The 72,089-nt window shown below is 38.6% G+C and overlaps 3 protein-coding genes across 4 annotated transcripts; 1 reads left to right on the top strand and 2 right to left on the bottom strand.

Annotated features, from left to right (window-relative positions):
* Positions 1–38,137: 38,137 nt before the first annotated feature.
* On the top strand, positions 38,138–51,929 carry c22h14orf180 (chromosome 22 C14orf180 homolog). 2 transcript variants are annotated; one of them, XM_030126431.1, is made up of 10 exons: positions 38,138–38,597; positions 39,395–39,425; positions 43,770–43,856; positions 45,116–45,236; positions 47,251–47,281; positions 47,376–47,484; positions 48,768–48,934; positions 49,055–49,187; positions 49,718–49,744; positions 50,098–51,929. In XM_030126431.1, the coding sequence occupies exons 1-10, from the start codon at positions 38,445–38,447 to the stop codon at positions 50,301–50,303; spliced, it is 1,065 nt and encodes a 354-aa protein (XP_029982291.1). In that variant the 5' UTR covers positions 38,138–38,444; the 3' UTR covers positions 50,304–51,929. The 2 variants fall into 2 exon arrangements, with proteins under 2 accessions (XP_029982291.1, XP_029982292.1); XM_030126432.1 differs by lacking the exon at positions 49,718–49,744 and having other exon boundaries at positions 38,140–38,597.
* tmem179ab (transmembrane protein 179a, genome duplicate B) lies at positions 51,592–54,737 on the bottom strand. The gene is given in 5 exon segments (XM_030126433.1): positions 51,592–53,059; positions 53,148–53,226; positions 53,313–53,450; positions 53,899–54,205; positions 54,208–54,737. Coding segments are annotated over 5 exon segments (831 nt in total). The 5' UTR covers positions 54,341–54,737; the 3' UTR covers positions 51,592–52,885.
* A 4,067-nt stretch (positions 54,738–58,804) lies between these two features.
* Positions 58,805–67,221, bottom strand: LOC115413524 (uncharacterized). The gene is made up of 7 exons (XM_030126430.1): positions 67,003–67,221; positions 66,820–66,925; positions 66,669–66,727; positions 66,475–66,578; positions 64,778–65,123; positions 62,285–62,385; positions 58,805–60,880 (listed from the first exon to the last, which is right to left on the bottom strand). The coding sequence occupies exons 1-7, from the start codon at positions 67,043–67,045 to the stop codon at positions 60,779–60,781; spliced, it is 861 nt and encodes a 286-aa protein (XP_029982290.1). The 5' UTR covers positions 67,046–67,221; the 3' UTR covers positions 58,805–60,778.
* Positions 67,222–72,089: the final 4,868 nt, after the last annotated feature.

The raw sequence follows: 72,089 nt of genomic DNA, 5'->3' as shown, positions 1-72,089 counted from the left end.
AATGAATGCACTAAAAGCAGTAAATGTCAGCCTAGGACTTTTGCACAATACTGTATATGTATGGGGCGACACGGTGGTGCAGTGGTTAGCACTCGTGCCTCACAGCAAGAAGGTCCTGGGTTCGATTCCAACACCAGTCGACGGGGGGTGGGACCTTTCTGTGTGGAGTTTGCATGTTCTCCCCGTGTCTGCGTGGGTTCTCTCCGGGTACTCCGGCTTCCTCCCACCATCCAAAGACATGCACTAATAGGTTAATTGGTTAATCTAAATTGCCCATAGGTGTGAATGTGAGAGTGATTGTTTGTCTCTATATGTTCAGCCCTGTGATGAACTGGCGACTTGTCCAGGGTGTACCCTGCCTTCGCCCCTATGTAGCTGGGATAGGCTCCAAGCGACCCCCGTGACCCTAGTGAGGATAAAGCGGGTTCAGAAAATGAATGTATATGTATGTGTGTGTATGTATGTATAGTCGCGGAAAAAGATGTTAGACCACCCTTGTTTTCTTCAATTTCTTGTTCATTTCAATGCCTGGTACAACTAAAGGTACATTTGTTTGGACAAATATAATAATAACAACAAAAATAGCTCATTAGAGTTTAATTTCAGAGCTGATATCTGTCCATTTTCCACATTTTCTTGATAAAAACCAAAAGCACTTAAGTTCTTATATTAATAGCTATGGCATTGTACTGTAAAAACAGTGCTTTTAGGCATTCCATGTTTTCTTTTCTGTCTGTTGTAGTCACATGATACACACAGGAGTTTGTACTTGATTGCATAACCATTGTTTCTGATGACCTTTGATAGTCTAATATTTTTTTCCGCAACTCTATGTATATATCTGTATATAATAATGGTATGATATATAGTTAATAATTTAAGTCGATGTAGTAGGACTAAACAAGTGTTTACTTCTTCCCACTCCTTTTAAAGTTTCTATTTGTTCTTTTGTATTTGTGTTAAATTTTTTATATTGATTACTAGGCTACTAAGTTGTAATGAATTAAGAGCAGAGCAAAGGGCAGACAGTGTACATTTTTAGGTTCCTACCTTCATACTCTACACTCTGTTATTGGCTGGAGGCTACACACACTATGTGTCTATACTTGTTTTTTTTTTTTTTTTTTTTTTTTTTGATAAAATCCTGCATAAAATCCACTTTCTTTGTGATAAGATAATGACAATGCAGAGGGAAGCTATTGAAGTACAGGCAAATAGACCTATTTAGGCCAAGCTTATTTTCCATCAAATGCCTCAAACCACATGGGTTTTATCTTCTGCAAAGTAGCACTTCTCAAATTAACAATAGATTTTGAAAAACATAACCATTCTCTTGGATAGATTAGCTGTGTAATAACCCTGCTTTATCCCTGAGTATCAGCTGAGTGAGAAGACACCATTGAGATCAACACAAGCATGATTAGGCTATGAGCAGCTAGTCTTTTTCATAACTCGTTTGAGGGTCTCATTCCACTCCAGCTTGTCTTTGAGATAATGTCCTATTTAATTAGAAATTGGAGATATCACATTGTTTTTTAATGAGAGGAGCACTTTAGCAGAGCGTATGAGACATCAGAGAATCATACACAAGAAGGATAATGGCTGCATGCAAAGGGCTTGGGGGATTCAGACAAGATGCATTTTCACTCAGCGACTCTTTATTCCCTATTCTCTATTCTCAGAATGCTTTCTTCCAATATACCTTAACATGGAGAGAGGGAGCACTTTAGGTGTAATTCTGTACAGTGGACGTGTAAAAGTCTGCCATTACTAGACCTATTTAATGTCTTTTCCAATATCTTAACATTCATATGTGCACACACGACTCCTCTAATGCTGTCTTTCACCCTTGTATAATCTCTTTTGTTCTATGATTTCTGTCTGGGGCCCATCTGCAGAGTGGGAATGAAATGCAAATTTGTTTACTTGACGAGAACATGGGAAGAGAGCGTTGGGCCATGAAAGCAGGTGAAAGCAAGTTTTCAACAGGCTTCTTATTCCACTGCCAGCTTGGTAGCATGCCCAGGGGCTTTGACCTTTTACTGTGTTGCTGTCATGCTGTGAAGGGCTGCAGAAATATACACCTATCACAGAGAAGGAGCCACTGAAAGAGCCAAAAATCCCCCCTAACAATTTTCCTTTGAGCCCCTGCTGGAGCTGCAGAAACAGACCCTGAAGAAGCTGAAGTCATATCGGGATGTAAAGGTTGGTATTTTAAGTGCACCTCTGACTGCTGGTGCATCTCAGTTAATAAGGCCAGTTAATGACTTGTCAGCTGGCAAAGGTTAATGCATGATGTATCAGTGAAATGGTAATTTATAATAGATATACCTTCTTGGAGGAGAGGCATCCACATTTACATTTCATATTCGATTAGTAGCATCAGCCAAGTGGAAAGTCTCCAAGAGATTAGGATTTTAGGGTTTCAGCAAGGATTTAAAAAACAGCAAGGGGTATGTGTGACATCCTGAGACACACAGGACACACTTCTCATAGGGATTCATTTAGAGACATCCAACTTTTCTATCCTGTAACTTATTTTGCTGTGTTTTACAATCTCTTCTTGGGTAACTGCTACAGATTGTGTCCTTGACAACTAAATGCATTTTGAAGGTACAATTGTTAAAGAAGCTTCTGCGAAGTTTGTGTTAGAGGTCAGGGGGTTGGAACTTTCATCTGGTCCAAGTTTGCTTTCACATTGTACTTTATCGAACAAACCCTCTGAATAATGTGTCCTCTCTTCACCTGCATCAACAGTTACTGGAGAAGAAGACGAAACAAACAATAAATACAAAACCTTACTTATGTATTTGCTACAAAAAAAAAAACACATTCCGCCCTGTGTTTACTTACAATTCTCAGCGTTGTAGTCTGGTTCCTGCATTCACTTGAAGTGGACTGAGACCTATGTTTTTAGGTGGACTGGAGTTCCCTTATTTAATCCACATCCCCAAAGAAACTGGACTTTCCAAGTAAACAGACTAGAGTTTGATTAAACAGAGCTGGTTTGAATACACCCAGAGTCTGTTTGTGCAGTGACCTGGTTGTGTGTTAGCATTAACTGCCTTAACCCTGTAAAGCCTGAACCATTAAATCACTGACAAAAAATTCCAGTTCTTTGAAACTGGAGCCTTTATTGATCTTTCTGAACAGTCAAAAATTTTGTTTTCAAATATCAATTTCCATCTATGAGTTTCAATTTTGTATCATATTTGATACATCTGGTCTCAGTGCTCAAATATTATTTTTGAACAAAGACATAATATAACACAAACATGTCTAACAAATTGGTAATTCCTTTTCAAAATTGGCAAAGTTCTGCCTCCTTCATTAATGTCAGTCTTGTAGTGTCACTGGAAAGGCCTCTGGTGAACGAATCCCTCCCCCCTGGTGGATTATCTGCCAATTGCATGTATCTAATTGTATATATCAGGTTTTTCAAGAAAAAAAAAAAATCACACTGATCATGTAGAGGGCTTCAAAACTCAGGTGTCAAATATGATACGTTTGGAGTTATAGGGTTAATTTCTAAACTAACAGTAGCTTGTGTTGCACTATGTTGCTGCTGTAGAGGAGCAGAAGAAAACCACTGAGGTAGTGAAAGTGAACACAACCACATTCAGTGAACGTCTACATGGAAATCAGTGCACAGGGTTTATCATGGCTAAATTTATTAACGCAGTGAAAAAAGTTCTACTTGTATATCTCTTCACATTATGTATTGTTCATTATTATTAAAGCTTAAGAATGCAGTATTTCTTGTCATCACTGAACAAAATAATTCTGTATTTTTTCGGATTTGAAATAAAGCTCGACCTCTCCACCTCCTCTTAGCTCTGTTTTCAGGCTTTAGAAAATCATGCTCGTGACAGAAAATTTTTCAGGGGGTGGGCTGTCTGAGTCTGTGTGACTGTTAGCTGTAATGACCCACTGCTGTCAAAACTCCATCTACTGCGCAGACTCTGACTCCCACCAGCAACATGGCAGCTCTCCACAGCATTTTTTTTTAGCTTTGGTATTCTTTATTAGCACGAAATAGTATGCATCGTCCATCTTTCTGTTCAACCAATCAATCCGACTTATTTGTGTAGCACCTTTCATACAGATTATTGCTTTAGTGTAACCCAGACTTTTCAGACTGAGAAGAAAAAGCTGCAGGAGGACATTGTGTATTTTCCAAATCTTTTCTACCTATTGCAGCTTTAAGTGTGATACAAAATTTATTGATGAAAAATTTAACCCATAAAGCCCCTGTATTTTTCTGTCTTTTTAACCTTTCCTAAGTGATTTATCACCATGCATCAAAATGGTCTCCTCTATATTTTGCTTTTTTCAGTGAAAATCAGGTATTTTCCTATATTTAATTTACTGATCATGTACTTTAATCATCATGATGAGATTATATTGAAGGGTTGTCATATCAAAACAGAGAAAACTTAAGAAAAAAGGGACTTTTTCGTCAAATTTATCATTAATTGAACATAAATCAAGTGTGTCCATTCACTGTCATTGATCCAACTCCATGGCTTTTACTGGTGAATCAATGTTGTAGAAGATGACTGTGTTTCCATGTTCACTACGGAGCCTCTGAACGTCCAAATGGGTCATATCTGATGGTGAAAAGATGACAAACTGCATTTTACATCGATTATGTCAACATATTGATAGGATTAGTGGTTTTAAAGTTAGTAAACATTTTATATCAGTACATGGTTTTGGTCTTTATGGGTTAATATGAGAGATGCAGCTAAGATACTGGATAGTGTAATGCATGCAAATGTCAAATGGTACAGTGATGTGATATGTTTTCACTTCACCCACTCATTTACTCATTGCTGTCCTTCTGCAGCTTAACCTGCCTCAGTCTCAGTTACTACACTTTTCACTGAGGTCCAAAAAAGTATGGCTATTGTTTTTTTTTTTTTTTTTTCTTTTACACCTTCAGAAATGAGAGAAATGCTCATGACTTGGCCACACATGTAAAATGCTGTCCTTCAATGCCAATACTGAAGTAGGTATTCAGAACTAACGCTGTGGAGAGTGCGCCATATTCCTCCTGGTGCTGTTTCTGCTCGCTCACATATGATTTGTATTTGGAGGTGTGAGAAATTGATGGTGTCGACATCATGATAAGAACTCTGTCAGCATGTCAGAATGCTTGCTGCTAATAGGAGCTGTGCTATCATTATCGTAGCGCCCCACAGCCTCTAAAACGTCAATGACAGCATTGTGACTTGAATAAGAAATGTCCCTGTGTGGAGCGTGGCTTGAGCCATCAAACTGTGATCACTTGTAGTCTCAGGCAGAGGATAGATAAACCAGGGCAGCAGCTCCTGACAAGGTGCTGACAGATACCCTGCATTTCTCTTCAGCACATTCCTGTGATTTGTCATCTCACTGACACCACTGTGTCTGTACTTCATGAGGTAATACAATATGATTGACAGCTGCACTTAACAGAAATAATAACAAATAAGGGTTTGAAAAGGCAAATTACTGAAAACACATTAGCAGTCAATCTTGTCTCGGTGCAGTGTTGAAGTGTTTGTAATGACCTCAGCTAAGCTCCGTATTACTCGTTACCATTTCCGATCTTGATCCCTAGCTATTAAAATCTTGACACAAGTTCATTTGCATCAGTTGTAGATTGAAACAGGCATTTGTTTCTCTTCCAGGTTTAATAAAAAGACAGTTTTTAGTCTCAAATATAACCCTGATCAATAGTGAAGTATATGAGGTGTCTTTATTCACAGCATTAACCTGTTTTAAGTAGCCTGAGTTCTGGGCATTGTCTCTGCTCTTTGGCCCTTCCTTCCCTCAGTAACGTCCTTCTCAACTGGCTGACAGTGCTGGCTCTGTTAAGATTAGATTTGAATTTATGAAGATTGCCTCACCTGGCTCACTGCTGTAATCTATGCTAGCGTAGTAATTCACGTTTAGGTCCTCATTTCCAATGCAGTCAAGAAGACCCATATTTCACCATGACAATGTAATCACAGATCCACATTAAAAAGTCATTATTGTTTAAAATCGGGGTCCTGACTGAGAAAACACTGACTGCTCCATAGCTGTCTTTCTCATTCACGTGGATGTTTACCCAAGAACAGAGGGCAGAGTGATTTAAACACACGCCTCAACCTTATTGATCACACAGGGCTTTGAACGCATACATCGAACACGCCCACAGCGTAATATCATTGTCCACTGGATCCACTTGTGCTTTTTGTGCTGATTAGCTGGTAATCTCACTAACAAGCTTTGATCCCTGCAGATTAGTGGAAGGATAAGAACACAACATGTTTGTTCTGATAGCTTGGACAAACTGTAATCCTTCTCCGCTCTGTTGCCCAGTAGTCTAAATGTGAAGTTATTTGTGTATGTTTGTTTAATATAGCCTAGCTCTGGGTCATGCTTTATAAACTAATGGATCTCATTAGGTGATTTACCCTGAAAAGCTAAAGACACTACTGATTGTAACAGGCTTTTAGCAGGGCTTATACTGTGACATGTTGAACTTCATATGTATTAACGATCCTTGTGTCTTGTCACTCTTATGATGTGCACCTCATCTTGATTTCATGACAGAAGGAAAAGGGAGTAATTACTGCGCTGTGAGCCTGGATAAGTCCTGAGGCGCAGTGTTTTATAGTCGACTGCACAGCATGAGACACTTTGATCCTGGCCCTGCAGGTCCTTGTCCTTAACTGTCAGGAACAAGGCTTTAAAGCACGAAAAAATAAGAGCAAAGACACAGTAGGCACAGTTTATGTTTTGTTGATTTCATCTTTCTCATCATTTATAGAAAAATTGCTGCATATGAAAGAAATTGTAGTTTGTAGTTTCTTTCTAACAGGCACCGAAGCAAATTACATCAAATCAGAGTTCCTTTTGCACATGTATATCCCCATCCTGACCTTATCAGGATGCATTCATTGGTCAACCATTATTGACCTCCTTCTCCACCCAGACTTTAATCAGCATGATTTCAGTAAGGATCAATAACTTCTTTTCATGTCTAACACTTTTCGCAATTTTTTTTTCACAAATCAATACGTTCCTTGATGTGTTGCTCTGCTGCACCCCCCCTCCATCTCCTCCCCAGTACTGGACTAACATCGGTTCCATTCAGCTTTTACTCCTTCTTGTCAAAATGTCAGACACAAGTACTATCATCTTCCCCTTTTTCCCCCCATCTCATTTAATGGTTTTCTTTCATGCAAACACATTAAACACCATTAGGATTAGATTTGGATTGCAAGAGGAACATTACAACTGAAACTGCTCCAAATCCATAGCTTTGTTTGAGACCTTAGACTTTAATGGAAAAAAAAAACAAAAAAAACTCCTAGATGAAGTCATTCCTTGCATAGCCATTGCCGACTCATGATCCATTTAAATCGATTTAAACATAAAACCATGTCTTCAGTATTATACATATATTATTTCACCAATAGAAGGGCAGTGCGGTTTCTATGAAATGCATATCCAACCCCAGATCTGTGGGGATTGCAGATCCTTTGTTAGTGCTGAAGCTTTGTTTTCCTTTAGATTTATGATCGTTGCGGGGAGCTGGCAGGAGCTTGTGTGATTACTGCTTACACACTGATTTATACCTCACTTTTAATTATCTGAGGGGGTCTGCAGCTTGCCTCTGCCAAGACATCCCTTCTTTTGGGACCAGGAGAGGAAAAGGAGCCATCTCTAGTTTCCACTCCACCCATTGTCTCCCTGTCTGTGGCCCAGGACTTAAACAGGGATCCAGTGCACTGCTGGCAGCCCCCCAGTCCTCCCCAGAGCCAACCAGACAGATATCTCTGACATTCATACTCAGTGTGGGATCTGAAAGGGAAGCTTTATGAAAATGTGAAGCTGCCGTCCACTGGACAAGTAACTCTAACTAACACTCCCCAATGACCTATAAATTATATGGTTCTGAGAAACACACAAATCACCTTCCTGGGCTCATCTTCTCTAGTTACTGTCTGTTTTTTCTGTTTTTTTGCAGAGGCCTCTTCTGTGAAATTACAGTAGGCAGGTCTCATTTCAACAGCCAGCCATTGATTTTTCTTACTCATTTAGGATTATTTAGGTTCCAGTTTTCATGTTTGTCAGTAGGTTTTGGAAAATCTTTTAGTCTGGTCTCAATTCCAAAAATGAATTAACCATTAAAGACCTCAAAATATTATTCTGGTGACTTCCAAATCAATTTTTCCAATATATCTAACCTTTACTAAGTGATTTATCACCATTTAATATTTATTTTCCTATGTTTTATTTTCCTATGCATAATTTACTGATCATGTAGATTCAAAGGTTGAAGAAAAGGGGACTTTTTCAGCAAAATGTATCATTAACTGAACATGTAACTACTACAACTGCTGCCATTTATCAAACTCCATGGGTTTTACCAGTGAATCATTGTTGCAGAAGATGACAGTGTTTCTATGTTCACTATAGAGCCTCTGAACGTCCAAATGAATCATATCTGCTGTCGCTAAAAAACTGAGAAATTGCATTTTACCTAGATTATTTCATGTATTGATAGGATTAACAGCTGTTTAAGTCTTTAAGGGTTAAATGCAGTGATTGTATAAAATGACTCATTGTTCATTTGACACAGTGGTGCAGTGGATAGCACTCGTCTGATAGGTTAATTGGTTAATCTAAATTGCCCATAGGTGTGAATGTGACAGTGATTGGTTGTTTGTCTCTATATGTCAGCCCTGTGATGAACTGGCGACATGTCCAGGGTGTACTCCACCTTTGGCCATATGTAGCTGGGATAGGCTCCAGCGACCCCTGTGACCCTAGTGAGGATAAAAGCAGGTTCAGAAAATGAATGTTCATTTGCTTTATTTCATTACAGTGCGTGTGTTGCGGAGTGATCTATAGAGACAACAAAGCCAAAAGTAAAGGTCAAAAAAGTAAACAAAATTCTGCTAAAAAAAAAAAAAAAATCATCACATATCCCCACTTAAATACAAGACAGTATTCTTCATCAAACCACCACATTTGTTATTGTATTTGCAGTAACATTTCACTCATAATCATGATCATCTTAATGGTACAGCTCAGTGCTGCTCACAAACGGTCATGTCTTGGATTTAAGGAGGATTAATTTCAAACAGGACTGTTCTGTCTTTCCTAATTATTTTTAATGTCTCCCATTAAGCTGTCCCTAGGGGTAGGGATCCAGTCCATTCTATCTGTTTGGGTATAACATCAGCAGTGTGCCTGACTCCCTGTTACTATAATCCTCCTCCTATTGTCCCCCAGACCTGCCATGGGTCGACCCTCCCAATCAAAAAGAAAAGACCAGCGACACAGAGCAGACAATAATGAGCTGGAGTAGAAGGGAAATGACATACAATGTAATCTAGGGCTCGTCATTAATTGCCACCGTTTTAATAACATGTTCATGTGCACAGAATGCTTATGTGTGCCTGTACAACCAAATCATATCATATTATATAAAGTAATCTAGCCCATTGTAAATGCAGTGACTAATAATGACAAAATAGACATACGAGTGTAAAAAATAACTTTATTTCCACTTGTAATTCCAAACATATACGGATGTTTTACCTCTGTTTTTATGAAGAAACCATTTTTTAGATGTAACCAGAGTAGAATGTATTAGGTAGCACACAGAGCTCCATCAAGGTCCTGATCTTCTAATATTTTGTTAGTTTTAGCAGGAATACACACAAAATATGGCAGCAGTTTTCATTAAACTTGGTGAAAAAAGAATTTTTTGATGAAGTCTATAAAAGAAACAAATTCTAGACAGCAGTGATATGTCATTGTAGCATAGCATACCTAAAACGAGGAAGATAAAGAATGAATGGCTCTGTTTGCAATGTTAAAGGAGAGATATTTTGCTTTTTTAAATGGAATTAACATTTCCCTGTGGTCTACATAAACTGTAAATGCTATGCTTGGCTCTGAATTCTTCATTAATTAAACTCCACAGGTCCATCTTCAACCCTGATTTTTGAGTAATGACACGAAAAAGGTCATTTTGAGCGCTGGCCCTTCAAATGCACATGACTCCACCCCCTCCAGGTTGTTGTCTATGCGCTCTGTCCCATTCAACCACTGAATATTTTAGGTAATCAGCTCAAAGTTTGGACAGATTTTCCATATGGACTATAACCGCTGCTGCTGACAGTTATGTCGTACTCGGCCATGGCTCAGATGGTGGAGCCAATAACCAAAGGGTTGGCGGTTCGAATCCCGCTCTGTCCATATGCTGTTGTGTCCTTGGGCAAGACACTTTACCCTCCTTGCCTCCAGTGCTGCTACTCACACTGGTGTATTAATGCGTATGAATGTTTGGTGGTGGTCGGAGGGGCCATAGGTGCAGATTGGCAGCCATGTTTCCATCAGTCTGCCCCAGGGCAGCTGTGGATACAGATGTAGTTTACCAGCACCAGAGGGAGAATGTGAGAGTGAATGAATAATGGATCCTCTGTACGCACTTTGAGTATGTGTTCATAGAAAAGCGCTATATAAATCTAATCCATCATTATTATTACTCGGAGAAATGTTCGTCAGAAGTCTTGACCTTATATGTGCAAATGTAGTGACAGAGCTAGTTATAAATGTAACAAATTAAGAAGGAATGAAGGAATGAAGGAATTTTTGCTGTGATGAATATAAAGATAGTTTTGCAGCACCTGGAGAGTTCAAATTCAAACTTTATGAACTGTTAGGGTCCAAATACACAAGTAATTGTACAAAAGATGAATAAAAGTGGGTTTAGCACAATATGACCCCTTTAACAAATACTGCTACTGCTTGTTCCCTATTTCCCTTTTTGACAGTTATGTTTTTCATACAGTCTTTTTTCTGGATCCAAAAATGTACTTCTGAACCTTTTGGTAGTTTATGTCTAACCCCGCTGACAGACGGAGAAATAAAAGCTACCTACCAAACAAACACAGGTTCACTTCTCTGTGGGTTAGGATTAGCATTAGGACATGAAATGAGAAAAGACAAGGGAGAAAAATGAAAGTACAGTCTACTCTCGTTATACCGCCAACTTCCGTTCACGGCCAAATTGGCGGTATAGCGAAAATGGCGTTACAACGGGTTGCGTCCATAATGTGCATGTCTTTATTATATGATGTCTATGCTGCCTCCGTTAACCCGTTCTAATTGCGTTTCTAAATAAATCTTGATTCTGTTATGTTGTAAGGGATCATTTAAAGTGGGGAAACATTTTAAGCATTATTATACCGTGTCGGGAAATGACACCCCATCATCTTGAGGCTTTGGCTTAATCCCACGTCCTCTTCCCGACATCCTGACCTACTGAGTGTTCTGCGATAAATGAACGGTGGCCGTTCCGTAGACCTACTCGTAGCTTGTCGCGATCAGCGTCTGATGCGTTTGTTTCAGTGCATTGTTAAAATTTATGTGTACTCGATGGCAATCACGCTGGCAGTATAACGGTCGGGAAATCAATGGTATAAGTGTTGTTTGTGCATGGAACTGGGCTGGCGGATGGCGATAGGCGGAAATGGTGGTAGCTAATGGAATAATGCATTGGGGATTTTTGTGCAATGGTTTTGGTCGGCGGTGAGCGAAAATGGCGGTATAACGGCGGGCGGTTTAACGAGAGTAGACTGTAGCATGAAACAGCATTTGAGACATGATCTCTTGTGTATAAAGCCACAAACTTTGGTGTCCTTAAAATGTTGTCATGTTGTTCCATGTCAGAATAAGGACTGAAAATGGCTCAGGGTCGTGCAGTAGTATGAGACAACCTGGGAGTGGGCCTTGGAGGTGTTTTTGTTCACACTGCTCATCATGATTTGGTTACTACTTAAAATTTTGGGACTGAGGATTCTGGATTATGGTTTCTGTGTCTCTAAATCTCTTTTCCTCATTGATTAGTACCATCTGAGCTCCAGGGATGTGGAGATGCCAGTAGACAAAGTGAGTCATGGGCCTCGCATCGTCATGCGCATCATTCTCATTTCCTCATGGATACTCTCTTCTTTTTATCTCATTTTTTTTCTTGTCATTTACTCTGTCTCCTCTCTCAGTTCTATTCAAAATATTGCAGCTGGAAGTCAATGTTGGGCATATCACCTGATTAGATCAGTGCTCGGGGCTCTGTTGTGCGAGCAGGTGTGGCGTCCGAGGGGCTCCTCTGCATCCCCTGCACATGGGGTTTTATAATGAGATTAGCCGAGCCTGCAGGACCCCACACAGGAGATCTGATTAGGGAAAAGGACACTGTAACTTTTAGCCGCCTGTGACTGTGAAATCACTACCATGACCACACTGGAGCCTGGAAGAAAACACGGAGTAAGCAAAACTCTTGATCATTTTGTCCGGGGTTTTAGTCGTCATCTTCCTCGCTGTCACCTCTGCTGATTTCTCCAGTGTGGCAAGGTATGCAGAGGTATGTGGTGAAGGTAGTTGGCAAGGGGGGATTGGGGGTGTCAAAGTGATGGATTAGTTCGCTCATTGGTTGCTCCCACGATTAGGTCAGCAACCCAAGAGACAGCAACATGTCGACTGCGGAATGCTGATGCTAGACTTACTTACCGATTAGAAGTCTTTGTATCACTGCCAACCAGGGCTGCACACACTCTGAATAATACAGGTCTGTCCCTCAGAGGGAAGGCTAACAGACCTGACCTGGGCACTTTATTTGGTCAAAATCTACCCTCGTACAGATTTGTCTGAGGTCCACATTCCTGTTATGTCTAACACCCATTCCCTCTAACCCTGGAGATGTGAAGGTGGTACACATGCATCATTACTGCACAGAAGTTGGGGTTTGAACCTAGAGCAGGGGTATCAAACTTGTTTTTTCCAGGGGCCGCATTCAGCCCAATTGGATCTCAAGTGGGCCGGACCGGTAAAGTAATAGCATCATACCCTATAAATATTGACAACTTTTTCTCTTTGTTTTAGTGCGATAAAAAACATTAAATAATGAAAATATTTGCATTTACAAACTATCCTTTAAAGGTGGGGTGTGAGATGTTTTCTTGGGGTATTTTTTACTATGTTGCTTAAAATCCCCTTCACACCCCGATTACAACCAATTAATTAAATGCTCTCACACAAAAATAAAAAAAATTTAGTCACCTGTGGAACGGACAGGACTGAAAAAACACCATCCAATCATTTTAGCGCCCAATCGAAATGCTTGAACGGTGATATATCTATCAAACTCAACTGACATTTGTCCCTCCCCTCTCTGTGTAACCCTCTTCATGTGTGAATCGTGTGTTCTCAGAGGTTTGGAGCACTTGTACAGGAAACGAAGCCAGAGCCAGAGCTTAAGTGCAGTTTTAACAATAATATGCCTCAACTTATCATTTATACAGGGTGGGGAAGCAAAATTTACAATATTTTGAGGCAGGGGTTGAAAGACAGTGTATGACCAATTAGTTTATTGAAAGTCATGAGAATTTATTTGCCACAAGAAAATGTACATAATAGAAAATGTTTTTATTCTATGTGTCCTCCTTCTTTCTCAATAACTGCCTTCACACGCTTCCTGAAACTTGCGCAAGTGTTCCTCAAATATTCGGGTGACAACTTCTCCCATTCTTCTTTAATAGTATCTTCCAGACTTTCTCGTGATAGTCTTTATGGACACTCCAACTATTTTTGAAATCTCCTTTGGTGTGACGAGTGCATTCAGCAAATCACACACTCTTTGACGTTTGCTTTCCTGATTACTCATATGGGCAAAAGTTTCTGAAAAGGTATGGATAATAGTGTTAGGTATGATTATGACATCAATATATGTTTGGTTTCAAAACAATTGACGTAGTGCCTGCTGAGAAAAAACAACTAAATGTTCATTGTAAATTTGGCTTCCCCACCCTGTACATGTGCATTACACATAATGTTACACGAACATTTGGTAACAAGCATAATATATGTTAAAAATTTGGAGTTTGGAACTAAAATAAGAGCAATTTCTGATTCAGTTTCTCATTTGCCCAGTTCATTGTTCTTCTTAGTAGTTCTTCAAGGTTCAGCTGGTCTAGTTTTGCTTCAAAAGAGCAAAACTAGTCCAATTAAACCTAGAACCTAGAAAAATGGAGTTGTTACTGTTGATAGGTTATTAGGCTATTATTTTACTGTAGCTCACATTGGTCTGTATGTGGAACCTGAACTAAAATGAGTTTGACACCCTTGATATATTTAATACATACATAAGACCTCATATTTTTGAATGATCACACATGAATTAAAAACATATATTTACATGAGTATCGGTACGTCATCCTTCTTACATTTTTGGGCTTTAACGGGCTTGTTATTCTGAGTTTAATACATTTTTAGGAAATTAATGGTTAGTTTTATTTTGCCCCTTTACAAACTCATCCATCAAGTCTAAATGGATGGGACAAAAACAGATATATCTGCCTTTTTGAACGTTTAATTATTTTTTTATTTACTTTTTACTATTAGGGCTGCTTGATTATAGAAAAAAAAATAATCACGATTATTTTAGCAATAATTGAAATCACGATGATTAAAAACGATTATTTGTTAACCTTAAAGTTGTTTATTTTTTTCTTGCAAAACAATGTAAAATATACTCTTTAAACATAAATAAAGCTTTTAACCACTAAAACAAAGTATGTTCACTTTTGTACGAAACAAAAAAATCTTTGAATGCAAATAAGTGTACTGTAAATTCAAGTATGTTTCCTTTTGTAAATAAATAGTGCACTGTAATTAAACTGCTATAGACTTGCCATAGAACTGTAGCAATTTAAAAAAAAAAAAAAAAAAAGCTCACGTAAAGTGCAAATTATAAATTCAAGTATGTTCAATGTAGTATGAAACATAGTAAATTCAGTGGCGTGCCGTGAGGTTTCAGTTCAGGCCTTCTGTATACATCAGCCATCTAGAATACGTACGTTAGGGTTATACGGGTTAGGTTAATACGGGAGTTGCAGCGTAAAGAGATTCGGAAACTGGAGATTGCATTGCGAACGAAGTTGTAGACGGAGTTGTTTTTATGTGTTTTAGTTTTTCATAAGATTACGATAAAGGTGGCGGTGGTTAAACTTTAGATGGTTAAAAAGGTTTGTTGTGTTACCGGTCGGTGCGGACACAACTACGAAACACTTTTTGCACGTGATGTGTTTTTGCTCTTCGTCTTCTTCATCAAACCCAAAGTGATTCCATACAATTGAATTTGACTTGCCTTTTTTGTTTACCAAGCACTTCTGCTGTGATTCTCCTGCCATTTTTCCAGACCGCTAGGTACAACTTTCTTCTTGGGGTGGACCTGCCGGCTAGCAGGCAGCAGTAGCTTAGAGGGGGGCGGGGCTGAGCAGCTCATGGTAGCTTGCGTGTGTGTGAATTAAAATGACTCAAAATGAATAATCGTTTTTTCTCGATTACATCATTTTTGTAATCGTTGCGTGTAATAATCGAAATCGTAATTGAATTTCGATTAATTGCACAGCCCTATTTACTATTATAACTTTTTTCTTTTACAGGTGTTTTACCTTATTTTAGCAGTGTTCATTTATTTTATTTTATTTTATTTTATTTTATTTTATGTACCTTAGCTACATTGGAAATGTTTCCCTTAATTTGTTTTCCAAAGGTTTTAATGAATGAATGAAGAAAAAGATGATCCCTTGGTGTATCTGTCACTGCATATGCAATGTGATATCATGAATTGTGTACAGATAACACGCCACTTTGAACTGCTGTGTTATCTATACATATTATAAGGTTTCTGCTTGTATGTTCACACCGTGTAAAATACCACGTGATTAGCGGTTAGGTTTAGGGTTAGAGTTAGCAGTTACAGGTATGTAAACTGGAGATCTAACATGCGATCAAATGGTGTTGAATAACATGAGAGGATGAAAATGCATACATATAGCACGCCAAATGCCTTAACAACTGGCGTGACTTACAATGCGATTTCATGAGATCAGTCTGGCATATCATACTTGGACAACACAAGTTGAAAGCAATGTAAGACACATGACAAATAAAAGCAGACATAAAAGGGAAAATGCAGAAAAAAATGCTGAACACTGAAAAGTTGCACATACATACAACAAATAGTTTAATTGAGTTTAGGATATATTATGATAATGACATGATGGCAGTTAGATTTGTACAGAAACAGTCAGTAGAAGTGGCTGATTTTTACATGTAAGCTATTTCAGAGCCTGTACTTTGTCACTGTTACTGGACTAAAGTAATTGAATCTGTTCTTCTTCCTCTACCAGACTTCTAATTTCTGTCCTACTTGAGCATAGAATATGTGTACTGTCGCCACCTCTGTCTGATACGCGAACATGTTCTTTTCTTTTTGTAAGTGAGAAAGTGCACAGTGGTGACAACACACACACACATACACACACATAGACGTTTTAAGTGCTCAGCTCTCACAATGCCTTCCTCTTTCACAGTCATGCTATTCCCCACTTCCCAGCAGCCCACTTTCATTTGTTCAGTAGTGAATTCTTTGGCTGTTAAACTGAAGGATTGACTGTGGTGCTTGTCAAGCTTTTATCTTTTACCCTGATTCATTTTCATTTCCACTATGAAAGGGAGAACGGAGCGGCATCTAGCGCCATTATTTTGTCTGAGACAAGCCGATCTCACCACACAATCCAAAGACATATCATCTCCTGTGAGTCATACCATTGTTTTTCAAAGACATTGCAACATTACAGTACTAAGAGAAATGATTGCACTAGAATTTTATGAACTATTACAGTGGGAGTGATGGATCCGGTGACCACACTACCACAGATTAATGGCATCTATCTACCCCACACCAATGGGTTTAACAAAACATAAATGTGATTACAGGAGGGAAAACGGTTTATTACTGGCTTATTACTGCACCAGAAATGACACCATATTGTTTTCCATTATAACCCCATTTTCTACAAAAGGACCATTTCGTTAGTTAAGTAGCTTGTCTTTTTCTGTTTAAGTAACAGTCTTTCTCTGATTGCTGGTCCCGTTTCTGCTGTTTCTGCATGTTTTTAATGGAGGACCCAGTACAGTTCAGAAGATGTCTAATGACCTTATTAGACTCTTTGTCATCAGCAAAATCTGTGGTTTATGAGAGTGATTTCAGCACTTCATTGCTCCTACTGATGCATATGAAAACGCTCAGATGTTGAACTGAAAGGCTGACCTTATACTAGAAAAACTACTTTTTCTATACATATATATATTTTTTTATTAGTGATAGTTAACAAGACATTATGGACATAAAAAAACAACATATAAACAAAGGGAAAATCAAACAAATAAACAAACCAAAAACAACAACAACAGAGTAATGACAACAACAATGACAACATCATATAACAATGAAAAAGATCATAAATGTAAAGAGCAACTAAACAATACAGCTTGGTTAGGGGGCGATAGGGAAAAGGGGAAGAGGGGAGTGTGAATGAAAGTGAGAAAGAGAGAGGGGGGAGTGAGGGGAAAATAATAATAGCTGTAATAATACACAAATATATAATAATTATAATACCAGTAGCCTAATTTGCTAGTATTATTGTGGCGCCGGTAGAGGCGGAGGCAGCCATAATACAACAATGAGTTAAATAATTTAATATTTGTAATAATTTATTTGTATCAGTTACTATCCATTTTGAGTTTATGTGAATTAATTTAAAATAATATGGCTGGAGGGGGGGGCAGCACACAGAGCCTGAGGAGGGGAGGACACCATCAACCCCCCACACAACCTCCAGCACCCCCAGCAGCACTGTCACAGCCCAAGGACCAGACCAGACATGACCAGCCAAAGGGTATTCCTCCTACCCCCTTTTCTTTTTTTCCTCTTTTTTTTTTTTTTTAATATAGACCTAGTCCACTCCACAGTTGGATCACTCTCAGACCATTTAGGAGACAATCTGTCCAATGTGGAGTGACCATTTTGAATTTTTCTTATATAAGAGATAGGGGTGGAGGCACAGAAGCCAGCTACCTCCCACTACCCTTGCCAAAGACCGCGGTCATACCACCAGGGGGCCGAGGGTCAGGAGAGGCAGGTGTCACCCCGCCCCGCCGACTTTTTCTTTTTCTATCGAAGTTGCCAGTGCGTTATAGATTACAGTGCGTAATAAATCAGAGTTTGTTATTCTGGACACATATGCAGAAGCCAAACCTACTGCTGCCACATCACATCATGCCATAAATGGCGACTATACAGAAACAGACATTAACTCTCCTGGACAGAAAACAAAAGGATGAGAACAAGGGGAAACTCCCGCTGTTGTAAAATCCTCGGTCACTGCTGCAGCATCATAAAGATAAGAAGACAGGTGTTTTCTCTGCTCTCCAGCCATGTGCCTCTGCGTTGGCTTTTGTCTGAACACATACACACTTCTTTGGATGGATGCCTTTTATAGCTCACGTCACAGAGAAATACACTTCTATTTCGCCTGATTGCTGTTGCCTGCTGGGCAGTTATCATCCTATTGTCACTATTACATTGGTGGAACTAATGGATCTGATAGGAGTGTGTTTCCTCCAGACATTTGAATACAATGCTGCTGTGCACAGGTTTTCATGATACGGAGTAGACCTTGGTTTTGTCACTTTCTATTAAATTTTGTAATTATTGTGTTGACAAAATTTAATTAATTTGCATTCATTTGGTTAAATTTGAAATACTTTGCATTTGGTGGAAGCACTCTTTGATAAAGTCACCCACTCAAAGTGTTGAAACAAAGACTTGTCTGCCCTCTTCAGGCCTGGAAAATAATTTGGAATTCTACAAAAAAACAGAAGCCGATGTACTGTAAGAGATCAGATCCATCCAGTGTATGTCAAAAAATCCAATTAACCTAACAGGTGAGGCAGGTGCTCTTTTGGGTGTATCGAGGTAGGTGTGCTTTTTTTTTTCCTTTTCCTTTGTCTTATTTTTTTTTTTGCTTTCTCTTAAGCCCTAAAGGAGAATATCTAACTGAACTCACCAGGTGACTTATTTGCAATTAAATTTGTTTTATTTGCCCCATTTCTTCCCACCAGCATCTGTAGCTGCTGCTGCTGGAGCCAATTACTCCCACCAAAAGTGCAAAACCGGGATCTGGTGCTCGGTGTGTATCTGTATCGTCACAAAAAAAAAAAAAAAAAAAAAGGAACAAGCTTGTGTGTGTGGTTTTTACTACAGTGCATCTTCAATTTGTGACAGTTCCCATCCAGGAGCTGGGATTCTCTGGGGGTCTCCCAGGAAATTACACCTTGCTCTCAAATCATTCCATCTTCCCCGAGCCTGTTGAGCTGCCCACTTGCTCACACCCCCCACCCCTCTGCAAATGACACAGTTACTCCACTACTACAGTATATGGCACCAAAAATGTTACAGCAGCCCAGTTTTTGAGAAGCCATTTCATTTTTCACTCTTGTCTGTGACTTGCAGTAATGGTCTTCTCTCACTCCACACAGTTCCATCAGTAAAACTCATTCAGCTCCATACTCACTGGCCTTTTGTGACCTCACACAGCGGATGCAATTATGACGGACCTAATGCCCCACTGAACTGCTCTGCCAGAGTGCTTTTAAGCAGACAAAACTCAGTGCTATACTGCATATTTACCATGACATTTACTGTGTCCTGCCTCCAGGAATGAATTTAAAACATGACGTCATTGTGAGTCTGTGGGTTTTGCTTAATGGTGGTTAAATCAGATCAGTTAGCTTGCACCAGTACAGATACTACAATAGACCTGCAGATACATCATATTATTATTTTTTTTAATACTTTATTTTTATTTATATTTATTTTTTTGTATAAGGTACAAAACAAACAGAGAAATGGTCACAGGTACATTCAGACATATATATATATATATATATATATATATATATATATATATATATATATATATATATATATATATATATATATACTGTTTACTGTCCACAGATTGAATGAAAAAGTCCCATTTTTCCCAATATTTTACATCCTTGTGTTGATGTAGGTGGAGATTGTAGGTCATCATTTCTATTAGATGGATGTGATTGACAATTTTTATCAACAGGGAGACTGAAGGAGGATCCTTTTTTAGCTAATAGGCAGTATTCTAAATAGATACTTTTACATAATTCCTCTGGAGGAATGCTAAAAAAACAAAACAACCAATAACATATCAAAATGAACATCAAAAACTGAATACATCAATTTGATCATATTTCCCCAAAAGCCAACAATACCAGGACAAGACCAGAATACATGTGCTTGTTCTGCCTCAAGTGATCCGCGCTCCCTCCAGCAAGAAAACTGAACACCAAAAAAATGTAATTTTCGTACAGGTGTTGTAAAGAAGCGGACCAGACTTTTCCAACAAAAATCCCTCCAGGTTAGTGACTGTGTTGTGCAACTTTGAGATTTCCATCCCTCCGGCCGTATCTCATTTGATATTTCCCCTTGCAGGTCTCTCTCCCATTGATGTTTTGCAGGAAAATGTATCTCATTGTCCTTTGAATTCAAAGCTGTATACATTTTGCAAGTGATGCTTTTGTTACTGGAACCTTTATAGGCATCTACCAGTATTTGAATTAGATGAGAGGGAGTCTGTCGCAGAACATTGTATTTCCTTTACAAAGTAGTCACAGAGCTGGAGATACCTGAAAAAATCATGTTTACTATGTCCAAATTTGGGAGATTTTGAAAGCTGACCATGTGTCCTTTTGAAAGTATCCTGTAGAAAGCAGTTACCCCATGTTCGGACCACTGTCTAAATCTAATAATTTTAATGATTTTGAGGTTTGCAGAAGTTCATGCAGCTGCAAAGTCAGATCTAGTCACAAGTCCTTTCAGTCCAGTCATTCATTACTTCAGCATGCCCCACCCCAATGTGCACACTTTATAACTCAGCCAGCATTCATTCATTGCATTGTCTGCTCTGCTCTCTCCACATCACTCCTACTACAGATTTCCAAATCATCTCCTCCACCTCACCTCCCTGTTTCTGCAAATTGTCTTCTTATATGTTCATTCATTCACATGGTGTCAGTGGGGGTTTGTAATCTCAAAGACCATCTGTGTCATGCTTGTGCAGATTGTTACAGAGCATCACCCATGCAGAATCATTACCACCGCTTAAATGCATGTATACCATACATACCAACATCCCTAGATATGTGTGTATTTACCAAACTGGTGGAAAAAGTTTCCTCAATAATTAGAATTAACCCTAAAAAAACCTAAACAGCCACTGGCAGCTAAAAACATTTGCTGATCTAAGATGTGTAATAACTTTTGAACCACTAATCTGATTAAAACACTGAAATGATTAATTTAACATGCAGCTTTTCATATCTGATGCTTTTCAGCAGCATCAGATATGACCCATTTGGGCTCTGTAGTGAACATGAAAACACCTCATTTTCTGCAACATTGATTCACCAATAAAACTCATGTAGTTTGTCAAATAACAGTGGTTGTAGATGCATGTGTTTATGTGCAGTTAATGATATATTTTGCTGAAAAAGTCTCCTTTTCTTCAGTTTTTTCTGTTTTGATCTAATAACCTTTTAATTTACTGTGAGCTTTTATGAACATCTGCATTATTGGTCATTTAAATGTACAACAATGCATGGGTTTCACTGAAAAATTCAGAGGAAAATATTACAATAAATGGTAATAAATCACACATAAATGTTTAGATGTGGAGAAATTACTTTGAAAGTCAAAACCAAAAAATTCTAGAAGTTAAACTGTCTCACTGGGGGCTGTGGTCGAGATGTATAGGATAATTACAATCATCCTCTTTGCCATATTCTGACTAAACAGAGAAGTAACTGCAGTGGATACAGAAGATCATTCATCCTCACTGCCATCAAACTGTACAAGTGGTGTAGTGGTCCCTGGAGAAGTGGGTATACTCTCAATTTTTTCTTTTTCATTTTTTTAAAGTAGTCCAGAAAACTGCCCTGTTTTAGAAACAATGACATGTAAGACTACTCTGTTTAATTTACCCAAAAATCCATCAGTAGTATTTGCTCACTATTATAAAATTATCATGACTTGATCAGGAGCAGTTTGTAGGTATTACTGGTCACACAAGCAGCTGCATGAATGTAAGGGTATTCAACATGAGGCAAACATAGGATAACGTTAGCCTTTCATAACGTTAGCCTACTCACACAATTTAACTATTGGAGGCAACATCTCTTCTCTAAATGCACAATCATATGAACAGTAGTTTAAAATAGTGACTCATTCTGAAACCACCTTAAAACTTACCTCAGAATTATGTATTCCATCAAAGTAGGTTCTCTCGATATGTGTCACTCACTTGAAAGACAGTTGTTCTGCCTTTCTTGTTCGCATTTCCAATAATCGAGCATCTTTCAACGAGACGTGCAGTGACCTGTCAATCAACTGGGGTGGCACTGACACCTGAGGTGCCTAATCAGGTTCCAGAGATAACTAGCACTAGTTAGCAATATTTTGCTCGGCATGAGCTCTGCCTCTGATTGGTTAACTTTGGACATGAGGACTGAAGAGCCAATCTAATCAGTGAAGGCAGTGAGTACTAGCCAATTAGGGGCAGAGTAGGGCAAATCATGGCTTCACCATCCTAGGGGGCAAAAAAGAAGTCAATTTGGCTCAGATACTACTGAATGGTGCGCATCAGGGGGATTTAGAAGTGGGTATACCCAATGCTGACTGAAAAATAAGTAGGTATATGTCGTATACCCTAGACTACACCACTGTGAATGACACCTTAGTTGGTAGCAAATTTAGTAGATTGGGCAACTGTTTAGACTTGATCTATCTGTATTTCTAGTTACAACTGTGACTATTCTGTATTTAACCCTTTCATGCATAAGTCACTCCAGTGGACAGTTATTCTCCAGCTGTTCTCTTGTATATTAATGGGTTTAGTTGTTTTAGTTCCATATCAGCCAACACAGTGGACACTTACGCATTATCTCATATCCTGACATTCATACCATTACTATAACTTTGCTGTTCTTGATAAACCTGATCTGCACTAACATGTTTGAGTGTAAATCAATTGTTATTTGTTAGACAAGAAGGTTTTTTTTTTTTTTTGCACATTATCTCGATGAAGTGAGGAATTAATAGCATTAGAATATGTTAAAATGTGAGACAACATCAGATTAGCAGCATTAAACATGTTTGTATTTCATTATTTTCATATCCCTCTCTGATATTGGGTTTTAAACACATGTTTCTTTACTTCAAAAATTAAATGCATGGATATTTTTGTAACTCCACAGAAAAAAAACCTCAATCGCATTGTTTTTTTTTCATGCCTAAGGAGGAATAAAAACACTGAAGAAAAAAATCTTGACTAAGGTTCTCACAATTAATGCATGAAAGGGTTAAAAAAAAAGAAAAAAGAAATGAAATAAGTGCTCATCAGTCGACTTTCTAGTCTGTGTTCTAGTAGCAAAGGTTTGGTATATTCTGATGGGATGATGATGGCTCAGTCCTTCATCGTAGTGGTGTGACTCCTCCACTGCAGCCGCTTCTCTGATTGGTTAGAATGTGATGAACAGGATGACCCCGATAGTCTGTTCTGCACCTTAGTGTGTATACTGTTTTAGCTATAAGATGCCTTTCAGCTGTCTCATTTCATTCATTCATTTGCACCTAAAAGGAGAAAAAAAACAACAGGACTTGGTTTAATACCAGAAATTCCACAAAGATACCAAAGAAAAGATTCAGACTGTCACATTCGACTAAACTATGGTCATTTCCTAACCCTGAGCAGAACACTCTATATAAAAGCAGAAAGGGAGTTAGAATGTGAAATCCACTGGTGTCAAAGTCCTGGGTTTAGTATATCCACCTTCCATCCCACCCTCCTGTGTGTTGAGATTACATATATCCATCATTTACAGAAACATACAACAGTAACATACTTTCTGGTGATTGGGTTGCATGCACATACAGTATACCCTACTGTGTATTTCAGTGATTACTTTCCAGCATTGTTAATAAAAAAAATAAATAAAAAAAAAAAAGACTGAAACAGAGAGGGGTCATAGCAGAGCCTGTTTCATTCAGGATTATTTTCATTCTGTAAACCAGGACTGAAAAGGTCCAACAGTAAGCTGTAGGATTGTGTACTGAGATCTTTACGTACATTACAATTGAATGGTTTCTGGAGAAGGGGATGCTGGGAAGCTGGGGATTAAGAGTTGAGTCTAGTATATTGCTCTCCACTGGGGGTTAGGAGCAGGTCATGCTGAGGTTTCCCCCCTGTTGGGCCCATTCTCCTCTGACATGAAGGTAATCAGGCAAGAGACATGCTAAAACCCCTGTATACAGGATGGTGAGCAGGAAGTGGCTTGAAAGATAAATGTTTGGCTTTGGTAAACCTTAGTCTGCCTCACATGATTCCCTTCTGTCATGCACCAGCATTACCTGACCAAGAATAAATCAAGTGAAAAACAATGAAAATGGTACATAAGGTATTTTCATTCCAACAAATCTTGTGTCGAGGGTATTTTCTAGATCCTTCTGGGGTTGAATGTATGACTTTTGGAAGCTGTTGAAGAAGCGATTCCACAAAGGAGACTGTCTAAACAATACGATGCAGACTAAGTCTAGACTGGTCTTTTGTTCATTTTTTTGTCTCTTTGCTTCCTGGGTATAATCCCCCCCTCCCTCATGATGTGACAGTGAAGCATTGAAATTATAACAGAAAACAGCATGTGGTTGGGATACATCCTCCAGTAATAAAACTAATATTGCAAGATAATTATCACAGATTTTTACAATATGCCCACTACATTTCTCCTGGAGGGGAAACTGTCAAGCATTTGCAGATGAATTTTGCCTTTTATTAGCTCACAGTAAAACACTGCCTTACAATCTAGGATGTAATACAATAGCCAGGCTTTATAGTCAAGGGAACCTGTAATAAAAATAAATGCATCAGTGGTTGCATACTAATGTAATGTGCAACATAAAGCATATTATGCAGTATATGGTCATGTTAGTCAATGTTTTATTTGTTTTATTATGTTTCATATAGCTAACGTCCAGAAGGATCACATTGTAGATGTACTCTATATCGCATACAAATGAAAGACACAAATGATACTCTAAAACTACCAGCAGCAAACCCCCACATATATTTTATGCTTAAAATTGTCCCATTTTAATAGGAAATAATGGAGATGACAAAAATGACAGGAAGGTTAAAGGATGAGATGTCCAGTTTCAGGAGATATTTTCATTGCTGCCTTCAGTTAATAAATATCAAACCAGGAAAAAGGTGGTGCTGCTTGATTTAAACATTCATAGCTGACATAAATACAATTCAGCAAACAACATGAGTTGAAGCTCTGTTGTGTGTTAGTTAAATTTACTGTACGAAGCGCAACTCTGCAGTTTGAGTACATTTGACTTCAATAATGTTCAACAGAGGAGCCGCAGTACATCCTAACTCACCAGAGCAGCAGGTTAGTCTTTCTGACTGCCTCTTTGCAGCCTGTCAGAATGAGCCATGGCTGAGCAGGTGGGGTTGTCCCACCACTGAAATGTATGCATCAGGAAGCTGTAAATCCTCCACCACCATCAATTTGTTTATGGCTCCTGTTTCCCGCCAAACAAACTACTAGATTTCCCATGAGAGCTCCCGGCCCCCACACAGCGTCTTCAGTGGACATGCTTTACAGGCGTCACAGCCGGATGAAAATAGTTAAAACACAATTTTTAAGAAGGTGTGTTTGTGCTGAGAGCAGGGGGAAGCTTAACAAAAAAAGAGCATGTGCTATAAATTGGAATGCTGATCATACCTGTCATTCTTTTGAATAAACACTGTGATTCATTTCACAGACAAGCAATTATGATCACATTTTTCCTAAATCCATCTCCTGACTTACATATCGAAAACCTCCGTAAGCCTATAACCCTGGGACAGGTGGTCTGGGACCTGGCACTGGTGGGAAGTAGTTTCACATCATTATCACAAAGGAAACATTTCCTGTGTATGTTACTATAATACAGTGCTTATCCAATAACACTACTGAAAAGGAAACAGATCACACAGATTTTTATGTCTTTTCTTTGCCTTAAGTAATCTTACTTTGTCTGCTCGTCTTTAAAGTGGGATTTTTTTGCCATAATATAATATAATGTAGCCCCTAATTTTGTGTCTCCACCTTATTATGTAGCACGTATATGTATGTATGTATGTATGTATAACATGTATGATCTCAGTTTGTTTTCACTTAACTCAGCCCAAACTGCCATCAAAGCTGAAATCTGTTAATAAGTTGTACTGAAATGTCAGCATTAACTCTTCACACTATTATTTTCTACTTATCTGAGACAGTTTAATGTGTGCGTGTGTATGTGTGGGTTTGTGTATGTGTGTGGGCGCACCCAATATTTGAGTTTTATGTCTCAGTGCCAAAATGTTTTATTAACGCGGTGCCTCACAGACAAGTTGACATATTTCACAAGTGAAGGACGCGACCCTGGTTGTTTATTTCCCATGATGAAATTGTCCAGAGGTTGATGACTCCGTAAATAAACAGTTCATGGAGCAGTAGCTCTTGGAATCCAGTGACCACTGTAGTTATTATTGTGTAATCATCACGGGGCAGATGTGGCTGGTCAGCTGTCGGACTCCTACTGAGTTTCAGGAGTAACAAATCAAAGGGGTTTTTACAGCAAACATCTGCATTTAAGTATCAAGCAAAAGGACAGAGTTGGTTCCAGTAAACTCCTTCAAAGCCATAAATGTCCAACTCAAAAGCTCAGCGGCCACATACAGCCCAGTCTGACCTCAAACTGGCTGGACCAGTAAAATAATAGCATAACTGACATAATAAACCACCGTTTTTACAAAAAATATGAGTAACCTGTACAACCATGAACAACCTGAAATTTCCCAAGAAAAATAAGCGCAATATTGTCAATATTATGCCTCAGTTTATCATTTACACGTGTGCATTACAACTTACAGATCACAGTGGGAATCACTTAGTAACAAGCATGAGGAACTGAAAAATATAGCATTTAACTTTATCATCAAAACAGCTTGTCAGGACTCAATGACACCCTTGACTGTCAATAGCCACTTTTACACAGAGATCCTGGAAAAAAGGTGAGATGGTGATCCCACCTTTTTGCCACAATTGACTGATTTCCACAGCCGAGCCAAAGGAGTAACAGGTGAGACAGGCTGGACTTTTACACAGTGGACCTGCGTTCTGGAATCAAAGGGGCGGTGACACAGTGCAGCATATAGTGTGACGTACAGGGTGACTCAGAAAAAACGCTCTTTCCATTTAAAGAAATTGTACTGCTAAAACGGAAACACTGATTTTCCTTTTGACCATACAGTCATATTGATGTGGTTATTGAGCATGTCTGGTGATGTAGTCATAGATTTATTGCATTGCATAAGAGAGAGAAGGTCCATTGTTTATTGGGCACTGAAATACCTGCCAACACAATGTATGCCACAGTGAACAAACTTGAAATTGACAACAATTACAGGAGTCGGGGCTTTGCTTTCACACTCAGGACATAGGCCTACATGACAGTGCCCAGGGAGTTTTCATCATGGCAAGACCACAGCGATTGCAGGTATTATTTCCTCATCGAGTTGTCTGTTTGGGTCAGGAGAGAGAGTGGCCACCTAGATCCCCGGACTTGACCCCCCCTTGATTTTTTCTTGTGGGGGTATCTTAAAAACCGTGTGTATCAGACTGTTCCACAAACTCTTCAGGAACTCCGAAATCGCATCACGGCTGAAATCCAAGCCCTACGACGAACACGAATGGCGAGAAGAGCTGTGTTAGAGATGCGACAACGAGCACAGATTTGCATCAATCTGAATGGTAGCCAGGTTGAAGGTCGTGCCGGACGACTTCGTAGAGACAAAACATTTTGATGGCGAGTAAACATGCTGTAACGGTTGACAATTTCAATTTCACTCACGGTGGCATAAACTGTGTTGGCAGATATTTTGGTGCAGAATAAACAATGGACATTCCCTCTGTTATGCTATGCCATAAGTCAATGATTCAATCGCCAGACATGCTCAATAACCACATCAATATGACTGTATAATCAAAAGAAAAATAAGCATTTCCATTTCAGTGGTACAATTTCTTTAAATGAAAAGAGCGTTTTTTCTGACTCACCCTGTATAACTTGTGCATCGGAAATACCCCGAGGATAGCGGTGTTGCTAACCTCTCCAGAGTCGGTCCGTCTTTCACCATTCCACAAATGTTAGCATGGATAGAGTCCTCCACCCAAAGTGACAACAGCTCACGGATCTTGGCATCTCCCCAGTTCAACATCTTTATGGTTATGTTGATATGTTTGTTTACTCTACACAGCCCACGCTCATTTTTAAATTCCCTGGCGTGGGGGTCGCACACACGATACGTCATCAAAACATCACGCCTTGGTTGCAGAACAAGAGGTGTACCTTTTACACAGCGTTCCACAATCATGGTTCCGCCTTTATCCTGACTGTGGTACTACCTCCAGAGGTGTTACAGAGGTGGGTCCAAATGATCCCACCATTTCATTTACACAGATGTTGTTCCGGAATAAAGGTGAAATTTCCCCAGAACAGAAGTGCTGTGTAAAAGGGGCTAATGTCTTCTGTGCAACTTTGGCACTTTACAAATTCCTCCTGTGGGTCGGATTGAACCCTTTAGAGGGCCGGTTTTGGCCCACAGGCCATATGTTTGTTTGTCTACCAAGTGCTACAAGAATAGAGGCATCCCTTCCTATCTTCAAGAAACTCTTGAAGACCCAGCTCTTCCGAGAGCATCTCCTATCCTAGCACTTTCAAACATTCCATTTTAAATATTCTAATAAGGTTTTTCCCAGGATTATCACAGATTCTTCCAGGATTATCTCTGGACCTGCTGCGGTGGTCCTGCCTCTTCCCTGCCCTCATCATCACCAGTCACTTATCCTCAACAGCCTCCATGTGTCTCCCCTTACTCCCCCCTTCTCCCCCTTTCCCCCAGTCTCTATCTCTATCGCTCTCTCTTTTTCTCTTTCTTTACCCTCTCTCTTTAACCCCAACTGGTCAAGGCAGACGGCCATCCTCCAGGAGTCTGGGTCTGCTCCAGGTTTCTGCTGTTAAAGGGAAGTTTTTCCTCGCCACTGTCACCAGTCACAAGTGTTTGCACCTGGAGGATTCTGTTGGGTTTCTGTAAATTGGCTTAGAGTCTGGTTTTGACCAACTATATATATACAGTGTCATGATAAAACTTTTTTTGTGATCTGGTGCTATATAAATAAAATTTGATTGATTGAGTGATTTGATTGGTTTTCCCCTGTAAGTCGCTTTGGAAAAAAGCGTCTGCCAAATGCATAAACATAAACATGTTTGACACCTCTGCTCTAACCAATGTCATCTAAATGTTACACTGGCTTCTAACTGTACTTTAAACATTTCTGATGGTGCAAATATCATTATAGTTTGGATCAACAGCACAATATAGTACTTACTATTTGTGGAAGACCATCAGGTTTTATTAAATAACAATCTAATAGTTTTCATGATGATGCTGAAGTTTTCTGTTCTGCATGTTTGTTTGACAAACAACTTTTCATTTTCACTCAGAAGCTACAAGAAAAATCATATGAAATTCCTCCCTCATCATCAGGGCGTCAGAGACAGAGTAACTCCCTCTGACCCGCCCTGTTTTTATAAAATTGGGTCTAAATTGCTGTCGATTAACAGGCATCATGTGGCAGGAGTTGTCTGTTAACACCAGAGCAGCTGAAAACTGGGCAATAACACACAAACCAGGAAGTCTGGTGCAAAAGCCTTCATTAGTGTGTTTCCTCAATACATTTAGAAAGTCAATTTTCTTAGAATGACCTCATCACGTCATCATCATTATCTGAAAACGTGTCCATTAGTACGTAACATCAAGAACAACCACCCAACTTTATATATTTTCTCACTTGTCCATTACTTTACAAAAAGAACCAGTATTTATTTTACACATACTCTTAATTAAGCACTTCATGTTCTGTAAGTCACAGCGAGACTCAGTTTTTACATCAGCCACCTCACCGTGCTTTGTCAGCACAATTTACTGCCTATAGATTCACTGAGTAGACAATCTATAAAGTCCTCCCTCAACACGCCCACGCAGCTGTTAGAAACTGTGTTGCAGAGGGAGAAATTAAAGGGCCACGCAAACAGGGATCTATAAACATATTATGTCCTGTTGTTAATGGAAATGTCATCAGCAAAAATCTCACAGCTCTATTGAGCGATGAGCCAATTTTCCTGACTCTCTCTAAACCACTCGCATGTAAAACGGCTGGAAATTCCCAAGATTAAGTGTGTACAGTATCGCCAGTTCGCCACCAAAAACAAAACGACCAAATTTTCCAACCAATTAAATTTAAATGCCTTTCAGAATGGGCAATAATAAAAAGGAATTTGAGAATAGAAGTGGAGAGCTTATCATCCACGATGAATAATGACACATAAACATTTATTGTGTGCGGCCAGTCCCTGCTGGCCACTGGCCTTCGCTGGCCTTCCATAATAATCCCCCTTCTCTATTGAGTTATCATAAAGTGAGGTGTGTGTGTGTGTGTGTGTGTGTGTCTGAAGCCTTTATCAGTGGTTGATTGGCCATGACACTGACCGTAGCTTCTCCTGAGGCAGTGTCCGCTCACAGCCACAGTCATATCTGCAGGTCAATGACAAGATTTAACCTTTAATCTCACATGGACATTTCATTTAACCTGCGATACGTTTGTGCCGTGAAGTAAAAGGAGCAGATCACATGTTTTCAGAATGCTGCTTTACTTTACACATTCAGTAGACTAGACTGTTTTACGTTAATGAATAGAATAAATGACCGTTTTACCGGTGTGAAATAGTAGTAGTGATTACATGCATCCTGCAAGGAGCCTTGGTTTATTAGACTAGAAATATGAGGTAGTTGTAGAAGAAAATAATTTTTCTTTCTTTTTCTTCTTTTATAATTCTTCCCATAAGTTGTCTTACTCTTACAAAACACCTATTGCTCTTAATTACCCACAGTTGATACTTTTAAAGCTCATTTAAAAAAAACATTTTTATTCTTTGGCTCTAAACCGGACTGAGAATTGACATTTTGGTATTTTATTTATTTTACTTCATTTTATTTTATTTTACTTGTGTAGATTTTATTATCTGTTTTTTATTTCTATTCCTGCTTTGACTCTGATCAGGTTTACTGATCTGATAAATAAAATTGACTTGACTTGACTAATTACACCTGACTCATTCAGATGTAATTTAATCATGTGCCTACTGTTCATTCACTCATGATCATTGTTGCTCATCTGCTCTTGATTTTTTTAAACACATTTTCCAATGTTTACATTGTACTACAATTCCTACCTTAATTCTTAAAGATCTAACCAGCTACTGGAGACTGAAAGCATCTACTGATCTAAAACATGTAATCATTTTTGAACCATTAATCCAATCAATACATTGAAATAATTCAGATCATATACAGTTTGTCAGCTTTTCATTGTCATCATATATGACCCATTTGACCCAGTTCAGAGGCTCCGTAGTGAACATGGAAACACTGATGATGTTCTGCAGCATTGATTCCCCAGTAAAACCCATGTAGTTTGATAAATGACAATGGTTGTAGACATTTTTATGTTCAGTTAATGATACATTTTGCTGAAAAAGTCACTTTTTCTTCAGTTCTTTCTGTTCTGATATATTAACCTTTGAATTTACTCTGAGCTTTTATAATGATGATAGCTTTTAATAATATATAAAATGGTGATGAAACAATGAGGAAAGCATAAATCTACGAAGAAATTAATTTGGTGTCACCATTAAAACAGTTCTATGTCTTTAACCCCATGAAGACCCAAACATCCACCGTTGACCAAAACCATCTACTGATGTCAAATATTAAATAACTATTGATCCACTAATCCTATCAATGGCATAAAATGCAGTTTGTCATCTTTTCATGGTCATCAAATATGACCCATTTGGACGTTCAGAGGCTCTGTAGTGAACGTGGAAACACTGTCATCTTCTACAACATTGATTCACCAGTAAAACCCATAGAGTTTGATCAGTAACAGTGGATGTAGATGCTTGGTTTATGTTCAGTTAATGATAGATTTGCTGAAAAAGTCACTTTTTATTCAGTTTTCTCTGTTTTGATGTAATAACACTCAACTTTAATCTGAGCTTTTATGAACATCTACATGACCAGTAAGTTAAATGTTGGAAAATGTCTGATTTCCACTGAAAAAGAGCACAATAAAGGAAATAATATTACAATAAATGGTGATAAATCACTTAAGAAAGGTTAAATATAGAGAAAAATTTATTTGGGAACTACCACAAAAGTAACACTGGGTCTTTATGGGTTAAGGGTTTACCCGGTCCACCTTTGATCAACTATTGTATAAAGTGTTCACTGCTGAGTTGTACAGGCAGACACAATATCTCTGCCTTGTTGTGTTACACTCTGTCTCCACTGTGCAGTGAATAAAGCTCATATGAACCCACCATCTTTTGGACTTCAGGAGAATTTCTTCAGCATAATCTTGTGTTATTATACAAAAACTATCACATACAAATGAGAAATCAGAGAAAAAGCCATCATCTTAGTGATTTGTTTTCACATAACTCATATCATAGTCTTATTTTAGTCTCCATATAGCTGAATTTCCAGGAACATTTCTGACTTAAAACATCACCATTATACAATGAAGTTACTGAGATGAGTGGCTTGTCAATAGTGGCATTCTGTTTGATGCACCATCCTACAATGACTCCGCTGGGATTGTGATGTGATTCTTCATGGCTCACTTCAGACTCCTAGTGGAGAAAAACTGAAAACACTCAATGTGGTCGCAGCCTCCTCAGGTTTTACTCTCAAACCTGTCTTGTAAGTTCTCAGGTTGAGCCCCTTGTTTATCCTCAAGTGCTCCGATAACCATTTCTATCTAGTTGCTCTCGGTGCAGATTAAGGTATTCACAGGTCTTTAGTGTTATTATGAAAGCTTCCCAGATCTCATCAGTGTTTTCCACTTGGACAAAAAGGGGAGACTTCAGCCAAATGTAACAGCTTTACACATATGATTACACATTAAGAGTGGGATCATGGAATGGAGAAAATTATACATTAATGGGCAACAACAAGACCGGAGAGGCTGCAGGTGTCTTGTTAACGCCTGAGCCTTATTTTCCAATTCCTCTCAGACATTAACCCAATGACCTATTCACAACCAGACAGACCCTCAGCCAGAACTCCTACCAGTTGGCATGGTAACATGGTATGTGAGTCATACCTGTGAGCGGACATGATATTTATATCATATCAGCTTGTCATGAATACACTATTAGTATTTAGGTTTCTGCACAGTGTCTGTCTGCTGGTCTGATATGTGCCTGATTCAACTCTCAAGGGCTGATGTTACGGTTGTTGCATTATAACGTAGCATTTTAATTTTCCAAGTGGAACAAAGCTCACAGCGGTCCCTCGGTAACAATGGCGTATGCTGTTTGACTGTGCACTCAAACATAATCTGACAGTGCTGTTACATATCCTTGCACAGAGCTTGTGACTCTATCACTCATGATATTACAGGAATTATGATGAAGTGGCTCTGAGCTGTCAGGTTTCACAAGAATTTAAAAGCCCGGGACAAAAGCATAAATGGACAAGAGAAGAATAGAGGGAGAAAAAAAGAGAAACATGTTCATAAATGTGATAGATCCAGGGGGCTCAGAAGACAAGTGGGAGTGGGTGGCAATTTCTAACAGCCAGGAGTCAGTTTTGATTGGCTGTCACATGTGAATCATGTAATCAGGAAAAGCTTAATTTAATAAGAGGAGTAAATTCTGTCCTCTGACACTTCATGTTGTCTCTCAATGAGCCTCCTACACAGACATCAGACCTGACAAACCTACTGTTTGTTTGCCGACAGATGGCCCTGTACCCTTAGAACAAGAATACAGAACTGCCAGACATCTGGGTCCGGAAGGATGATGAGGAAATGTCTTTTTTTTGTTTTGTTGTGTTTCAGCGATTAAATTTCTACCTATTTCACTCAAGTTTATTTTTCACTTCACAGTTCCTCTCTCACATCATCATTCATCAACATCATTTGTCTTTTATGAACTGAAATGTTTTACTACATCTCGTAATGTGCTAGAAGTTCATACTTTAGCTGTAATAACTGACTAAATGAGAATAGATGACAGAAAAAGGGAGATGCCTTTTTTTTTTTTTTACTCGATTTTGCAAAGGTAGAGAAATGATCAATCTACAGACTTGGAGTGGTTAACATCATTGATTGTCCACTAGGGGGTGCAAGAGTGGAGCAGAAGTTAGGGACCCATCAGTGATGCTGAGTGAGACATTTCATCTAATCAACAATTCATAATACATTTATTTTAACATATTTTGATAGTGAGTCATTCAAGTCTCAGTACATTTTGTTGGTTTTCTGAAGTATTTTAAGAAAAGTAAAGTAAAATCAAATAAATCTTGTGCACTTTTCACCATCCTGTTTACTGCAAACTGAAATTAAAATGATAAATAATGGAATGATGCTTCCAGAGGTGTAATTTTACAGTGCATATACAGTAGGCACCCTTACTGATTTTTAATATAACTGAAGGGCAGCTTTTATTTGTCAAGCACCACTGCAATGAGAAACAAAATCATGAAGTGTGTGAGATGATGTATGATTGTGTCAAACTCTGGAGGTTTTGCATTACTGTGTTTACCTGGATGGTGTTTGTCAGTAAAAGTCATTGGGTCAGATAATTGAGTAAAAAGGAGACAGATGGTGGCAGCATTTACTGCTGATTACATGGAGGTCATAAACTGCCTTTCAGTAGCTGGGGATGTCATGTCCAGGCCTATTAAACTGCCAGAGCCTGAATCTTAGAGGAATGCAGCTGCCCAGGCAGAAGTGGAGGTTTGAGCAGTGGGGCCAAGATGCAAGCTATAACATCCACAGTGCAGAGACAGTAAGCACATTTTAACAAGGATCTAGGTTGCATGTCTGTAATTTACCAAATCTTTTGTTAACTTAAGTTGAGTAAACATAGACATAAGTAACCCTGCAGCATTTGCACGATGCCCTCATATCAAAAAAATCATAGTCGATCTTCTGCACACATCATTGAAGCTGGCACTCAGTAGCTGGGGATGTCGTTGCTGTCAGTCAGAGTAAAATATTCCTTACCAGAGGCCTCAAGGCTAAAGTAAAATTGCACAGAGTGGCTATATGTGCACAATGCAGGAAATATAAATAGTATATGCTGATGTAGGGCCATGCGCAGTGTCTTAAAATGATGACACGAGGACACAAGAGAAGCAATGTTCCTCTGCAAACCTGCTGGACAATGCAAAATGCATTATTCTAACAAATGGTTTCTTAAATCATCTAAGATTTATGACCTTGTGGAAAGTTAAAAAGAGGAACGCGCAGATATCCACATAGTCACACTCCACAAAACCACAGCTGTGGAGCTCTGCAGAAGGAAACAAAATGTACTGCTTTTTTGGAAATTACTACTAAGTTCAAAGTTTTGTACTGATTTTATACATAATCCTGTAATTATTCAGGGGGTTATACTGTATTTACAAATGCTCAAGAAGTAGTCAGACTGAACAGTGGATTACACAAAGCATTAAAAGTAACTGAATGTGTTAATGTTTAGATGTACTGCATTTGAGATTGATATCTCTGCAGGACAGTTTATTCTGCATTCTGCTGCTCACCATTCATTTACATTAGTCTGGTGTATTGGCTTGCCTGTGAACTGGTGCTGTGAAGAGTGTTTACCGATCATATTGATGTATTTGTCTACCAACTCCACCGGGCAGGCAATCAATATTCCAATTACAGGTAGATTTCCATTCTTACACTGTAGAATAGTGAACATCAATCAATAACTTTATATAAATGATTGTCAGCATATGTTTATAAAGGTGTTTGGAGTAGCATGTGATCAAATGATCTATAACCTTCTTGTCTTAAGTTAAATATGTCAATCTTATCATCATTTTGTGTTAAAGTGTGAGATAAATATAAGGCAGACGGAGAAAGGGAAATCTTTGCCATTGCAAAGTGATGTGACTGTAGTTTCACTTCCGATCCCAATTTTTCTACCAGTATCAGTGAACAAAAACATCCAAACCTTGAAGGTTGTTATGACATAATTGTTCAAACAAAGAAGAACAATATTGGACCAGGTAAAAAAAAAAAAAAAATGAAAGAAAAAACGAAAACATAATAAAAATACAGAAATCATGATACAGCATGTTCTGTCTGAACCAATAATTAAAATGACCCCCTTAAGAAAGAAATCTTCATTATATAAAATAGTTCATATTTTTAAGTCTTTTAGTCCTTCATGACTGAGCTATGATACAAATTTCTGCCAAAACCTTTAATACAACACAACAGATAAATGTCTGTTCTGCAATCAGTGGAAAACATTGTATATGCTGATGCTGAAATTGACAGATATCAGTAAATATCAGCCTATACTGACATCCAACCAATATATTGATGTATCCCTTAAATTTTTGATCCCCCTTTGGGATCAAAAAAGTTAATCTGTATCTGTATCTGTGATTACTAATGTTTTATATTGTTTATGGTTCAATAAACATATGGGCCATCTCTTCAAATGATCCTATATATCCAGTTTTGAAAACGAGGCTAAAAAAACATGTATGAAAAGCCTTTTTGTACAACAGATCATCATAACTGAAACTGAATAGTGTCCTGCATTTGATAATCATCTCATAAGGGCTATATTCCTGCTTGAGTGGGTTTCTTGTTGTGTCTCTATTGTCACATGTTGTTGGCTTGTAAAGAATAGGATCTACAGCCCCCTCTCTACAGCTGATTCATGTCTGTTCATCTCGTCTGACTGGAATGTAATGAGGAGGAGATGGAGCCACTCCTTTTCAATTAGAGCTTGTGGGACTGAACACAGAGTCAGCTAGTGGCCCTCCAACTCAATCACATCACCACATCACAGACTTTACTTACTTTTTAGCTGAATACTAACTCAGCTCTACAGACACTAGTAAACAAGTACAGTGAGCAGTTTCCCAGTTCTGCAATTGGAGGTGTTAAAGAGACCTGCATCAGCGTATTTAATTCTGTTCTGGATGCTGCTGGCCCAAAATGAGCACTATTCACAGTTCCCTGAGTCTGACCTACCAGTGCAAATTTAATGCTCTCTGATCCCCAGTCCAGTGGCATTCACATCCATTAACATCCCATCCTGCTTAGGTAGGTGTATCGGATACTGATTGAGACTGACTCTGCCCATTTGCTTTGTGTTAGTAGTTCATTTCCTCTAGCTCCCACACTTGTGAGCAAATGGAACAGGGGAGAGGAAGAGTGCTGATCTCACAGTCAGGACTCATTCATGACCCTTTGTATCATCTGTGGATCAAGTGTTGTGTCCGTATCTCATCTCTTTCCCCTCTCTCTCCACAGGCACTGATAGGCCTCACATTAATGCTGATTAGCAGAGTGTGAGGCAAAGTGTGCAAACATCCAGAGGAGGCACTCCTTCCGAATAAATATTAGTTGTCCTTGTATGGACAGTGAGGAGTGCTTCCTTTCATACACATATACAGTATGTTTCTAATGACCCTGTGTTTGCATTGCTGTCTGGTTTGTTTTAGTGCATTTACTATGTATGGTTTAATGCATTATATGCTCACGCAGCATTTATAACGATCTGCTTGTTGGTGCATAATACTTATGCATTCCTCATTTATAAATAATAAGCCAGCCGGGAACTCTTTAAGAGTCTCTCACATACTGTAGATATACTGTACATCAAACACTGCTCTATTAATGTAAAATATTCTCAAGAAAAACATCAAAATACTGGATGCTGCATATAAATGTGTGATGTTTGATGTATCTTACAAAACTAATCTTCACACTGTTGGGTTTTTCATCAAAACATCCAGCATTGCAATCTCCCTTTTAAAGGATTGGGGAAAGAGACACAGTGTGCTCAATACGCTGGTAAGAGCTACTGTGCATGTACAGAGCAGTGATTGGTCCAGAGCTCTGCCACTCAGACAGCATATACTATGTGACTTCCTCTGTCCTCCTTTCCTGGTGCAGCCAGGGAGGAGGGAGGGGAATGGATCTGTTCTGTGTGAGTCGCCGTAGCTCCCTCAGCCTGCTCCTTACCACCTGTCCTTGACTTACTGTGCACAAACAAGACTGGGAGGAAGCTGTGCTGTTCACTCCTCCTCTGGCAGCATTTCATCTGTGTTTGTGTGAGCAGCTGCATTTTTCAGATCTTTCTTTGTGTGTGTAGCTGTTTCTCTCTAACCTGTGGTGCTTGAGTGAAGTGGCGAAGAGGAACGTTTGTCCTCGGACGGTGGAGCTCTGATGGGAGGCAGTACTGGCTCTAGTTGGGACTGGGGATGCTGAACGGTGGGAGGGAGGGCCTGTTTGAGCTGGGACAGCAGCTCCAGCAGCAGGGGGAGTACCAGGCTGCCCTGCACTGCTTCCTCAGCTGCCTGTTGGGACTGACCCATGTGCAGAGCTTCACCTCTCTGCCCAACTGCCTACACCAGGTGAGCCAGATGCCTGACAACTGACACACATACATGCACACACACACCAGTGCCACACTCTTCTTTTCCCTTTTCTTGTGTGACATGAGCACATATTTTACTCATGACATGCATCCACAGATTCCGCTGTATGATGCAGCCGTTAAGCCTCATAGACATATATGTGTTACATCTCCTTCAGAGCATTCAAACTATTCACATTTGTGCACATAGGACACAATCAACCTTCATACTGCTGACCCCAATGTCAAATCTAACAGCACAGTCCATCATGTGTTGACACTGTGAGCTCATTCCTGCCTTAGTAGGACTGATAGCGTGCATGCTGTTAAATGAGGCATGGGATGCAGTGCTAATATACAGTAACTGCATTACTGTATAATACACCTCACATATTGAAAATAGTATTCACTAAATGTGCTTCCCATTGTGTGTGGGCTATGTTTTGCTATTTGTGAGGTCACAGGAATTAGATCTTGGCCCTTTGTAGTCTGACCAAAGTCTTAGCAGATCACATACCCTGGTGTTTAACAAGACCCTCCTACAAAGGCAGGGCTTCAGTTTGAAATCTGTTTAAGTAGTGCCTGAAGGAATGTGATGTTAAAACATAGCCTTTACTCTAGAACTTTGGAACGTGTGGCATGATGACGACCAGTTAAACAGTACTGTGAGGAGAGCAGAGTCGTTTGTTTTGACAACCCATGTCATTATGCACAAACTCAACTGGGAATTATGTTAAAAATGAATTCTTGAATACTTAACCATTTCCATTGGTTGTTTTTTTTTGTACTTTACAGATTGCAGAGCTCTTCATCACTGAAAAGAATTGTATCCTTTACTAACAAAATGTACTGAAGTTCCTACTCTTTGTTTCCTGACTGTCTCACTTGTACTTTCACTGCTCACATAAGTAAGCTAACTATAAACTTGCATTCTTTCTCTGTGAGGTTAGCGTGTAAAAGATTGTCAGCAGAGGCAGACATGGCTAATTCCAGCATAATGGAGGATGCAGATCTTTTATAGAAAGCAGTGTAAATGAGGGGGATGAGTGGATGTCTTTGGGCGGTTCATAATAACCCATTTGTCCCAGAATGCCACACATTTTGTGTGTAGCTCAGGCTGGGTGTCTGTCTCTTAAGAGGATTTGTAGGCTCTTATCTCTCCACAACAGAGTGGAAGCACACTAATTAACCTGTATCTGCACTGACTAGCCTGTGCATCGCCAATTCACTGCTTCTATAAACTATAGCGGTATAGGACGTAGAGATAATACAGAGGTGTTACGTTTCAGGATATATTACCTCCATGGCTCTTCTCCCTGTTACTGAGACACTCCAACAGTTAACTTGCCAGCTCAGGTTATCTACCTCAGCAAAGCTCTACTCCTGACTGTCCATTTTCCAAAACAGGTCAGTTTGCTTAATTGCCATCAGAGGGCCCCTCGAAGCATGAAGAGGGTCACCAACCATGACAGGGTTAAATCTTTTGACAAACTGCATTATTACATAACATCACTAGTCAAGGTGTGGTATCACATAACAGAGGCAGGTTAGCTACCTTGATATAATTATTTCACTTTCTGTGTAACATTACAACCATAAAAAGCAGCTATTGTAATAATCAGTAACATGAGGACACAGGACATAATAAAGCGAGGTGAGAATCCAAAATGTCGAGATATGCTGCTTAATCTGATCGTATATTTTACAAACTTTGTGTACCAGCGGAAAGTGACTGAGAGTTAATAGTAGTCTTTTTAACCAGAAGGAAAATAATTATTTTTTGCATGAATTTAATGTTCAGTTCCACATTCATTGATTAATACTTATGCACACAGGCTATTAAAAAAAAAGTGCCACACTCCAACATTTCATTGGACTTTGCTTGATTGTGGCGTGCATTCACTGTTGCATCACTTCGATAAGCTCATGCAAAGTTGCAACATTTATTTCTATAACTTTTTTTTGCTTAATGTTACTGAACGTATATCTGACCAACTTAATCAACCCCAGATCATAGCAATGCCCGCATAGGCTTGTACTGTAGGTGCTAGGCATGATGGGTAATCACTTCATCTGCCTCACCCGGGTACGCCCGTGTCTCTGGAACAGGGTTAATCTGGACTCAGACCACATGACCTTTTTCCACTGAAACACAGTTCAGTCTATATGCTCTCTAACAAACTGGTGGTCGTTAAAGAAATGAGAAACTACTCACTGCATCAGTTAGAGTTAAAGAACTTGCTGCCAACAGAAACATATTAATCACTGCAGTAATTTTTAAATGGAAGGATCTAAAGTATTTGCGTAGCGGTTTTGTTGGCCAGAATGTGTATGTTCAGTAATTCGGATTAATTTAGTTATATATCACTTTGTTCTGGATGTTTAGTTCAACAGTTACATTGTTTCTAATAATGTGAAAGATAGCTGACTCCAGACATGCATAAAGTATTTTTAATGCACAAATGTTTGGGAGGATGGTCAGGTTATTATATCACCTGATTAATTGTCTATAGGCTTTCTCCTGCTCAAAACTACTGTTATTTTGGCTTTTATCTCGACTGAAAAGCCTTTAATATTGCATGTTTTTTAATGAATATAGATGTCATTTATTCCGGGTCCTCGCCACTTTAAAAGTGGAGGATTTTGTCCTATTATTGTATAGAAAAGCATAGTTTTTCTGAAAAACTATATTTATCCTAAATATATTAACTAGAAAAATATTTAGAATTAGAATAACCTCAGGAGAAAGGTTGATCCGCACAGTAAGAATAGTGTAGTGTAAATATAGAAACAACAACAAGAACGAAACAATCAGGTATGTGTTGTCTTCCTCCCCTAATTACCTGTCACTGTGCCTAAAATCACATATATTGAAGAACTTTTATAAAATGTTTTTCATCTAAGTCCTTATGTCCTTATATCCACACTACTTTTCAACACAGACGTTCTCAGTAGAAAGAGTCAACAAACAGCAGACCACAGTGACAAAGAGATTTCCCATGAAACGCTTCTAAGATGAGTGGTTCTCATGAGCGTCACAAGAGCTGCATGTGGTGGTGGCATGGCGGTCTTTAAAGGTCCTCAAGGGAGGAAGGTGAAAGGTCTTCATTTTCAAACTGGGACAGAATGTGGGAACATTAGAGTTTCACAAGACAGAGCCATGTCCACGATTAGGAGAGGGGGTTGTAGTTTACATATTCAAAGTATCTAAATTTCAGGGTTTTCTTCCTTTATTCCAGTTGAATATATTAAGTGCAGCTGATAGTGGCAGTGCCATGACCGCTTAAGGCTTGATGTATTGTTATCAGAGCTGGCAGCATCTACAAGTGACCTTTGTTCAAAGCCAGAAGCTCTTTTGGCTGCTGAGTGTTTACTGATAGATGTTTCGTGGAAAATATATCGACCCGGACATAGTGACTTTCACCTCTAATAAAGGATGCAACAGAAAAAGTACATATTACGTGAAAAACCTATGTAGAAGATGTCCAAAAAAACAGCTGCACATTGGGAAATGTAAGCAGGTAGGTGGTCTACTTGTTTATTTAGTCAAGTACTTAATCATTGAACTTAACGTGATTAATACTTCCATAGAAGATCTGCAGTTTTTCAGATTAGGAGAAGTTTTGTGTACATAAGGTTACTTCAGTGCACAGCTGAGTTCTGAAGCACGTGCAGTCAGATGTGCTGTGAAGGCGCCAGTATTAATGTGCGTTCCTGTCGTGTTTTGGAGCACGATCCAATTACCAGTTGAGGGGAGGTTGTGTGTGTTTAGATGGGGAGAGTGGAGCCCATTCCCCCGAGAGGATTGTGTGAGGTTCCTGTTGTTGTTCCTGTCGTTGTTGTGGTCCCGCCAGGCTAAAAATATCTGGCAGAAGTAGTGCTGTGACCTTTGACGGTCACTATTCCCCTAATCCTCCCCTTCCAGATGGTCTACCTCATACTCACCTTATTCTCTGTTGCCAGGTGATTCCCAGGGGCTACAGTGTATTTCTAATGATGCTCAAATAGTTCCATTAAATTTTGGTAAAAAATGAATTCACACAACCATTCCATCTACTGGATGTTGTGTTGTAGGCCAATAAATGAGCTGTTTTCATGTCATTCACTGTACTGTGTTTAAATAATTCAGCTGCACATATTTGATCCTTAAAATATGCACTCTGACAGGCCACTTACTGCGACACTGTTCCCCCATCAACTCCTGCCACCCTTCATTATTTTCCATATTCTCTATCCTTCTCTACATTGCTTTCTTTTCCATTTATGGAGCACTGTGTGTAAGATTTTACTGTATTTGCTTTTCTTGGTAGTAGTTTGGCAGGCATTCTGTTATCCTGTAACAGTATGCAGTGCCGCTGGCTTTATTCTCCTGGTGACAAAATGAAGAAAACCAGCTGCTAAGCTTTCCAAGATTAACTGCTCTTTTGATATTCGAAGCCTATTGTCTATCTTTATAACTTTAGTATCAAAGTTGGAAATAGTCTCTTTCAGGTGAGATATACTGTTTTATAATTAGTACATATGTGCCCAAAGGGATGTATTACTACGAATGAATTTATAGTGCGGAACACGTGAGATTTAGTGTTAAGTAGGACATTTAGACAGGCAGGGCTGTGTTTATTTTAAGCATTCTCCATCCCATTGGTCTTTAATTTCACCTGACAACCGTCAATGGTGTCATTTTACTGTGGGACAGATTCTCAGTACCCAGTGCTTTTGAGTGAACAGGTTCTATTTTTAGGATGCTTTTAATAGCCAGTCTTTTCATGGAAACAAAACTGGAATGCAGAGAAATAAAGGGTCTGGGAAAAAAAAGTTAAATAGAAATGTATAATCTAAAACAAGACGATGTGTAAATTACACTGTGAGATTAAGTGTCTGAACTTTATTTTTTTAGCCAAGTGACTTCATTTGAAATGTTAGGGGAAAAAAAACACTCCAGTGAGAGCAGTGACGCACACACCTGTAATCTGGTAAAACGGTCCTGCAAAATCTAGACTTCAAGATCTACAATCTGATTGAATTTGCAACATGGACTACTATATATTCTGCTAACCTGAATGAAAAAGAAAAGAAAAACAGTGTTGAGCTGGACAGCATGCTGTTTTTACCTCCAACAACTGACTAATCCTGTCGACAACTGAGACTGATCCTTTACACATATAAACAGATGGGAAGGCCCTCCAGTTCATTCAGGCTGAAAAAATGTTCTATGAGGTGGCTCTGATCGAACTCACAGCTCTTCAGGGGAGCACAGGCAAGTATAATATCCTTAATCAATACTTCTGCAAATATATAAGTCTGGATATTTATGAGTGATGCAGCTCAGGTTCAGTCATTCATCTTTTTCTTTAAAATTTCTGTAGTTTTGTGGAAGAAGTTAAAGGACAGTGTAATAAATCCTGTTGTGAATCTAATTTTATCCATGAATTAGTCTTGAGGGTGTGAGAAAATTACTAGTAAAGCTCGTTTCATTGTATTTGTTACTAATAGGCAGCTCGAACATGACTATGACCTGTAAATGCTTATCTTTATCTACCAATTGGCTGGAAATGGGAGAGTCTATGTGAAGGGTTGCTGTAACAATTCAAGAATATATTCCTTTAACTCATTAAGGTAATATAAAATGACAACCCATTTTATCCAGGTCCATCTTTGTTTACCATATACCTGGTGGAGCTTTAAGTGAGCATTCACAGCAAGGCCGGTAATTCATCACTAGCAGAACTCCAGACGTCTACCTCTTCCCCTCTGTCTGCTGCTGAGGCAGCAGCCCAGTGTAGCGTGGGCACCGTGGAGGAGATTGGGGACAGACATAGTAGAAGACAAATGGCCATACTTTGCACTATCTCATTAGGAGCTGTGTGTCGCTGTAGAATACAGAAGCCCCTGATTCAGCACTCACTTGGATTGAATGCTTGACTTCTCCAGGGGCAAAGCTGGCACTATCTGCAGCTCACAAGCTCGCTTTCTTTCCCTTGTGTTTGAATTCTACATTTCTCTATATTTGTTCATTGACAGCTGATGTAATATTCATTTTGTGGTTTTGTAATGCAAACAATAGTCTTTACCTGTAACAATGATTCACTGTATTTGCATTTGTGGTGTGGATTACAAAGCAAACTCATTTCCAAAACCACTGTTCAGTGAGCGGAACGGAGATTGGCGTGTGCATTACATACTGTATGTTTGTGGTTTGTCGCCGTGTGCATGCATGTGTCTCAGTGTTTCAGTGGGCGTGGTGAGTGTGTTGTTTGACTCCCTTATCTGCTCTTGCCAACCCTTATCTCTGCTCTCTTGTCTCCTGGCCTCAGTTGGCTTAACTTTGCTGTGCAGGCTTAAAGTCCACAGATGGACATAGTCAGAAACACAGGAATTTAGTGTCTGCTTTTCAGTCTGAAGTAGCAGAGAGGAAGGGATAGTGAAAACTGAGGGTTAAGTAGTGGAGCAGTGGGAAGTATTTAGTGCTTTTTTGGCAGGCTGAGAGTGATTCCATGCCCTGTGTGTGTATAACAGGGCCTCAGGAGGAGGCTACGTTAGGCTCTGCAGGATGGACGACCCCAGAGGAGCTTTCGGAGCAGGCCTCCCAGGCTCAGCACCTCGAACGGCTGGCCCAACTCTGCATCATGAGCAAACAGTAGGTAAAACTGTGTCCTGCTGTAGCTTCAACTGTAGTATATTTAATTGTGTGTAACGTGTTTAGTGATTTTCAGGGCTCAGTGGGCTCATCATGACAGAATTTATAGGTCATTAAATTCCCTTATGTGACAGTTATATCGTCAGTTTTGTATACAGATTATATACTGTATGAGCTGCATTAATGTATGTTTGTGGTGGGAATAGACCCTTCAGTATTTCATTTATCTGTTTCATTTTATCTGATCAGAACTTAAAGTTGTATTGTGAAAATGGGGGTTATTTACTTGTAAAAAGTACAGAATATATTTGCATTTTTTTCTGTTATATTTATTACGTCAGCGAGAGCCCTGTGTGAAACAACAGATAACAGTTATTTATAGAGTGAAAACCTTGGCTTACTTCAAATCAGACTGAAATAAAGTTAAGACAAATAATTTACGCATTGCCCACTCAAGTGAATCATTTCTCATGCCAAAATAAATTCATGTCACGTTGTGTTTTAGAAAAATCACCTCAAACAGTCATCACTTTTAACGTTGTCTCTGTTGTTTAAAACATTTTAAACAAGACTCACAACTATGAAAGCTTTATAGTCAGGCCGGCTCTTTCACTCAAATTTCAGACAAATAATTCATCTGTATCCATGAACACTTGCACGTACACACATTCCGCTTTCTGGAATGGAAATTTTCTGAACTAGATAAACTCCAGCTCTTAGTCTTTTTTTTTTTTGCTAGAGTTGAATTTCTCTTTAGATGTAGAGAAAAGAGACACCGCACTCTACGTGAGTGTTACAGGAGGAACACCTTAACTGGATCTGGTGTCTCCTGTTGCAGGGGTACTTTGTTAGGCCATAGCATGTACCCATTTCTGTGCCTCTGTTGTCATTGTTGGGATTAGGCCTTTTAACCTGATTGCCAGAGAGGGTGACAGAGGGTGGAAGGCCCGAATGGTGGAGGGCTCGTCACGGTGCTTCATTAATGCAAGCAGCATAGAGTAGTTAAACTTAGATGAGATGGTACTGATTGTGCATGACTGTACCTAGAGGATTGGGTTTCTGACTAGATAAGGCCAAGCAGGAATCTGATTCTGCTCTTTGATCTTTTCTAGCACACGTCAGAAGCTCAAAGTGCAAAAAGCAAGACAAAACGAAGCCAAAAATACAAATTGATTTTAATTTTTCTAAGCAGGGAAGAAGTAGCCTAATAATACCTCAAAGCCTGTACCATCACTACTATTTCCTGCAGACCGGAAGTCGTAATACTGTCTGAATCTTTCAGTAATGTCGTAGGAAGTCCTTTGGGCCCGTGAAAGGCTTTTCTATCTTTGCCGATCCGGTGTCCCTAGAGAAGGACCTTCTTAAGCAGCGCAAACTGACACCTGGCTATTACTAATTGAAGTGAAGTGTGGGTTTGGAACAACAAAGCCGACATCTGTCACACTTAACAGAGCTTGCTCTACATCTATAGGCACACGTGAGGGTGTGAGGGTGATGAATGTCCTTGGCTGGCTTTCCAGGGCAGATATGAGTGGAACAGCTGGTAGAGCCTCGGTGTACCACATCATGTTCATCTCCCTTAATTCTTAAGCAGAAGAGTGGTTGAAGGGCACAAGGCAGTAAACCAACCTGTAAGCGCCATGCCCTCTGTAATTCACCCAGGAGAACAGACAGGGGCAGTTCATGCTGGCAGAAATAGAAGGTTTCCACTTCCTCCATCAGGCACCTGAGCACCTGCAGCCTTGCTACCCCTATCTAATCACAGCACACGCATGTTTAGATTTGTCATGCTCCCATTGTCCAAACACTGAAACAGATACGCACAACTGACAATGCAATGCAGGCAACAACATTGTGAAAGGTCAGGTATTGTTACTTTCTTTGAGAATACTCTTTTATGTGTTTAAAAGAGACATGATTAGGTAAATAATTAACTGTCTGGATTAAATTCCCTTTGTTTTAAGTATTTTTTTCAGTCAGAACCGTAAAGGCACCTTTTTCTTTTCTCTTTCAGACCTCATCTTGCTCTAGAATACAGCGGTAAGGTAAGGATTTCTTAATTTTCTGCTCATCACTTTTAAGCAAACAAAACATTTATGGTACTTTCACTTAAAATCCCTTCACTTCTACATTTTTCAGGCTACTAAAATCCACCAGAGGGCCTTTGGAAATGACCATCCCATCACAGCCAGAAGCCTGGAGCTTATGGCCACTGTCTATGCTGAGATAGGAAAAACTGAATATTCAGGTAAGATAGGTACACGCAGACACTACTGTCATGCTGAAGCGTTGTTACCTGAAAGAGATAGGCTTATTGTATACTGACTACTGGATAAAAAAACAACAACATTGATTTGTGATTCAGAAAACAGCAGAGGGCACCCCTCTCAGCAGCAAAAAAATTCAACACTGCTGACACTCGGCATGGAGCATCAGGGTGGAAACATTCCTGTCTCGTGAAGGATGACAATACCACAACAGTGTTAATCCCAAAAACACTGCTTCTGCTTCGAAAAAAAAAAAAAAACACGGCACAGTGAAGACGTGGTTTAAAGCACTCGGGGTAGACTTGAAACCATGTCAAACCATGAAAATGTTAAATTAATAAACACTTTCACTCTTATTGGGCATAAAAATGGCTTTATACACAGTGAAGTCAGTCTGTGACAGTTTGAGGCCACTGTTTTAATGTCGGTACAGTTTGTTCTGTTTGCATTTGAAGAAGAAACATCCATTCTGAACTTGTTTGGTGTAGACTGTTGTGGTGTAAAAAGCAATAGCAACCAGCCTGTTGTCGAGTCAGCTTTCAGAGACATGAAGCTACAAAAAGACATAAAGTTAACAGTGAGCAGCGTATACACCCAGTGCACAAACCTTATAGTATTTGTATTCGCCTCACATTACTTAAGGCGTGAAAGTTGCCTCTGTGCACTTTCTGACATTTTGTATTGTACACAGAACAATCTGCTGTGACCTGCAATGTGAGGCATGTTTAAGTGTTTACAGCTCTTGTCCCCTAGATACCCTTCACTACAAACTGGGTCAGTCACGCTCCCTCAGCTTACAAAATAACTCCACGTATTTGCAAGTACAGTAGCCTATATTAACTGAATGTGATTATATTTTGTAGCATAGTCACCAAAGGTGCTCTTATTAATTTTTTCTTAGAAGGTATTTTTTTAAACCTTTGATAAGCAACTAATTTGCTTATTGGTGATTGGATGTTTTGCTTTTTTTGATCTTGATCTGTTTTTAGTGATAGGGATGAGGACAAAATTAATCACATTTTAGAAAAAAACATGTGGCGTAGAGATGTTTCACTGTCTGCATCAGCCTTTGTAATATGAACCCACTAAGCTCCACCCCTCTTGTAAATGACAGGGTTGATGCTCACATGTCTGACACATTTACATATTTACATTTGCACTTTGTTTAACTTCCTATCCCTGCCTGTCTTCAGGGCAGACGGCAGACTCCAGAGTGAAACAACAGTAGATTTCTACTCATGTATGGCCATGGTTCTCTCACTAGACTCTCTGGGACAGTGTGTGTCTGCGTTGTCCAAACGATTCGCTGCTGCAGAGTCCATCAGAGACACCGTCAACTGTCTTCCACATTACCATCGGGACAAACACTCAGAGGTCCGCCACAGAAAAGACACCCATCACCAACAACAGGAGGACACGCCTAAACCTAAGGTAGAAAGAACACCTGCATGTGACTTCGGAGTTTTTTTTTTTTTTTTTTATGAGCAGCTTGTTTTCGCCTCCAGAAAAGTGCTGTAAATTCCTAAGGAGCTTGTTATGAACCTTACGCAGGTATCCTATGGGAAAGTTCCCACTTCCATTCTAAAACGGCCAAGTCCCATCTACGGGTCAGACACAGAACCCAACCACAGACGAAAAAGCGAACGGAGGGTTCGATTCAGGGAGCCAGAGACCACAGTACATGGTAAGAAAACCTACAAGTAAACAAGTCTGCGTGTGTGTGTGTTCTGTCTGTGTGTTTGGACAAGCAAAGATGACATGCTGCCCTCTGGTGCTTTAACACTCTTACAAAACTACATTTTTACTTTTTTATGGCAGAACAAGAAACAGCCATATGGATTTCATGTCCTTGTTTTTTTATATATATATTCATTTAGACTGTTGACTAAATGTTATATATTTGGGTTATGCCTGGCTTACACAGGGGCTCAGAGCATATATAACAGAGTGATATGTTACAGAATACTCAGAGAATACTCTATAGGCAATTGTCCTTTTGGGATACAATTAAAAAGTAATGTAATGCTGAAAGATATCTGACCATTACCCACTGATTTACTCTTCAAAATTAATTATGCATGCAAATGAGGCACCATGGAGTCTGTTTCAGAGAGATAGTCGAGTGTATGAGGCACAGCAGCCAGTTTCAGCTGCTGTATATCACAGAGGTTGGCTCTTGTCGACTTACTGGCCTCTTTTCTGTCGGCTTCACAGACATTCCTTACTGTGACTGTTTAGGTGGTAAGTCTATCTGAAAGTGCTCAGAATCACTACTTTAATGTGCATGAGCAAGTAACAACAACACTGCACTTTTTATTAAGAAAGAGTCTACTGAATTGAATTATGTGTGGAAAAACATCAAGAAAACAGATAAAGGAGTTTGTTTGGTTATTTTCATACTTTTAATTGCTTTACATTTGTTGCCTGCCACGCTTAATCAAGTTAACTCACCATTTCACTCTCTAAAATACAAAACACTTTGTGTCACATGAAGTCCTTCAACATCTTGAGGAAAGCCAGTGTGCATGTGCCAATTCAAAGCGCTCATTTACAAAACAAAAATCTGACAAATTCATGTTTTTTTCTGTGCATAGCCTATGAGACGACACCTTCCCGCCCCCACCTCGCCCTGTTCACCTGCCTCTTCCTGCTGATGTCATTTCTGGGAGTGGCCATGTACTGCACAGACCGCCGGCGCCCACAACGAGTGTGCGAGGAGTTGGAGGCCGCTCTGGCCGTCTACCTGCTGCACATGAAACAGCTTCTGTGGGGCTGTTGGATATGGCTGACCATGCAATGACTGGGACCAACCACAGGTGGAGATATGGAGCCTCCTTTATTTTTTTCAGACCCCTCTTGTCCTATCTTTGAAGGTGCCCAGGCCTACAAACACCTCAGCCATATGACGAGGCTCTGTACACTGTCTGTGGTAATGAACCACTCTCACAGTGATCAAGGGAAAAATGAGTAATCCCAGAAAAATGTAGCTTCCGTGTCTGTATGTATATATGTATTAAGGTAGTGGGCATGCCACTCCTTATTTAAGTTGTAATGTCATTTTGCACATTTGCAATGCTCACAAATAATACTCACATAATCACCTCAACCATTTGATTTTTCACTTTATGTCAGTCTATTATGTGGGTAAATGTTTCCATGGAATGCAAATATTTGTTTTGCTGCGGTACATGGTTTCTGTATATCGGATATTACACAGAAGTGAATGTGTATTTATGGTTCAATATACTAAGGACTATCACACTATTCAGCCTTGCAATTGCACATAAATGAATGTAGAGATGTTTGGAAACAGCTTTGACTGGCACATACACCCGGGTCAGAGGACGGAAGCACAAATGTGTAAACTGTTTAGTTGTGATCCATGAGAAAGAAACATGGCAGCGTGTCACTTGACACCATCATGTTGAGTGAAGAACTGAGGAAACACACGTCTTTCTTCACAGACTTTATATGTCTGGTCCTGTGTATGGCTGACAGTCTTCAGATGGTCCCTGGTTCCACTGAAGAAGAAATCTGCAGCACAATACTCGTACAAATCCTCTCTTTATGTATCATCGAAGAGAATATACTCGAACTGAATGAATGCTAATGCTTTTGACAGTGTTCCTCTTTATAACTGATACTATCCCACAAAATACCATCCAACCTAAATGTTATTTATTCTTCTATACAGTATATCTGCATCTACACAAATGTCCGACTTTTCATTAAATTTAATTTTATTTTTGTTACTTTTTTTGTTACTGTTGCATTTCTATTTAAGAAACAGTAATATTCAGGTTTTAATCGTGATGTCAGATCTTCATCGCCTTTTTGGAAAACTGTAAGGACGTTTGTGGACTAACACAACCCATTAAAAAAGTAAGTGTATGCTCTTTACATTAAGTTCATTGCTATTGCTATGAGGCCAAAAAGAAATATAAGAGAACCAGATAGTGTATGGAATCAGTAGGACTCCCTTTATCAAATCAAGCAAATAAATTTCAAGCAGCCAAAACACCACACAAATGGACACAGTGATGCACACCCCAGACCTCTTATCATGAGCAATAACACACACCACATAATTTCCAGTAAAACATTGTCCTTTATGTAACATTTTTCAGGGAAATCAATAGAAAGCGTTGGATTTTGGAGGTCTCACATTTGAATGTCAAAGCAATATGAGGCTAATATAGAAGAGAAACTCTTGACTCTGTACTGTCAAACTAAATTGTCATTAGCAATAAAACAATACCTAGTGAACTCATGTCCTTTATATGCACATTTAGTGTAGCAACTGCATTTCACAGCTGTCCAAACATTTATGGTCACTTTGAAAGAAGTGCCTTTATGGAAGGTTTTCTTAGTTCTTACCGTTTTATGATTTAAATTGTTTTGAATAAAACTGTCATTGCCTATCAAAGTCCAGCAGATGACTTGCTTTCTTCTTGTAAAATCTGAAAACACAAAAGATGAGTGATGTGTATGTAACACGGAGAGAGAGAGAGATGCATGCAGGTATATGTGTGCGTCTGTTCACAGTTACACAGTATATTGGTTTGTAGCCTATAAAATGTGCAGGAGAAGCCTGAGTTACTATATGGCACAATATAAGATTTGTTTTTATCTCACACAGGCTGCTGAAAGCATTTTGGGCGCGCTGCCTAATACATGGTTCTCTCAATCACAATTTGTCATTTATATAAAACACCTTTTGTAACTGTGGATAAAAGTGTGAATACACTGCAAAAGCACACGTCAATTTACTTTGCTGCAGCATGCAAAGAGTTCTCACTTCACCAAGACGCAGTGCAAATCCTACCTGAAAAAACACCTACCTTAAGAACACATTTATTGGCATATAAAACAAAGTAACATCCTCTATACATCTAAAAACCACCTTTTTTTTCATGCATTAGGTGCATGCAGAGGTTTCACGAAGACAACATGATCCATCAGCCTGTCTTTCCAAGCCACTGCTAAAAAGAATATTAAAGAATACTTATGAGCTAGGAAGAACTGGGCATACGTTTCCATTAAATAATTTGAATACTATCAAAGCTTAATTACGGTTGTGTGTCTTAAAGAGGAATGTATATCAGCTGTTATGCATTCACAAAGCTCTAAATACCCACAGTGGACAAATAGACTCAGTAAAGCAGGATTGTCCAAGGATTAAGAACCACTGGTAGATTTTTTTTTGAGGGAAAATCAATGACCCTTGGTGAACAAAGCTAAAACCTTCAGTTTGACTCAATCCGTGGTCAATGGGAGCAAAAGCCAATTGATTTTGATTGTCTACAGAGGCAAACAGTGGTGTTTCTCATGGCAGGTGAGAGGACTGGATGGTTGAAGGTGTGTTGGTGTGTTCTCTGGTGTCTAGATCAGGCCAGTTTTGAGGTCAGAGTTGCGGCGTGAAGAGCGGCCCAACAGCAGGTCCTTCTCATGGATCAGGCTGTCCAGCAGGTCCTCTTGTCTATAATTATGGTAGACCTTCAGAAAAGCCATGACTGCGATGCCTAGCCAGGTGAGCCAGGCAGCCCACAGACCAAACTGCACAGAAGGAAGGAAATCACTGCATTTATGACCAAGAATCGACATTCTGAGCTAATGTCTAACTAATAAAGCCTCAAACTCTTACCTGAGCTATTGCAAACTGATCATAAAAAGCAGAGTTGTCCACGCCAAGTTCTAAATCAGTGTCCTGCAGGTCCTCACAGCTAAAACAGGACACACATAAAGGCATTTAGGGGGAACACTGCGCTTGGCAATGACATTGTTAGTGAAGTGGAAGTTGTGGCCTCACCTGCTGGGCATGGTCCCACCCTCTGTGACGGCATCACACCACAGGTTGAAACCTACACTGACAATGGTGCTGGAAAGGAAGACTGTGAACACTACCAGGGAGCTGATCAGGAGGTTGAGGAATGCATTGAAGATGGAGCTGTTGGGCAGACACAACAAAAATGTCTAACATGTAATATCTACCACAAAAAAGGGGAGAATATTCATGCAGAACATGCAGAGACTGGCAAAATACTGTAAGATCTGTGATGAATGAAGCCTTTTATTAACACACACCATTAGAAATACTGACAACAGTGTATTATAATGACAGAAAGTGTTATCTTGATCATTCAGAGGCTACAGAAGAGTGTATTCCCTCCATCTTTATAACGGATGACGACAGTGACTAATCGTTTAAAAAGCCTAATATGGTAAAATATTCATATGTGTGATTATATCAGAACATACACGTTAAATGAATCTGATAAACGCAGACATGGGCGTGGAAGAGGAACATAAAGAGCACATTTGCACTGAGCTGCTAAACCTGACTACAGCCTGTCTGTGGGCTCTTTATGCTCCATCACATGTGAACGGTCACTCACTCGTCGTGTCCTTTGCACAGAAAGAAGAGCAGCCTCCACGCCTGCACTGCGGACAGGATGAGGGACGCTATCCCGACAAAAGTGATGAAGCTGCAGGAGGACTCCGGTCCCCACTCCTCTACGATGAAGCGCTGCTTCGACACAGTGATGTTCTCATTTTGCCACATACCCCGAGTAAACAACAGGCATTTTCCTCCGAAATCCTCCGTGTTTTCAGACAGAGGCACCACGGCTATAAAACCGAAAACGAAGGCTAAAAAATAAAGGATGCACTGGGCGAAAATTAAATTATCGAGGGCCATCTTTACTGTCTCCCTCTTCTCCTCTGCGTCCTGGAGGAACTGCGGCTGCGCAGTAGAGGCATCGGCGAGCGGAGGCGCAGCATCCGACCACACGCTCTGCTGCAAATTAATGAGCAGCCCAGGCCTTTAGGGCGCTCCATCTTGTCTATATTCAGGCTGTGGAGATTCCCTTTATTTCTGGTGTCCCCATTCGCAACGCATTAACTATTCATCTATAAATTATGTAATTCAACCTTTTCCCCCTTTCACCTGAAGCTGCTTTAAGGTCGTAAAAATTATGTTAATCCAACAGTATATTCTGCATGATCTTTTCAGTCAAGATTTATGATGCTCACAGTGACATGTTCAAACCCAACACTTTTATTACTGCGCCATCTCAGCAAAAGAACAGTTTTAGGTCTTTTGCATATGAGATAGTGTGATTTCCCTCAGACTTTCTTCTCCCTTTTTTCTTTGTAACATGGACAAGCAACATGTCTTTAAATCATTTCATCATCAAAAAGCCACCTGACTGTTGGATTTTGAACTTTTTGTCAGAAAATATATTTTTCTCTTCTTTAACCCTTGAAGATCTAGAACTATTTTTGTGGCAACTTCCAAATTAATTTCTCTCTACATTTAATCTTTCTTAAATGATTTGTCCCCATTTTCGATAATATCAGTCTCTGCTTTTTGTGTTTTTCAGTGAAAATCAGGTATTTTCCTATATTTAATTGAACTTACTGATCATTTAGATGGGGGCAGCTGTGGCCTAGAAGGTGGAGAATCAGCTAACGATGGAAGGGTTGATTCCCCAGAAATGAAGCAATTGATTCCCCTGAGCAAGGCACCAAGCTTTCCATCTGCTGTTGACATAGCAACCCACTGCTCCCAGTCTGCAGTGTGTGGTCCTGCATGTTCAGTTAGCGATGGGTTAAATGTAAAGCTTCAGTTTCAGTGTACACATCCACATGTAAGTATACTGATGACGATTCTTAATGTTACTAAAAACTAAGAGTCAGTTTAAAGGTCTGATCCAAGGGACTTCATTTTTCATATATTATGCTGATAGGAAGCTAAATGATAGACCCGGGGTCTCAAACATGCGGCCCGCAAAAGGTTCCAATCCAGCCCAAGGGATGAATTTGTAAAGTGCAAAAATTCCACAGTCAAGGCTGTTGAATTTATTGTAGTTCAGGTTCCACATACAGACCAATATGATCTACAGTAAAATAATAACAGCATAAAAACCTACAAAAAATAATTACTCCATGTTTTCTTCTCAGTTTGATGTGAAAAAAAAAAAAAAATTACATTATCCATTCAAATAATGACAACTTCAAATTTTTGTCTTTGTTTTAGAGCAAAAATTAACGTTAAATTATGAAAAAATTTACATTTACAAACTATCCTGTAACAATAAAATGTAAATAACCTGAACAAATATGAACAACCTGAAATGTCTAAAGAAAATTAAGCACAATTTTAACTATTTTCTGCCTGTTGCTAAGTGTTTAGTGTCTTTGTAGATCTGATCCATAATGCACATGTAGAAATAATAAGTTGAGGCACAATATTGTTAAAATTGCACTTATTTTTCTTTAGAAATTTCAGTTTTTTCAGGTTATTCACATCTCTTTTGTTTTGATAGTTTGTAAAAGTAAGTATTTTCAGAATGTCATGGGTTTTTTTTTTGCAGTAAAACACAGGCAAAAATTTGGAGTTGTCATTATTTATAGGTTATTATGTTATTATTTTACTGGTCCGGCCCACTGGAGGTCAAATCGGGCTGAATGTGACCCCTGAAAGAAAATGAGTTTGAGACCCCTGTGATAGACCGTTGTGTGGAGAAGAGGTGGGATTAAATAAGTAATACTTCCTACAACTCCTTTTCGAATGTGCAAATGAAGTCATGTTTTGTTGTCATGTAGATGTATGGGTTTGTTTGTTTTTTTATTGTTTGTTTTGTTTTCTTATAATCTCTTTCATTTGTAAAGACTAAATAGGATTCTTTGTTTTCTTGCATATTCGAAATAAACTAAACAAACAGCTGACAGCTAAAAGGTTATTACATCAGAAAAGAGAAAACTGAAAAATGACTTTATCAGTAAAATATACAGTTAATTGTAAATAAAAACCACTATCTACAACCACTACTGATGAATCAGTGCTGCAGTGGATGGTGGCATTTCTGTTTTCTTCCCTCTAAACGTCCAAATGGATCATATCTGATGCTGAACAAAGCTTGGAAACTGCATTTTACTTGAATAATTTCAACGTATGTATATGTATGGAGGATTAGTGGCTCAAACGTTAATAAACATTTCAGATTAGTAGATGATCTTGAGCAGGGGTGTCAAACTCATTTTAGTTCAGGGGCCACATTCAGCTAACTTTGATCTGAAGTGGGCCGAACCAGTAAAATAATAACATAATAATATATAAATAATGTCAAATCCAAACTTTTCTCTATGTTTTAGAGTGAAAAAAGTAAAATTACATTATGAAAATGTTTATATCTGCAAACTATCCTTTCAAACATTGTGAATGACATGAACAAACTGAAAAAATAAGTGTAATTTTAACAATATTGTGCTTCAGTTTATCATTTACACATGTATATTATATATATTACTTACAGATCACAGTAGGTCTAAAAATACACAAAACATTTAGTAACAGGTGTGAATATTGTTAAAATTGCACTTACCTCTCTTAAAACATTTCAGGCTGTTCACATTTTTTTGTGAAATTATATTTGTTTTAGTGTAAATACATGAAAATATTTACATTTACAAAGAAAAAAATTTGGAGTTATGAGTATTTATAGGTTATTGGGTAGGATTTTACTGATCCGACCCATTTGAGATTGAATTGGTTCAAATGTGGAATCTGAACTAAAATGATTGTTAATATCTTAGTGGAATTTTAGCATTGCACAAATTCATCCCAAGGGCCGGACTGAACCCTTTGGTGGGCCGGATTTGGCCCCTGGGCCGCATGTTTGACACCTGTGATCTTGAGGGTTTTTAAAAGTGAAATGAGTTTGAACAAACTTTGGCTGTACAACATTAATGTAACCTGACTTGAGTTTAAGGGCTAAGTGCATGTGGATAATACCTCAGCTACAGGCCAACGTCAGTTCAGGTCTTTAGAGATGTCCATTCATGTACACACACACACACACACACACACACACACACACACACACACACACACACAATGGCACACTCACAAATTAGAGTAATTGTTTGTTTATACATGGTGACAGTCCTTAAGGAAGGGCAGGTAGCTGTCAAAGTCATCTGACACACTCCACTGAGCCCATCTGGTGTTCTGGCCAAGGTGTCTCTCCCCTTCATCGGCCACCCAGCCCCGGTGCTGCTCACAGTGCCCTCCAGTGGGAAGGCACCTGCTGCCACCATACTGCACGGCCTGCTGTAGGCTCATATATGAAGTATGACTGCTGCCTTGGTGTAAATGATCCCTGTTAATGATTGTTTTTTGGGTTTTTTTTTCCAATTATAATTACAAAATCTAAAAATATTCAACATCTATTAGGCAACATTAATTTTTAGATGGAAAGGACAGAGGTAAAACAGCAGAGTGAATAATTCATCAAAGCCTTACATTGAGTTATTATCCATCCAAAAATATTAATCGTTTTGGAGTTTACAGGGAAATATCTCATACAACACAAAGACAAGTATTTATATGAGAGCTTTCCAGACATTGGACAGCTATTTGTATCCATCACATAAACTGCAGTATTTTGCATCTTCTCCTCTACACATGATTTATGTGTCATTTTGCTGCACCAGCGCTCCGATTTCCATGATGTTATCAGTTTTAAGATTAACTTGAGTTATCGTCTGCACATGTGAGGGTATAAATGTGTGTGGTCTTCTGTTCTGAGTCACTTTGATTTTTACATAGCATCGTAGCATTTTTGCAGTGAAATATCTTTATTCTTTTGCAGTCTAGATCCCTCTGTTGTGAGACATAAAAAATGTGAAATAGTATCTTCTTCTTTTTGCAGGATAAAAGCACAGAAGCAGCTAACAGTACTGCAAACTTAAGACGATACATGTTAGACCTCAGACATTCTCTAAGATGTGTTACCGGCAAGGATAAAGAAAGAAAAAACTAAAACAACTCCATAAGGAATCCCCCTTACACAAACAGGACATTACATGCACACTCACAGATAAAGAACACTAAACCCCACTTTTAAATAATACAGCATGTGTGGGCTCCTGAACTGGGTGCCCAGGGGAGACCCAGAGCAGAAGTGTGTCAGGTTGAAATATGTGTTAAGTTATTCACCCCCCGAACAAGCCACGGAGGGAGGGAGGAGGATGCGAACCCAAATGCAGTCCCTGGACTCAGTGCAAATATGGGAAGCGATGGGCAGCAGAAAGCACTGGGAGGTCATCCATTTTTCATGAGATGCAATGGCAGCAAAGCAAACATCCTTTTTCAAGAGGAGGGAACCAGTGAAGAATCTAAAGTGCAGAATCGTTTTCAAGGACACTATCATTGCATTTAAAATATTGTGTGTTTATGCCTCCAACCCTTGTGCTTCCCTCTAATACTGACCAGAACATCATAAAAACACATAATACGACTCACAAATATATTTCCTTTAATTAGAAAATTCTGAATGATTCATGATTCATGTTTCATCAATCATTTATTTTGTGGATTCATTATTAAGTGAGTGTTTCTGACACGTGGTGTTACAGTGGAAGAAACAGGATGCAGCAGGACAATAATACAGGATGGGAACAGCTGTTTGTAAAAGCAGCATCAGCACCTTTCAGAAGTCTATGAGCAGTTGACGGGGAGTGATCTGGTGAATATCAATGATTATTCACTTAGTTTTGCTTTAAATGATAAAAATGTAATTCAAAGCATACAGGCAGCTTTAAAAACTTCAGAAATAAAATTGTAACAATGGGGTGATGTTTTCAGAACCTCTTGAGACCACTGAGATCATTTTTGTCCTTTGTAGGCGACAATAGTTTTACAGCTTTATTTCAGAAAAGATCAGTGTAGGAGGGTCAGACCTGTTGTGTTGTGTTGTGTTATGTAGTGATGTAGTGTAGTGTAGTGTAGTCTTGTGTTGTGTTGTGTTGTGTTGTGTTGTGTTCTGTCGTGTTGTGTAGAGGACATCCTGGGCTTTCCACTGATATCTGACAATGAAACAGAAGATCTATTTATCCAAAATGGCTGCCGTACCATGTTTATGTTTTATGGGCGCATGAAAAGCTGGTTATTAAATTTACCCAGATATTTTGTTTTTAGTCTTTTTTTTAGAACAAAAGTTTTTTTTTTTAATCCATAGTTTGAGGTGTTTTGTTAATATGCCGCAATTTTTAACTCCATGTCCTCCGTGATGGACTCAGGCACTTACTAAATCTCTGCTTTCATAGAAAGACAAGGATAATTATTTATGAAAAGCATGTGTGTATAAAAGAAAAAGTGCTTCTTGGTGAAATCATTTGCAGTATGAAAACTGCCAAAAATTTGGCAAAAATTGCCAAGTGGAGAAAAGCTCAGTCTAAGTTTAATGTTTGGTTTTAGATGTGTTTTTCCACATTTGGTGATATTACTAGAAAAAAAGCTGAAGGCAAACATGTAAATTGAAAATTATTTCACTTTTTTATTGATGAAAACATTTTCCTTGTGTAAGAATTATTCAGCTGGTTCAAAGTCTCAGTGTCCACTGCAAAAGACATTCCTTAAAAAATAGAAATGTTTCTGAAAAAACATACTGTGGCATGCTCTTTTCACCAAAGACAACTATTTAATACAAATGCTGCAAAATTCTCACTTTTCTGGGTCTCAGGGGGACGATAAAAAAGGTAATAATTCAGTATTTATCAAAAATAATAACCTGGTAACAGCCTGTTGTTAATAATATGAGGGAAATTAGACCGAAAGTTATTCAACAGGGTGTTAATGGGTCGAAAATAAAGTGCATTAATAGGAAAATAGCAATGAGACAAAACTAGTACAGTCATATTTTGGTAACAATATGATAACCTGCTAATAATAACATGATTTAATCTGTGAAACATTTAGATTTAACAAACAGCTCTATGGTGACTAAAAGAAGAAAGTACCCTGAAACAAAAGTTAGTTACTGTATAAGGTTATAATATTTTGATATGATTCTTATTAAATTTAGATTGTAACCTGTAATATGAGGAAACAATAACCCATATTATATCATTATTATTAGTTTATTATCCCATTAATTTCATCATGTTACCATTTTTTACATCCACATGTTGCATGGATATAAGCACTTTATTATTAAGTGATAATGATATTACCACCTAATATGACTGTTTTGCCATCATTAAATGTGTTTCCCTATTATTACCTTTTTTTGGCCCCTTCTTATCCTGTAATATATGTTTCTGTCTGATATTGTTAATAAAAAATGGTGTTCACATGGGTTTGCTTATGTATTTCCATGCTATTATCCAGCTGTGATGTAAAGTGCAGCCAAATGTGAATGAACTGCATTGAAATTATTAATATAAAATCTGATGTCACAGTTCAGTTTTCCACATAGATCCTTTGTGTCCTTATGTTCTCTTGACTCTTTTTCCTTTCCTGGATCGGGTTCTTATCGCACCTTGTGAGTCCTTTCCCAGACTGCTCCAACCTGCAGCGTACTCTTTGTCTGCCTGAAACACAAAACAACAGCAAAACAGACACAATTACAGCCTCATATCCTGGGCAGTGATGTGAAGGGCCTGATGAAATATCCTGTACCCATTAATCTTTCCCCAGGGGGTGTAGGAGACTGGGAGCACTGGGCCAGCCACTGATTAAATGCTCCTAATAGAGGCCATTCATCTCCCCTTGAATCCTAAATGTTTCAACATTCAACACACTGTGCTCCCCGCCTCTTTCTCACTGAACAAATATTGGTATTTTCGTAAAGACAGCAAAGTCAATAATATTTCATTTTATGATATCTTTTTAAGCGAGCATGATCTCTCTGCATGCCTCTACAATTTGATCGATGGCTTTATTTTCAGTTCCATAATAAGCATTATAAACAGTCAAACATGAGGTCATATAAGACATGAAGAAAATGTATAATTTACACTAACCACTGTGTTTAATATCCTGATTTGTGTAATCTTCAGCTGGGTGACAGTTTGATTAGATGGAAATAATTTAAATGGTTTAAGATGATAATCTTAAAATAATATTCACACATTAGTCATTAATATCCAACACATTAAGATATCTACTCTGGATTGCATGAACAATTAGATCTTTCAGAGCAGCTTCTTTCAGTTCAGTCCCAGAGTAATACACACCATGTGATGAATGTGAAACCATCACTACAAACACGCTCTGTACAACCAAACTAGATTGTTCATGATAGACACATATTGTTTGTACAGTATAGGTTACTCAGGCCCAAAGTGTAATGATCATAAATTAACATGGCCTAATTATGTTTCACCTGTCAGGCTCCATATGGTCCCCGATTCCGAACAAAATAATTAGGTCGCTGCATCCCAATTAAACAATTATCCAATGAAAGCTCCATAAAACAATTACTTGGTCATATCCTGGCAGTGACATTATATTGTTTAGTAGCACAACAGTCAGGTCAGTGCAAAGAGAAGCAGTAAATGTAAGCTTTATAAATAGAAGACCACATCAGTGTCAAATACTGTTTTTTTTTTTTTTTTTAAGAATAAATAATACCCATTTTGTGGTATTTTACAAACATATACACTATACTCTGCATGGAACTGATTCACAGTCACTGTAATACTGACTTCATACTGTATGTGAACAATGACATCATTGTAGGCGGAGTGCTTAAAAGCTGTGATGTTTATTCTGGAGGACAGGAGCGAGAGGGATGAAGGGGAGTAAAGAGGGCACCTGCTGGGCTGTGATGAAGCTAAATCCTCTGGGACCAAAAATGAGATCATCCAAATCGAAGACACTGTCAGATTGCTTTGCTGGAACAATACTGACCCCTACTGACACGTCTGGCCTCTACCTCCTGATGATGGATACATGACACCTTCACTGTATCATCAGAGAATGGTTACATTTACCTGTTTGCCTTCTCTGTCGTCTCCTTTGTGTTTCTCAGTGAAGGTGAACAAACTGTAGGAGTAGGGCTGACCCGATCCGACAGACGACCTCTTTGGGGAATCTAAAAATAAACACAAACAATTCTTAAATGTACATGACTGAATTTATTGTTGAAAAGGTGATATGTGTTTTTTGTGTTACCTCCTGTGTGAGACTATGAAATGAATGAGACCTACATTTTTAATTTTATGCAACATTGCTCTATTGTTCCATCTTTAACCCTGCTCCCAGTGACAGGATCCCTAAGGCCCAGTGATGATTAGCATAGCCCACCAGATGGATGGGGGGGGTGTTTTTAGTAGCACCAATAGTATCGAATATGCCCCCCATAGAATATGTAGGGGGTTGGTGAGGTTGTTTTATGGGTGAGTGACTACTCCAAGGTTAAAGGAAGCAATCTCTGACACTTTGCTTCCACCCCCAGATTCCAGCTCCTGCAGCCAAGACCCCCTGCCTTCAGCACATGTACCGAAGTGTTGCACCCAGCAGGAAATGCAGCACCTCTGACATGGAATTATGTCGGGTCAAAACACACAATCAAACAAACACAATGTCTGTTCTTAGACCACAGTAAGAAATGGCAAAATTGTGTTGTTTTTTTTTTCACTTAGTGTATTGCTAAACAACATATACAGTGGTAAGAAAAAGTCTGTGAACCCTTTGAAATTTTCCAGTTTTCTGCATGAATTTGTCATAAAATGTGATCTGATCTGCATCTAAATAAAGAACAGACAAACAGATTTCACTCAGAGTTCACTTACTTTTTCAAGCAGCATTTTGAGCCTTTAATAGTCATGTTCAATAAAGACATGAAATATTGTAAATGTTTGTGTGGTATTAGCGTAAGCACATTGTGTTTGTCTATACTAGTGACTTAGATGCAGATCAGATCACATTTCATGACCATTTCGTGCAGAAAACTGGGGAATTTCAAAGGGTTCTCTATAAGGAAATTTTTTGATGGATTAACCGAAAAATTCAACAAGTGGTTCCAGGCACAACAAACCCCGCCCCTCGCACATACTGTAGCTTATTTTGGCATCGATCCAGCTGATGTCATCATGTCTATGCATGTGCTGATGTCAGCATATCAATTGCCTCTATATATGTGCCAAGTTTGAAGTAAATTGAAACAAAATTGATATTTTTAATACACATTTGACATTTTGCCCATTATAAGAAAATGGGAGATTTTTTTTTTTTTTTTTAAATTCATTAAAAATTTGAACTTTGACCTACTTTTCCAAATTGTAACCACATCTATTCTGGGTCATTGGCAATCTATAAACCAAATTTGGTTTGAATTCAACCAATAGCTTTGATTCTACAGACATGTGAAATTTCGCCCATTAAAAATAAATGGGGAAAAAAAGATTTTAGAAATTCATAAAAAATTTGGAGTTTGACCGACTGTTATCAAAAATGTAATCAGATCTATTCTGGGTCACTGGCAATCTATAAACCCAATTTGGTAGGAATTCAACCAAAAGTTTTACTGCTAGAGTGTTAACAAACAAACAAACAAACAAACAAACAAACAAACAAACAAACAAACAAACAAACAAACAAACAAACAGAACCAAAAGCAATACCCCTTGCCTCCCCTTCAGGGTTAGAGTAAAAATACCTTGTTATGGATCTGTGCAGTATTTTTTTATAAAGACAGCATTTTGTGAAGTAAAACACTTTTGCTGCCGCACATTCCTCTGACATATCAGGTCAAATGGGACGAGTATGAATTACATCTCAGGTTCTGCACCAAATGTCCTTTTTATGTGGAACAATCAATACGTTGTGTTTGAAGAAAGCATGATGAATAGGGCAAAGATTTTTATTTTTTTTTAATATTGAATTTGCACCATAAGACTATGTAATATTCAGTTCCTCTTTTTGGTAATAACAGCACATAAGTTACACCAATAACTGTATGATATCAAAAAAGTTTGCAGAGTGTTATATTTTATTAGCCCAGTGACTGATAAACAAAATATTTCTTTTTATATTGAGCTGAAAGAGTTTGAAAAGCCTGGAAATTCCATGTTTGGTGATGTCTGCTATATACACTGTTGCCCATAAAGTTGGAACAATTTTGTTCCCAGGTGCATTCCTTTTTTTATTCCTATTTATATACATTAGTAATCACCTTTGACCACATGCAATGAGTCCCAGTTACTCTTTATCTATCAAGAAAAAAATCACAATCATTTCATTAGAAGAGGTAAAGATATTTTATTCCAACTTTATGTTCATTAGTTTATATAAAGACAACCAGAGATGTGAATTCTTATTATATAATCTTATTATTATTATCATTATGCTGCTCTGGAAGATCTAAAAGTCCAACTAGTAACACATGTTTCATAATCTAACTGCTTACTTACTATGATAAAATGTTAAAAATCTTTTCGTATTATGCAGTATTTTTTCTTTATTTTCCGTACAGACTTCCTTACCTGCTCCTGCTTCTGTAACAGGTAACTTCTGACTGCTGGGAACTTGATGGCTCTCCAGGTTGTGTTTCCACCAGCTGCCTGCGGTGCTCTGAACTGAGATATCCTCCATTTTGACTTGCATTAGTGAGGCGCTCACATGAGGTGTGTCAGAAGAGGAAGAGCTGGTTTTGATGTTGATGATCAGAGGATCAGCAGGGTTCAGGGCCCATGAACCACCAGCTCTGGGCTTGTCTAACTGAACATCAGTCTGCAGATGATGTAAGGTTTCAGCCTGAGCACATAAGAGGTCTTCTCTGAAGGATTCCTCTGGTTCCTCTTGGTAGTGTTGCTCATATGCTCTTTGTACCTGTATAGTGAGAAACATTACACATGAAAGACTAAATAGTAATGAACAGACAGCCCTCGGGATCTGTCAGATAATTGGCTCTGATTTTAAAAGACCATACTGGATCATTAAAAGTGCATGTGTAAAAGTGGATTACAGCTGAAGAGCTGATTAAGGAACATTTCATCATTCATCATTCATCATAAAACCCCTCTTTGCATAGTACTAGTATAATCTGTAGACGTCCAGTGATTTGGAAATTAACCATTCAAATCAGTGTTTCCTGTGGTGCATTTACATGGGATTGCATGGACTGTATTCCTCAATTCTGATGTCAGCTGTTGAGAGTAAAAAAAGAAAACAAAAAACAAGTAGTGCTAGGCACAACAAGCCCCACCCCTCGCATGTATTGTAGCTTATTTTGGCATGAATCCAGCTGATGTCATCATGTCTATGCATGTGTGGATGTCAGCATATCAATTGCCTCTACATATGTGGCAAGTTTGAAGTAAATTGAAACAAAATTTATGTTTAATAGACATTTGAAATGTCACCCATTATAAGTAAATGGGAGAAGAAAAAAGATTTTAAAAATTCATTAAAAATTTTAACTTTTGACCTACTTTTCCCAAAATGTAATCAGATCTATTCTGGGTCACTGACAATCTATAAACCCAATTTGGTATGAATTCAACCAATAGTTTTACTGCTAGAGTGTTCAAAAAACAAACAAATGGAACCAAAAATAATACCTCTTGCCTCGCCTTCGGGGGGGCAGGGCAATAAAAAAATTAAAAAGTTCCTTTCTGTACGTCATCTGTCGTCCACCTAATCATCTTTTGAAATTTCACTTTTTCAGATTTCATTTTGCTTTTTCAGTGAAAATATGTGAGCCTCCTGAATTTGCACCTAAAATCATCACCAGCCAGCCTCCACAGTTCTCAACCAGGGAAAAAGTGAAATAAATACAGGAGGAAAACAAAAAGTAACTTAAAATACTCCAAATAATGTTGACTCACATGGGACTACTATTATCACAGGGCCTTTGTGTTTGCTGACATGGGGTAGGTATTTTGTTGTGGGGTTTTTACTTTACAAATATAGATAAGGCAGAGTTCCACAGTATTAATGTCACAGCTAAAAGAAGTGGTTATTACTATTTATTTACCAGTGATCTATGTAATATCAGTCCCATGTGAACTCTGGGTTTAGGAGGAAAATGTCAGTCCTGGAAAAGTGGGTACTGTCATAAAATGGAATGAAATGTGTCTCTGTTTCTGTTTATAAAGCAGGTATGAAATATTAAGGTTAAAAGGTGTTCTTTGGAAAATTCTGGCCTTAAATTAAGAACTGCTGTTATTACATCAAGTACCTGAAGAAGCCTCTCTTCCTGTAAACAGTCTGATGTAGCGGCTCCACTAAAACTGAATATCTGAGAAGGGAAATCCTCTTGGTTGAGTGACAGATCCATTTTCCCTGCAAAAAAAAAAAAAAAAAAAGTTAAATAACTCATATAGACCACAATAAAGTAAGAGTAATATATTTTGTTATTCAAGATAGACGTACCAGATAAAAGAAAACTGTGCTTCTCTGTGTTCGGCTCAAAGAAGGACACTGGATCAAAACTGAATGTTAAAAAAACAAACCACGCTGTTTCATTTTGTTTTCCAATATGTTGTGCACAGTAAATGTCCAGAGAGGTGTGGTGAACACTGACCTGTCATTTGAAGAAATAGTTTCAGGTATTGAAAGTCCTGAAAAAGCATCAACACAGAGAGGGTCTTGTCTTTGTGCAGGATCTGTTTCAGCCTCTTCATCTTCACCTAGAGTCAGACTGCTTTAATGTTGTGACCATGTCTGAATGTAAATGGTGTAAGAAGACTGCACAACCTAAACCTACCTGTAGAAATTTGGACCACTGAGATGTCTTTGTTCAAGTTCATGAGGGAAATTGGAGCAGAGGAACCATCTGGTATCACAGTTAGTTCAGAGGAGTCTGTGAAAACATCAGCTGAAGAAGGAGATGGACTCACTTCTTCTTCTTCTTCTTCTTCTTCTTCTTCTTCTTCTTCTTCTTCTTCTTCTTCTTCTTCTTCTTCTTCTTCTTCTTCTTCTTCTTCTTCTTCTTCTTCTTCTTCTTCTTCTTCTTCTTCTTCTTCTTCTTCTTCTTCTACTTCAACTTCTAGCTCTGGTTCTTCTATTTCTTCCTCTTCTTCTTCGTCGTCTTCTTCTTCTTCCCTTCTCTGGTTCCCTTCTTCCTCACTTCTGTGGTTCAGTCCATCAGTAAGAAGTGCAGAAATCCTCTGCAGAGTCAAGGTGCTCTCATAGACGTAGGGTCGGTCTCCTCTCAGCGGAGGCAAGGACAATGCAGAGGTGAAGGATGAGACAGATGATGCAAAGCTCAGGTCCTCTATAGCTGAAGACCCAGGAGAGGGGATCTGCTCTGGGGTGTCTGGTTGCTGTTGGGAGGGAGGGGGGAGGGGGGAGGGGCATGCATTAATGATAGTATGCAACTGTTACTGCAAAATTACAAACTAAAATACAAGTGTAAATGTAGCAGGAATGAAATAATCTGAGTACATGATCATGACTCTGTTCCTCTTCTGGTTCATTTCTACGTACCAAGGGCTCAGATCCATCAGCTGGATCGATTGGCCAGGGACTGGGTGTGAGATGACACAGAGCCTCAGTTGACAGAAGCATTTCTTTGCTGGCAGAGTGTCTCTCTGTGTGCTCGGGCCACACCATCTCTCTAGAATAAATAACAGTGAAATGATCTGTTCAGGTGTCCAGGCCACCACACGACATAATTCAACATCCTTTATCAGTACGCCCTCCACAACCTCACTACCTTATCTTGGGATGTGGCTGTCTCACTTCCATCACGGCCGTCGTGACTAGTTTGACCAGTTCCTCTGAGGACACTGTGTTCGCTCTCTGAGCCTGATACAGTCTGGCAGACAGTGGACAGGATGGCCTTCCTGTTGAAAAGCCTCACAGTGAAAAAGAATGCCCCTTATTTTCTCCTGATATTATTTAATATGTTGGACCTTACCCTCAGTCTTCTTTAGGAACTGTGATGCAGTAGTCTTAGTATGATTACCATCATCTCTTTTACCCTGGAAAAGATATTTAATAGAAAAGATAAATATTTTTCTGTATGTATATTACTAGTGATACTTATGTTGCACTGCAAAACTGCAACTATTTATTAATTTCATCAAGTTATACTTCCTCCCACTCCTTTTCAAATGTGCAAATGAAATCATGTATACGTATAAGTATATGGGTTTTTTTGTTTGTTTTTTTCCATGACTTCTTACTACCTGTTTTATTTCTAAGAACTAAGTAAGATTACTTTGTGTTGTTGCATATTCAAAAAAAAAAAAAAAAATATATTTTTTTTTTTAAATGTTTCTTTCATTGTTTCATTGTTGCTCATGCTGCTGCTATATGCACTGTCATATTAAACTGTACTGCTGCCGCATACTGTGAAATTTTGTACATATTAAGAGGTTATTTTATTGTTGTTTATGTTGTTTGCACATTTTATGGTAGTTTTTATTTTACCCTATTTACCTTTTTATATATTTTACTTTATTATTATTATTATTATTATTATTATTATTATTATTATTATTATTATTATTATTATTATTATTAATTTGTTGATTTATTATTAATTTTTGTTAATTTTATTGATCACTTTGGCTGTTTTTGTTCATTTTGTAGCTATTTTATTGTCTTATTTTACTTTATTTAAGTACATTTTTGGCTTATTTTCCACATTATTATTTTGAAGGGGTTAATTTTTTTCATTTTATCCACTATTAACCTTTCATATATTTTATTTTAGATTTTATCCTTTTATCTTCTATGCTACAAAACCAAGAACTGGGTAACTATATGTCGTTCTATCATGTACTATTGATCGAATGACAATAAAGCTGAGTTTGAGTCTATTTTCATTACATGACAGCTAAATAATATATATTATCCGATTACTTTTGGATTGCTTTATTTACAAATGTTCTGAATTATGCAGTTGGTTTGAACAGCAGATAAGAAACGGTGCAAACTGAGACAAGAGAGCTGATCAGAAACAATACTCAAACTACCAAATAAATGGATCCTGTCAAGATGTTTGTAGAAATCAGCTCCTTGTAGCACATTACACTCAATATTTATGTCAAATGCAAAATGGCAACAAATGACAAAAGAAGGCTCAAGTATTAAAGTAACTATAACTGTAATTTGTGAACTGTATCAGTTTGTCTTTTCCTTATGTACTGTTGTTACATACCTACCCCCTGACACCATGAATCACAGTATAAGAAATCCACCTACACTGTATCCAGCTGGGATGCACTTTAAAGCCTCTGCACACAGACCAAATCCATTACAAGCCTGGAGGAAGTGTGTGACCAAATCATCACTTTCTGAGTGGCCTCTCCTCAGCAGCGCCCAGGCCTCAGAGACACGACTGGAGGCAAGAAACAACACACACAAATCTGAGTCCGTTTCAGATGAGTTTATATCTAGATATAAATACAAACCACAACATACCTGTTTAGAAGCAATACATCTGCACAGAGCTTGACATCTTCAACACTCTCCATCGCAGGTCCAGCCCACTGGAGATACCTCAGCGCCAGTCGAGGCTGTTTCTTCAGCAGTAGACAGTGGATGATGTAACGGTGCTGCCATGAAAGCTGTGGAGCTGCAGCCCTGGGGCTCAGGAGCAGCTCCATGGACGCCTGGATGGGATGGAATTAGGAGATGAAGTCACTGAAACTTAAGGTGCCTCTAGACTTCTACAGTTATCTAATACTTATGAGATATTTTCTTTGGTGGTTTATACCTTGACATGCCCGTGATCAAGCAACCAGAAGGCCCTGATTTGCTGAGAAAAACTGGAGGGAATTGTGAAGGCACGGCAAAAAGACTGGAGGAGGTCGTCTCTGCACTGCAGAAAATTCGCCATATCCAGGACAAAATACATGATCTGAGGGGTATATTAGTTAAGTATTATACAATCAACACTGAAAAAAAAAAAAAAAAAAAATCCAGTTGTTTTTACGGAGAAGAACTGGCAACTGGTTACCAGAAGAATACTGTAAAAAACACATCAAACATATTTATGGTAAAACATGTAGATTTAACAAGATAAGATAAGATAAGATAAGATAAGACAAGACAAGACAAGACAAGACAAGACAAGACAAGACAAGACAAGACAAGACAAGACAAGACAAGACAAGACAAGACAAGACAAGACAAGATAAGATAAGATAAGATAAGATAAGATAAGATAAGACTTTATTGATCCACCATGGGGAAATTTAACAGTTTTTAAACATGTATGTTTAAATGGTAAATAAACTGCACTTATATAGTACATTTTATACACCTTCATGGTGTCCTAAATGCTTTACAAAGCCACCAGGCCCTTCTGGGAGATATTTAGGATTCAATATCTTACAAGGACACTTTGACATGTGGACAGTCAGAGCCAGGATCCAAACTGCCAACCCTTTAGTCATTGGATGACCTGTTCTACCAACTGAGCCACAGCCTCCCATTAACTTACAAGTTAAAATGTTAAATTGTTAAATGTTTACTTTTTTATTTTATTTTATTTTTTAAAAAGCTAATAGGCTGTTATTTCAACATTATGGTCTTGTGATTTAAACGTCACCACATTGTTTTCAATTTTCAGTTTTGTTTTCTCAAAACAATAGAACTGCATAATTTCTACATACAAATCTGGTTTTGTTAACATACTCTTCCTGTAAAAACTACAGCTATATTTGATTTAATTGTTAACAAAAAAATATTTTCAAATAAACAACTTTGCATTGTATTTTCACTTAAAGTTGTTTTATGTTGCAATTATACAACTTTTGGGTGTTAATTCTATGGTCATTTTGTACAGTGTATGCAAATGTGAAAAAACGAGAGAATTTAAGGCAACAACATGTAAGATTCTCAACACAGGAAACAGAAATTGTTTGGATACGATTGCCTGGACTGAGATGTTGTCAACACGAGGAACGAGCACCAGCTTCAGCAGTGCCTGTAGATTAGGGGGAGGATAGTACTGGTCTATGTAGTCCTCAGACATCCATGTGCATCCATGCTGTTTGACCAGCTCTGACACCATCCCCTGTATGAAAGAGCTCCGCTGTTCCATCCCTTCTCCCTTCAGTCTAGTCAAAATATACAGAGAATTACCAGACAGTAAAAATGTAGTCTCTGAAAGTATCTGATGAAACCATTGCAGAATTACCCAGACATCTCAGCACAAGCTTTTCGATGGCTCTGATCCATTTCTCTCCACATCTGAGAGATTCGCTTCTCCTCTTGGGCTTCTGATAATAACAGAGAAGACACTTTCAGAGGTGTGATAACAGTTCATCATGCCAAAATAAAGGTGTTAACTAATATCTGTACCAGGATATTTAGGCAGAAGTCCCATGATGCCCCACCACTGAACCAGCCGTCCCAGCCAGATGTGTTGTTTTATTGACCTGTCTCCCAGATTCCAGCAGCCTTTACATGCACCACAGCACACTGGACATGGAACCTCAACATCTGCAGGGAAAAAACAGTTGAAACATCTGACAGCTAGTGGTGAAAGTACTATTTCTTCTCAACTTCTGTACTTTGAAGCATTTGAATCTGTTTTTTTTTCTTTTTTTATCCATTATATGAAATAGAATACTACATTTGTCTGATGACTTCAATTACTTTTACTTTTATAAGGTTCAAGGGTTGAGTTAATTCCTATGTTTGAACATGGCTAATGATAGTTTAAAGAACAAAATACATGTACAGTCTGAACTACTGATATACAGTAACAGAAAAAATTATTAGACCATCAAAAGTCATCAAAAACAATGGTTATGCAATCAAGTACTAACTCCTGTGTGTATGATGTGATTAAAACAGACAGAAAAGAAAACATGGAATGCCTAAAAGCACTGT

This window comes from Sphaeramia orbicularis, chromosome 22 (genome assembly GCF_902148855.1).
Source record: "Sphaeramia orbicularis chromosome 22, fSphaOr1.1, whole genome shotgun sequence".
Taxonomy (NCBI): Eukaryota; Metazoa; Chordata; class Actinopteri; order Kurtiformes; family Apogonidae; genus Sphaeramia; species Sphaeramia orbicularis.
The sequence above is the reverse complement of the archived record's forward strand: the minus strand, read 5'-3'. Positions and strand labels throughout refer to the sequence as shown.

Bases quoted from the DNA above. Each gene is read 5' to 3' on its own strand.
- c22h14orf180 (XM_030126431.1), top strand. From the start codon at position 38,445: ATGCTGAACGGTGGGAGGGAGGGCCTGTTTGAGCTGGGACAGCAGCTC. The intron at 45,237-47,250 runs GTAGGTAAAACT...TTTCTCTTTCAG, and splicing joins CTCTGCATCATGAGCAAACA to ACCTCATCTTGCTCTAGAAT. The intron at 48,935-49,054 runs GTAGAAAGAACA...AACCTTACGCAG, and splicing joins AGGACACGCCTAAACCTAAG to GTATCCTATGGGAAAGTTCC.
- LOC115413524 (XM_030126430.1), bottom strand. From the start codon at position 67,045: ATGAACTTGAACAAAGACATCTCAGTGGTCCAAATTTCTACAG. The intron at 66,579-66,668 runs GTACGTCTATCT...TTTTTTTTGCAG, and splicing joins GCACAGTTTTCTTTTATCTG to GGAAAATGGATCTGTCACTC. The intron at 60,881-62,284 runs GTAAATGTAACC...TTTGTGTTTCAG, and splicing joins ACGACAGAGAAGGCAAACAG to GCAGACAAAGAGTACGCTGC.